This window comes from Callorhinus ursinus, unplaced genomic scaffold (genome assembly GCF_003265705.2).
Source record: "Callorhinus ursinus isolate GAN/ISIS: 27379988/994484 unplaced genomic scaffold, GSC_fseal_2.0 scaffold51, whole genome shotgun sequence".
Lineage (NCBI taxonomy): Eukaryota > Metazoa > Chordata > Mammalia > Carnivora > Otariidae > Callorhinus > Callorhinus ursinus.
Genome location: NW_027397113.1, coordinates 8,090,044 through 8,162,132, shown reverse-complemented (window position 1 = coordinate 8,162,132; position 72,089 = coordinate 8,090,044). Strand labels below are relative to the sequence as shown.

At 41.4% G+C, this 72,089-nt stretch overlaps 2 protein-coding genes and 1 pseudogene across 2 annotated transcripts; 2 read left to right on the top strand and 1 right to left on the bottom strand.

The window, feature by feature from the left end:
* Positions 1-14,155: 14,155 nt before the first annotated feature.
* On the top strand, positions 14,156-18,071 carry LOC112829561 (large ribosomal subunit protein eL31-like). Its single transcript, XM_073883323.1, has 2 exons — positions 14,156-14,171; positions 17,683-18,071. The coding sequence occupies exon 2, from the start codon at positions 17,694-17,696 to the stop codon at positions 18,069-18,071; it is 378 nt and encodes a 125-aa protein (XP_073739424.1). The 5' UTR covers positions 14,156-14,171; positions 17,683-17,693.
* Positions 18,072-46,261: 28,190 nt separating this feature from the next.
* Positions 46,262-46,849, bottom strand: LOC112829038 (replication protein A 14 kDa subunit pseudogene; annotated as a pseudogene).
* A 7,566-nt stretch (positions 46,850-54,415) lies between these two features.
* SCGB1D2 (secretoglobin family 1D member 2) lies at positions 54,416-57,964 on the top strand. The gene is made up of 3 exons (XM_025878342.2): positions 54,416-54,535; positions 56,466-56,653; positions 57,841-57,964. Exons 1-3 carry the CDS (start codon positions 54,481-54,483, stop codon positions 57,868-57,870), a joined length of 273 nt encoding a protein of 90 aa, XP_025734127.1. The 5' UTR covers positions 54,416-54,480; the 3' UTR covers positions 57,871-57,964.
* The last annotated feature ends 14,125 nt before the right edge of the window (positions 57,965-72,089 follow it).

Below are 72,089 nucleotides of genomic sequence, written 5' to 3'. Positions count from 1 at the left end.
CTGATGGGAAAGAGATCTGGAAACAGCAGCACCTCTGGGCATCAATAAAGTCTCCTCATCGTTAGAACGAGAAATGAGATCATTCCAATCTTAACTGAAACGTTGACTTTCTTGGATACCAGATATGTATGGACAAACCCAGGAAGCCAAGGAGAAGAAATGTTTGTTTTTCAACTTTCCTTATTTTTTTAAAGATTTTATTTATTTATTTGAGACAGAATGAGAGAGAGAGAGAGCACATGAGAGGTGGGAGGGTCAGAGGGAGAAGCAGACTCCCTGCCGAGCAGGGAGCCTGATGCGGGACTCGATCCAGGGACTCCAGGATCATGACCTGGGCCGAAAGCAGTTGCTTAACCAACTGAGCCACCCAGGCGCAACTTTCCTTTCTAACAGAGAGCTGAAAATCTGAGTGATGTCTCTGTTTTTGTTTTCCAGAACATAATATATGAAAGTAACTGGTGTGCTCAGTTTTAACCTTCCATAAAACCTGGGCCTCCGAGGACTACAGAGACTGCTCAGAAACCGACTGCTGATTATATATGAACCACAACTTTCCTTTCCTTTTTGTCTTTTGATCTATAAACTGCAAGACAATTGTTGAAACCTCGAGTACATTTTCATTTCAATAAAGTACCTGCAAATGGAAAGTTCTTCTTATGTTATCTGATCAAAATGGAGGCTTTAGAGAGTCTCTGCTATCACACATGCGTGTGCCCACACACACATGCACACACACACTCATACATAATTCACTGGAGAGCACATGGATAAAGGACTTAGGAATGGGGAAAGCATTTTGTTCCTCCCCATGTGTAGCCCAACATAGTCCTCTCTCTGAAAATGAGTTCTTTCTCCTTCCTGGCCCCCATTTCCCTCAGGACCATGTGTGAAGATCTCAAGACTTAGGTTCTGGTGTTTGGGCAGCATGCAGGTCCCTGAGACACTGTAGTCTTCCTCTGTGCTGTTAGCCCAGCTCACCATGGCTAGGCCCCTCTCATCTCCTGCCCCTGACCTAAGACTGCTGGCCAGGACTAGAACCAGGGAGAATCATGACTCATACAAAGCAGGGGTGAATCCTATCTTGATTTTAAATTTTGATATGTGGCATTCATTTTGATTCTTGGAATATTTCATTAAAATGTGATTTTCCCTAATTACTAAGATTGGGGTTGCCTCCCTGAAATTGTGTGGGTGCCCCTAGTCCTGTCCCTGCAAGTGTCAATGTGGTCCAGTCTCTCCATCCCAATGACCAACAAAGCCAGGTAGGTTGAGGGAAATGTGTGTGTTCTGTAGGAAGAAGGCAGAGCCAGAGGTTTTTATACAGAACCATAACTCTCCATGCTTTTATCCATCTCCACATTCCTGTCACCAGGGATAAGTTATTGCCACCCCTTCTGCTCACTACTCACGGGGTCCCCCCTCTCTTTCTTCACGGGCTATCCTGTGAGGAGGAAGGATCCAGGAGACCCTGGATCCTTCCTCAGGACTGTTTCTCAGCTTCCACCAGGGATGACTTCCACCAGGTGTAATACATACAGAGAATTAGGCTGACAATACTTTTAGGATTCCACTAAATGTTACACTTTCTTTAAAAATATTAACCAAAAGTGACTGTAGTAATAATGAATATATACCAATGAACCAGACTGGAAGATATTCACTTTTATACTGATGCAGTTGTAAGATATGATATTTAATATGCTTTTTATGGAAACTGTCCCAAACTACCTAAGACTCACAAAAATCATAATGAGTCCCTCCCCTCTTTCTTCTCCCAAACACCTCAGGGTCTGTGATGCCATTAGGCCCAAGCAAAAGGACCCTTGCCCAGGACCCACATCTTAAAAGATTCCCCCCTATTACACACACACACACACACACACACACACACACACACACTTATTAAAAACTCAAGGACCATACTCAGTTCTCAGTGCACTAGGTACATCCTCACTGAGGAGGGAGGCTGCACCATCTCTCTCCACCTCTCAAAGTGGGAACCTCAGTCAACACTCTCTCAATTTTGGACCATCAGAGAAGAGGAAAAGGAAGAGATTCAGCTGCAAGAACTGGAGATGGACACACATATATGCAGAAATTTGCATCGGTCAAGATAAACCCTGGCCTATTTGATGAAGGTGTCTATATATTGAACAGAGCAAATTTCATGCAAGAATTAGTAATAAAGGTTATTGGAGGACTGGAGCCATAAAAAAGGACCTGAGATGTCCTTCAACAGATGAATGGATAAAGATGTGATCCATATACACAATGGAATATCAGCCATCAGAAAGGATGAATACCCAACTTTTACATCAACATGGATAGGACTGGAGGAGATTATGCTAAGTGAAATAAGTCAAGCAGAGAAAGTCAATTACCATATGGTTTCACTTATTTGTGGAACATAAGGAACAGCATGGAGGACATTAGGAGAAGGAGGGGAAAAATGAAGAGGGGGAATCGGAGGGAGAGATGAACCATGAGAGACTATGGGCTCTGAGAAACAAACTGAGGGTTTTAGAGGGGAGGGGCGTAGGTGGATGGGTTAGCCTGGTGATGGGTATTAAGGAGGGCATGTATTACATGGAGCACTGGGTGTTATACGCAAACAATGAATCATGGAATGCTACATCAAAAACTAATGATGTACTACTGTATGGTAACTAACATAATAAAATAAAATGAAATAATAAAAAAAATTGCTGTGTGGGAGGGTAGGTCTATTTTTAATGTTTTGAGGAACCTCCATACTGTTTTCCAGAGAGACTGCACCAGTCTGCATTCCCACCTACAGTGTAAGAGAGTTCCCCTTTCTCCACATCCTTGCCAACATCTGTTGTTTCCTGAATTGTTAATTTTAGCCATTCTGACTGGCGTGACATGTTATTTCATTGTGGTTTTGATTTGTATTTGCCTGGTGCCTATTTTCCTTACTGATGTATCCTCAGTGCAAGAACAGGGTGGACATGAAAATGAATGGTAGAAAAACTTTTTCCTGTTCTCTTTGAGGACTTTTAGATGGGCTGATAATTGAATTTACTTAAGACAGAGTAACAAGAGAAAAAACAAAGTTTTATTATATATGCATAATAAATAAAGCCCAATAATAAAATTGATACCTAAAGGAATAACCAAGGCAGGCAGTTATTATACTTTTCAGATAAAGAGACAATAAATCAGTGAGGAATTGACAGGGCAGAGAAAACTTAACTTTGGGAGCTACAATTAGTAAGGAATTCTAAACAAAATTGGGCTGAGGGAGTAAATTCGTAAAAAGTAACAAGGATTGTTTATGCAGCCTTCATGGCTCAACATTTTCTAACTCTGGTGATTAGGGTGTCTACCTCCTGGTAGAGGGAGGGTACCTTACGTGGGGAGATTTATTTCCTGCTTTCAGGGCAACAGAAGATGAGTGTCCTTATGCACTCATTGCCTCTTAAGTAAATTTTACTGAAAATAATCAACATGCTAAAGTAGCACATTTGGGGGCAGCTTGCCCTTGGCCCCTACAAAAGGCAAGTTCAACAACAGGTTTGTGACTGAATGACCCAGATGTAAGAATCAGTCAGTGGAAGGACCCAGTCAAGGGATGATCAAAGAGAAACATGGGTTCCCAGGCCAGTTCAGATCAGACACGATGAGCAAGTGGCAATGGAATTGAAAAAAAGACCATTCCAGATGACAGTACAGAAAAAGAACCATTGGCAAAGAAATGGAGGCTCCAGAATGATCTATCTTGCATTGCATGATGTATTTACTCTCTTGGGTACCAGAGATTACTGTAAAATATGGGGGTGGGAGTGGCAAGCAGAAGCACTGAGCTAGAAGCATATGAATTATTCCCTTCAATGGGGAAGCAAGGCCTCTCTTTAATGGGACCTAACAATCCCACTGACCTTGAGGCTCTAAGCCTGTGGAAAGAGCTAAGCCACACACACACAAAAAGTGTCCCACTGGGAATGCAGATTCTCCATGGTTTATGATAAATTTCACTTAAAAGCCAACATGGGTGGAGAAGCAACAGATGTGGGGGTGTCAGTAGGATGAAACAGAAGCTTATGATTCCCATTCATCAGTTAGCACATAAATGACCATGCTAACAGGAACACAGACAAGCAAGCAAGTGTTTTCCTGAGGTTTAGGGTTATGGGCACAGAGGAGTAGCACCAATATGGGTGCTCAGCTTTCACAGAATATGTGTGATTAGGTGAGAGAACCACAAGATGTCTCCTTTCCTGTGGCAAGGACATAGGCTCCACATCCTTGTCTAGATAAGCCTGCATGCACCTTGATCACCCGGACAACTCCTGTTGATCCTTCAAGTCTCAATCAATCACCTGACATCTTGTTTAAGGACCTGGGATTGAACTTCTTGCAAACATTTGTACAGTCTCTCTTATTCTCCAAGTCCCTTGACTTGCTGAATCCTGGTGATTACCAGAGAATGTGACAGGTAGAGGAGGAGGCAGACACAATTTTGGTATCAAAGCACTCAAGAAATGAAGCAATGGGAGGGGAGTTATGATTGCTTTCACAGTGTTTACTCTAAGCCTTCAGGATACATGGGAGATGCTCCAAGACTATGCTTGGAGAAATTGAATAGACCAAAGAAACCAACTATATCATCACCACATTCAAACCTCAGCAAAGTATTCATCAGTTATTCTCTCCCATTCCAAATGTGTTTGCCCAGCTGAGAAGTAAAACATTTTATTAAAGCCTCTGTCACACTACAGATAAAGAGCTGATAGCCAAGATCTATAAAGACCTCTCAAACTCGGGGCACCTGAGTGGCTCAGTTGGTTAAGTGACTGCCTTCAGCTCAGGTCATGATCCTGGAGTCCCAGGATCGAGTCCCACATTGGGCTCTCTGCTCAGCAGGGGGTCTGCTTCTCCCTCTTACCCTCTTCCCTCTCATGCTCTCTGTCTCTCATTCTCTCTCTCAAATAAATAAATAAAATCTTAAAAAAAAGAACCTCTCAAACTCAACACCAAAAAAAAAAACAACAAATAATCAAGTCAAAAAATGGGCAGAAGACATGAACAGACACTTCTCAAAAGAAGACATCCAAATGGCAACAGACACATGAAACAATGTTCATCATCATTAGCCATCAGGGAAACTCAAATCAAAACCACATTGGGATACCAAGTTACAGCAGTTAGAATGGCAAAAATGGATAAGGCAAGAAACAACAAATGTTGGAGAGGTTGTGGAGAAAGGGGAACCCTCTTACACTGTTGGTGGGAATGCAAGTTGTTACAGCCACTTTGGAAAACAGTGTGGAGGTTCCTCAGAAAGTTAAAAATAGAGCTACCCTATGACCCAGCAATTGCACTCCTGGGTATTTACCCCAAAGACACAGATGTAGTGAAAAGAAGGGCCACATGCACCCCAATGTTCATAGCAGCAATGTCTGCAATAGCCAGACTGTGGAAAGAGCCGAGATGCCCTTCAACAGATGAATGGATAAAGAACATGTGGTCCATATATACACTGGAATATTACTCAGCCATCAGAAAGGAGGAATACCCAACATTTACAACAACATGGATGGGACTGGAGGAGATTATGCTAAGTAAAATAAGTCAATTATCATATGGTTTCACTTATTCGTGGAACATAAGGAATAGCATGGAGGACATTAAGAGAAGGAAGGGAAAATGAAGGGAGAGAATCAGAGGGGAAGATGAACCATGAGAGACTATGGACTCCAGAAAACAATCTGAGGGTTTTAGAGGGGAGGGGGGTAGGGGGATGGGTTAGCCTGGTGAGGGGTATTAAGGAGGGCGCATATTGCATGGATCACTGTGTGTTATATACAAACAATGAATCATGGATCACTACATCAAAAACTAATGATGTACTGCATGGTGACTAACATAACATAATAAAAAAATAAATAAATAAAGGTCGTGTCACCCATTCCTTCCAAGAAAATGACTTAGTGATGGTTCAAATCTCATTTATGTTACTGAAATGGATCTAATTTCACCAACTTCTCTCTGGTTGTGTCTTTAAATCATCCAACTCTGCTCATCTTGAGTGGAGGATGCTTAATATTTTCATCACCTTTTTAATTGCCCTGAGTAAGTACATATATGTGTTCAATCATGATAAATTAATAGAATCAATTTGCAGAATCAGTTCTGCTGGTAGAAATTGTGGAGTTGCATGCTCTAACAGGAATGGTTCATCTCTCACTGACTACTCATTGTGCCTAGAATATAAAAACTGAGATCTGCTCCCTGCATCTCCTACCCAGGGAATGAGATGAAAGAGGAATGGAATAAAAAATCTCCAAAGACACTTTGAGGTCACTTCCAGAGAGGATTCCTGTTCATAGGTTGAAAGAGCCCAGGCATTGTAGTGGAAGGAATTGGTCCAGAGCACCTGCAAATAGTTTCAGCTAACCTGGGTTTCACCTGGTTGCAGTTTCACCTGCTGCCCCAGAAGTCCATGTCGTTCATGTTATTCAGTTTCCAGCATACAGTGAGATCAGGTTTTCATGTTTTGACCCTGTGCAAAGTTGATGATGGTTGACTGTTACTCTACCATAGGTACTTTCTTTATCTTCATGTCATACCCCACCAAGAAGCCTCCCTGAATTTCCTCTGGTTAAGTGGTCATTTGCCATAATTCATAAAGCACTGTCCTTGCTGGGCTTCTGGGGGTCATGGAGACACTACTTCTTTTTTTTTTTAAAGATTTTATTTATTTATTTGAGAGAGAGAGAATGAGAGACAGAGAGCACAAGAGGGAAGAGGGTCAGAGGGAGAAGCAGACTCCCCGCTGAGCAGGGAGCCCAATGCGGGACTCGATCCTGGGTCTCCAGGATCATGACCTGAGCCAAAGGCAGTTGCCCAACCAACTGAGCCACCCAGGCGCCCCATGGAGACACTACTTCTACAACCACTGCAAGACATGACATCAAAAGCTGAGAAAACATGACTTCTGCCTTCTTCCCACCTTTAAACTCCCATCAGTGCCCTCCACAGAGAACCACGCAAGGCAGCACTGGCAAGAGAGTCTGGGATACGTTAACCAGAGGCCTTCAGTTCTAGTGATAGAGACATGAGTAGGACAAAGGAACTCGAACTAAGAAAACATAGAGCCTATCTGGCACAGAGATTTAATCTACAGAGCCTGGGTTTTTTCCTGTGATAGAGACCACTTGTCTGAACTATAGAAAAATTAATAGCTGGTAAGTTTGTTGCCTACAGCTAATAAACATGACTTATTGGCATAATAAATACATCAACTAACACACTGATAAGCTTTATTGGTCAATACCTGTGTACTAGGTAATGTTGGGATAAGAAAAGTCCTCTGAGGTCTTATGTTTTATGTTTAAACCCAGAGTGGCAGATCTACAATGTGAGATTGGGAAAGTTCCTAAAGCTACGTGTACATAAATATTAGAGCAGAATGGAGATTAAAGAAGATCAATACCCACAGGGCACAAATTACTTTTATTGTCCACTTCACTATAAAGACTATTCAAGAAGAAAGGTCTTTGTGGTAAGCAAAGTATAAAGGTCAGCAAAGAAATAGTCTTGAGAATCCTACACTGAGTATTACTTCATCAGTTTCCTGGCACATCTCACAAGTCATGAGGTTATTTGGCCTCTTCTTTATGCAGCTTTTCCAAAATTTAGAAACAACTTCACTCAACCTGTTGTTGATACCATAGGGTAACTTCTTTCCTAGGTGGAGAAAATCTAAGTGGCATCTCAGTGCCATTTTCTTAAGTGTTTGCCGAGGACTCAAACTCCCCCTGTTTGGGAGGTACCTCTGATGAGGTTGTGACTTGCTGTCCTCAAGGTTCTCATTGACATGTGAGGACAACTTATAATGAGGAGCATGTACCTCAGGGATGGACCAGCACACCTTCCTGGGGGTGGGGATGGTCAAGAAGAATTGTTAGCACCTGGCTTGATTGCTACAAGGGGCCCCCTCTGGAATTGCTCTCTGTAACATCTGTTACTCAGATAGAACACATGTGTTATGACAGAGTCTCACCTTGGTCTGGTAGCCCTGACTCCAACTTAAAAGGAACTTGGAATGAGAAGAGAGTCCTTGACATTCAAGTGTCTTCTCACGGCGGAAGGAAATTGCTGGAGTTCTACCTGAAAATCTCCTGAGCCCATGACAATTCCATATGTGAAGTGCTTCACAGCTCATTTAAATGCACCCTGTATGTTTTTTGTATCATTGAGAAGGGTTTAGGCCAGTGTAAGCTCATTAATTGTGATTTATGTAGTCTGTAATTTGTCATTTGATTTATATACAACCTTGCCAGAGGCCTGGGATTGGGGTACAAGATGTGGGTGTAATTTGGTGTTTAAACCCTTGCAAATCTGTAGGAAAATTTGTCTCATAAGTTGAGATTCCTCATCTTAGTGTTTTTATTGAGAAAGTGTATGTATATGGGAGCAAATGGAGTAACTCATCAATAATAGGTGGATCTGGGTAAATGTGAACACATGTTCTTCTAGAGTACATAGCATTGCATAATTCCTAAAACTGTTTAGTTATTTTCAAATACAAAGTTAACACTTGTATTGCTCAGACAAAATGGGATGAACAAACTTCTGCCTTCCCAGGATGGAAGGGTCAGGTTGATACAGCTGGGCCATGGGAGGACCCCAGGGATGGGTGAAGCTATATGAAGTCAATGTGAAGCTGGATGAAGCGTCCTTTAACTCCAGGTTGTGACTGAAATGGGACCTGGACTGGATTCTGCAGCAATCAAGAATTTCTGATTTTTTTCTTCAGTCTTTATTATAGTCTGTGACCTGCAAAAAGAAGCCCAGGTCATGGAAAAGGCCATTGGGCATCAGAGATAGTTTCCTTCACCTGTTTGCCAACTGTCGCCATAACGCAATGGTCCTAAGATGTCTAAATCTCTTTTCTGTGTCATACATAATAAAGACTGTTTTCAGCTCCCTTGCATAAATACCAAGAAATGCAATTGCTGGATCATACTGTAAGACTATGTTTACTTTGTTAAGAAACTGCTAAACGGTTTTCCAAAGTAGTTGTACCATTCTGCATTCCCACAGGCAGTGAATGAGAGCTCCTGTTGTTCCACTTCCCCACCGGAATTTGATGTTGTCAGTAAACTGTCTTTTTAAAAAAGTAAAAGAATATCCAGTTGTCTTACTATGATTTGTGGAAAGGACTGGTTTTTTGCCGATTGAATTAGTTTGATACTTTTATCAATAATCAACTAACTGTAAAAGTGACAGTTTATTTCTAGACTCTCATCTATTCCATTGATCTATATCTCTTTCCTTATGCCCATACCACACTGTCTTGATTACTGTAGCTGTGTAGTAAGTTTTGAAATTTGGAAATGTGAGTTGTCTGACATTGTTTTTCCTTTAAAGATTATTTTGGCTATTCTGGATATCCACACGCCAATGAAAGAAATTGGACCCCTACCTCATACCACATATAAAAGTTAACTCAAAATGGATTAAAGACAATGTAAAAGTGAAAGCTATAAAAAATTTTAGGAGAAAGCATAGAGGTAACATTTATAACTTTGATTTGGTAATGGTTTTTTAAATATGACATCAAAAGCACACAAAACAAAATAAAAAGTAAATTTTTAAAAAGTAAAATAAGAGAACTGGAGAGAGAGATGAAGAAATTAGCCTGAAGATCATCACCCTGAAGAATTCAATTGAGTCAGAAACTCAGATGCAAGCAGAGAACTTTGCTGTCATCTACCTCTGTTCCATCTGACATGTCACCACCTCCAGCCTTCCCTGACTGAAAGCACCACTTTGTGGCTTTTTCATTCACATACCACCATGCCTGAGCTGGACCTATGGACTTCCAAACTGAACAGGATTGAGCAAGTTTCTTACTTTCTGCAAGTTAGTCGACTCAACTGTTAAATAGGAAACGTAATGGCTTGTAGCTTTGGAGCAATGATTGAAGATGATAAATTATGTTTGCACATTATCTAGCCATAACCAGCAAGCAAAACTTAGTGCTACTCATTTTATTGCCACTATTATTACTGGCTACAGGAGGTTTGACAACACAAAGGACCTAAATGGAGGATTACAATGGTATATTTACAGATATGGTCAACCCACTGTTATTGCGATGATACGATTTTTATTAAACATGATATTTTACTTCCTCCAGCCCCAGGCAACCACCATTTACTCTCTATTTCTGTGAAATTGACTATTCTAGGAACCTCATATTAGTGGAATCATATAGTATTTCTCTTTTTACTGGCTTCTTTCTCTATGTGCCCTGTCCAAGTTTCACCCATGTTGTAGCGCATGACAGGCTTTCCTTCTTTATATGGTCGAATGTGAATAATCCTACATTATATGTATGTACCACATTTTCTTTATCTATTCATCTGCCCATGAACACTGGGTTCTTTCCACCTCTTTGCTATTGTGGATAATGTTGCTATAAACATGGGTATGCAAATATGTGTTTGAGACCCTGCTTTCAATTCATTTGCACAGGTACTGAGAGGTGAACTCAATTGATCATATTAACTTTCCTTTTAATTTTTGGAGGGATTTCGAGGCTTTTTTCCTCAGAGGCTGCAACATTTTACATCCCCTCCAAAATGCACAAGGGTTCGTATTGCTCCATATCCCTACCAACACTTGTTCTTTTTCTTGTTGTTGGTTTGTTTGTTTGTTGTTTTTACAATAACCGTCATAATTGGTGTGAAAAGCCCATGTGATTTTGACCTGAGATTTGAAACCCAGAACGAAAGCACTAGTGCCAATAAACCTAGATGTGTCTCACCCCACCCACCATTCTGCCCCCACATCCCACAGAGTACAATGGAAACTCTCCTTGATTTGGTCCATTCTGTCTCTCCAGCCATAAAGCCTTTCCTCTGCCACCATGCATTGTTGTATGTAGTATATGTTTCAGGGTAACCTAGGTACCGGATACTCCCAAGGAATGTGGTTTATGCCCTCTTGTCTCCCCTCATGCTGTTCCCTCAGGATCCCTCTGCTAGCCATTTCTTCCTGTCAGAATTCTACATACCTTTGAATGGCTCTCCCATATGCTCCTCTGGATAACCAGACTAACTTCCCAATGTCCTTAGTAAGAATTCTCCATGCTTCCCCGGTGTTTCCATAGAGCATGCTGCTCATAACTGGGGAGAGGTAGAGGAAGAGCCCCTGGGGGGAGCTCTATTGCCTGGACCTGATGACACCGAATTGTGACCCTTCCAGTTGTCAAGTAAACCTAAGGAGGAACTTCTTTTTCTCCATGTACAGCCTGATTTGATTTGAAATGTCTTTTGATATTTTTTAAAATACAAGCTTAGAATAAGAAATTAGTATTGATGAGGTAGTCTTCCTCTTGGCATTGTCTTCTCTTGGGATACTGAAAACCACTCATTGCTCCCACTGGGGTCACCATGCTACTAACCTTTCTCCTTCACCTGCCCAATTGAAACTTGGCATAGCAGGCATATTTTCACAATGAAGGTACACCCTACCCAAGTTTAGTGGTTTGTTAATTTATATTCATTCATTTATCCCAAGAATATTTGCTTTACATCTCCTGTGTGCCAGGCACTATGCTAAGTAAAGATGAGCAAAAACAGAGGCTGCCCTACCAGTTTAGGAGCTAAGGTCCAGGGGGGATTTGCATCAATTAACTGACTATACATTTGTAAAACTGCAACCTCAGTTTTTGCTACAAAGTAGAGGTACATGCAGCCAACAGTGCCTAAGAACAGGAACTCTGACCATGTCACTGGGGTCTGTGACACCAATAGGTAGCATGAGCTCTCAGTGAGGAAGATAGGGCTGGAAGCCAGACCCGTGGCCTGACCACTTTCTATTTGAGCAGCACCAGAAAGGCACTATAGATATAAATAGTCCTGGGCTCCCCAGGCTCCTGAGTTCAGCTCCTAATTGCTCACCTTTCAATAAAGCTGAAAACTCAAAGCAAAATAAACTATGAGGCTGTCCCTGAGTGTCCTGATGCTCACTTGGGCTCTTTACTGCTATGAGGGTATCATTTCTAATCAGATATGCACCAGCCCTGGTGAGTACACTTCTCTGACCTAGGTGAACTTAAGTGGCTCTCCTCTTTTCCCTCTACTTGTGAACCAGCTTCCCCCCTCCCAATGCCAAGCTCAAGGCTCCTTTTGTCAGTTCCCAACACCCTGGAAGTTTTACAACAAATTCTTGCAGGCAAATTTTAAAGAGTTTACAATGAAGTTTCTCTCCTTATCTGTGATCTGTATTTCAGAAGCAAGAGGACATAAGGTTTCAGTGTGAATCATGGCTTTGCCATTTACCAGTGCTTTGGCCTTCAACAAAATGCTTAATCTCTCCAAGTCTCTTCTCATCCTTGGGTTTGACAATACCACAAGAGTAGCTATAGCAATGGAATGAGATCATGTGTGTCAATGGTCTAGGTCTGGCTGTCAAGCTGCTATCTAGTAGTTCCTAGACATTTTCTTCCCAGAGTTTTTCAGGTGCCAGTTGAGTCCACAGCTTTTTAACTCATGGATTCAGATTCATAAAATGTTATAGCTGGAAGGATTTGGGGAGAGTTCTCACTTCCAGAAGTGCCAGTGTTCTCTTAGTCTTTGATAATAAATCTTCAAGGGGGGCTCTGGGAACAAGCAGCACTCACTGTATCTACTAGTGAGTAGATCTCACTGTATCTACCAGTCCTCCTGGTTTTCTAGGAGTGCTCCCAGTATTTTGTAATAGAATGAGTACACTCAGAGGGGTGGGATTTCTGTTTGCTAGATTAATTCTGGCTATCTATTCCACAATATTTTTGTATGTCTTCTTACCCTTGATACTGACCCGAGTCTTCTTCCGTCTTTATTTCATCTATCTAAATATCTTCCTCTTTCCCTTTATTGCCTCTGATGTAAACCTCTCAAATTCTTTGCATAGTTTGACATCTGATCAGGGGTCAGATCAGTTCCTGATAGGGTACCTCCCTGGCTACAGCATGGTTACAAAGATGTGGAGTGTTAGAGAATCCACATTAAGAAAAGTGGTCACTTTAAGTCTCCCCACAGTTCCACTGGAGTCAGGAAAGAGCCCCATACCCTGTCTCTCACCCTCTCTAAGGAATTCTGTACATCCATGCAGGAATAAAAAAGCCAGTCATAACTTTGTGTATAAGCCTCAAATGTATTCAAACTGATTACCTGGGGGTTTTGTTTGTATGTGGGAATTTAGCTTTTTAACCATATCTGCATCCAGTGACATAATCCAATTCTTTAGTCTCAAGCTGTCATCTTCCACCATATAAAGAGTGTGACCTGCTCTTCTGCAGATTGACCTACAGCTTCTCTGCTCTCTGGAGAGATCTGACTCTACCATTCCCTTAAAAATTGATTTTAAAATCTCCTCTAACCCAAAATTCAAGACAAAAGCAAGGTGTCATTCTACTCAGGCAAAACGTAATTATGTGAAATATAAAGAAATTAAATTCCGCCAAACCAGGAGAGTCTTGTAAAGGAGGGACTATGATATAAAAAAAGATAAAAACTGAACTAGGGATCAGTAAGCCTATATTCTAGTCCTGGATCCTCTGATTGCTCTTCATTATGAAGTCACAGCTTCCCAATTCACCCATTTTCTTTGGCATTATTATAGGATAAGATCATATAACCTTTTGGATTCCTGTCTAGTTCTAACATCAGGGAGCCACGGGGAAAATATGATTTTCCTTAGGTTGATTGTATTTCTTTTTCTTCACCAGCCAAAGATATCCCCTCTCTAACCTTTGCAGCTGATTTGTCGAACTTCCTCCTTCAACGTGCAGCCATCTATAAGAGAACACTTGAGAAATATAACCCACCTCAAGAAGTCATTCAGGCCAAGATAGAAGTGAAGGCCTGCACAGATTAAATACCCTTTAAGAACAGAATGCTAATTGCAAGCACATTTATAATTTCTTTCTTTTCTGGGCATAGAGGTTTCTGCTCAGTTGAGCAGCCAGGAGTGTGGTCAGGGTGCTGCTCTATCAAGGGCACAGGTGGTAGAAGTACCTACCTCCCTGCTCACCGCTGATAGGGGGACCAGGGGCCACAGGGTGGATGATATTACACCAGAAGAACTATACTAAGTCTACACAGAGTGTCTGGGCACATTCCTCCTTCTCAGGTCACTTCCCTGGGTGCCAGGTTCCCCATAGTGTCCTAAGGAGAACACCTGGGGCCCCAAGCAGTGATGTTGAAGGGCCAAAGCCTGACTGCCTCCTTGCCTGGGAGCTTTCCTGAGGGTGAGTTCTCCCCCTCTGAGTGGACACAGTCACAGCAGAATCCCATGGGCATGTTGGGAGTGTTGAATGAAAAGACAGCTAGAAGGAAGGGAACCCAGCCCTCCGTCAGCATGGAGGGCAGTTGGCTGGGCACTCTGCCAGCTTCTGCAGAGCCAAGGTCTACCCCCCATACCTCAGCCCACTTCACCTCTCCCTGCCTACAACTCTCTCCCTTATTGTGCTCATGTCCAGAAATACTCCTTCCTTTGTCTCCTGCAGCCCCATGTGAAGGTGAAACACTTAAATTAGATCTTGTCAAGAAATAAGATATTTAATGGTGTCTCTCTGCCTATCCACAACTGGATTTAGGTCATAAGGTTCAGTCACAAAGACCCACTGGCGCTGGGTTTTCAGTGCTGAGAAGACATGTGCCATCTGTTTGAATTTCCACACCAGGAGCCTGGGACTCTCCTGAAAGCAGTATTCCCAAAATCCCCTCCTACACCTGTCCCAGTCTCCCACCCTCATATCCACAGTTTCAGTGCAGTAAAAAATTAGAGTCATCCACCCTGGGATAGCAGAGAAAAAAATCCTGAACTGCTCCTCCTTCCATTAGAAACCTGAGTAAGGAGGGCACATGTGGTGATGAGCACTGGGTGTTATATGCAACTAATGAATCACTGAATACTACATCAAAAACTAATGATGTATTATATGTTGGCTAATTGAACATAAAAAAAAAAAGAAAACTGAGTCTTACTCTTGGGTCACCTCAGGCTTTATTTGCCAGAACACAGAAATGTATTTTTCCTGAATTGCATCATTTGTTGTAATTATGTCAGGTGTATTTAGTTTACTATCCTCCCTGGTTTCTTGTCTTGTGCCCATTCTACTTGTCTTTTGTTGCATGAAACTTCACTGACAATATCTGGTGAGTACAGTCTGTGTAAAGGTGTCATCTCCAGGAGCAGCACGATTGACCTTCTGTCTCCCTCTTATCTATTTCAGGAGAATATCCTGAAATGTTGTTCAACATGAATCTTATATTTTGCCTCAATAAATCACTTCCCCTGCATTTCTCTATTTGTCTTCTTATTATCCCACAGTCTCTGGCCTTAAGTTGGGGTGATCTTTGTCATGAAGTGGCCATTGGGTGTTGTCAATAGTTAATTTCAGTGCTATTGTAATGGAATTGTTTCTCTAATTTCTCTTTCTACAGTTGTATTGCTAGTGTATAAGAAAGCAACTGATTTCTGTGCATTGATTTTTTATCCTGCCACATTACTGAATTGTTGTATGAGTTCTAGTAATTTGGGGGTGGAGTCTTTTGGGTTTTCCACATAAAGTATCATGTCATCGGCGAAAAGAGAGAGTTTGACTTCTTCTTTGCCAATTTGAATACCTTTTATTTCTTTTTGTTGTCTTATTGCTGTTGCTAGGACTTCTAGTACTATGTTGAACAATAGTGGCGAGAGTGGGCATCCTTGACATGTTCCTGATCTTAAGGGAAAGGCTCTCAGCTTTTCCCCATTGAGGATGATATTTGCTGTGGGTTTTTCATAGATGGATTTTATGAACTTGAGGAATGTTCCCTCTATCCCTATACTGTGAAGTGTTTTAATCAGGAAAGGATGCTGTATTTTGTCAAATGCTTTTTCTGCATCAATAAGATACCTCAGAATAAACTTAACCAAAGAAGTAAAGGATCTATACTCTAGGAACTACAGAACACTCATGAAAGAAATTGAAGAAGACACAAAAAGATGGAAAAATATTCCATGCTCATGGATTGGAAGAATAAACATTATTAAAATGTCCATGCTACCCAGAGCAATCTATACCTTCAATGCCATCCCGATCAAAATTCCAATGACATTTTCAAAGTGCTGGAACAAACAATCCTAAAATTTGTATAGAAAAGACCCCAAATCATCAAGGAAATGTTGAAAAAGAAAAACAAAGGTGGGGGCATCACGTTGCCCGATTTCAAGCTATATTACAAAGCTGTGATCACCAAGACAGCATGGTACTGGCACAAAAACAGACATATAGACCAATGGAACAGAACAGAGAACCCAGATATGGACCCTCAACTCCATGGTCAAATAATCTTTCACAAAGCAGGAAAAAACATGCAATGGAAAAAAGACAGTCTCTTCAATAAATGGTGCTGGGAAAATTGGACAGCCACATGCAGAAGAATGAAACAACCATTCTCTAACACCATACACAAAAATAAACTCAAAATGGATGAAAGACCTCAATGTGAGACAGGAATCCATCAAAATCCTAGAGAAGAACATAGGCAGTAACCTCTTTGACATCACCCACAGCAACTTCTTTCAAGATACATCTCCAAAGGCTAGTGAAACAAAAGCAAAAATGAACTTTTGGGACTTCATCAAGATAAAAAGTTTCTGCACAGCAAAGGAAACAGTCAACAAAACAGAGAGGAAACACAGAGAATAGGAGAAGATATTTGCAAATGACACTATAGACAAAGGGCTGGTATCCAAGATCTATAAAGAACTTCTCAAACTCAACCCCCAAAAAACAAATAATAAGTCAAAAAATGGGCAGAAGACACGAAAAGACACTTCTCTGAAGAAGACATACAAATGGCTAACACATGAAAAAATGTTCATCATCATTAGCCATCAGGGAAATTCAAATCAAAACCACATTGAGATACCACCTTACACCAGTTAGAATGGCAAAAATAGACAAGGCAAGAAACAACAAATGTTGGAGAGGTTGTGGGGAAAGGGGAACCCTCTTGCACTGTTGGTGGGAATGCAAGTTGTTACAGCCACTTTGGAAAACAGTGTGGAGGTTCCTCAAAAAATTAAAAATAGAACTACCCTATGACCCAGCAATTGCACTCCTGGGTATTTACCCCAAAGACACAGATGTAGTGAAAAGAAGGGCCATATGCTCCCCAGTGTTCATAGCAGCAATGTCCACAATAGCCAAACTGTGGACAGAACTGAGATGCCCTTCAACAGATGAATGGATAAAGAAGATGTGGTCCATATATACAAGGGAATATTACTCAGCCATCAGAAAGGATGAATACCCAACTTTTACCTCAACATGGATGGGACTGGAGGAGATTATGTTAAGTGAAATAAGTCAAGCAAAGAAAGTCAATTATCATATGGTTTCACTTATTTATGGAACATGAGGAATAGCATGGAGGACATTAGGAGAAAGAAGGGGAAAATGAAGGGGGGAATCGGAGGGAGAGATGAACCATGAAAGACTATGGACTCTGAGAAACAAACAGGGTTTTAGAGGGGAGGAGAGAGGGGGGATTGGTTAGCCTGGTGATGGGTATTAAGGAGGGTACATACTGCATGGAGCACTGGGTGTTATACGAAAACAGTGGATCGTGGATCACCACATCAAAAACTAATGATGTGCTTTCCAACCAGGGCCCGGCAGAATGGCTCCCGTGAAGAAGGGTGGCGAGAAGAAGAAGGGCCGTTCTGCCATCAACGAAGTACTGATCAGAGAATACACCATCAACAGTCACAAGCGCATCCATGGAGTGGGTTTCAAGAAGTGTGCCCCTCGGGCACTCACAGAGATCCGGAAATTTGCCATGAAGGAAATGGGAACTCCAGATGTGCGCATTGACACCAGGCTCAACAAAGCTGTCTGGGCCAAAGGAATAAGAAATGTTCCATACCGTATCCATGTGCGGTTGTCCAGAAAACATAACAAGGATGAAGATTCACCAAACAAGCTCTACACCCTGGTTACCTATGTACCTGTCACCACTTTCAAAAATCTACAGACAGTTAATGTGGAGGAGAACTAATCGCTGATTGTCAAATAAAGGTATAAAACTGAAAAAAAAAAAAAACTAATGATGTATTGTATGGTGGCTAACATAACATAATAAAATTTTAAAAATTAAAAAAAATAGTTAATTTCAGAGACCTAATGTCCAGTTATCCATGGCAGCCTGGGGAGCAGGGACCAAAAGAGGAAATATTTGCTCAGGAATCATCATATCACTTTATAGATTTCCCATTTCATATGGCCACCAGCAAAAATGAGTTTCAGTATAACAAACAATACAAACATTCCTGCTATGGTTTTGTATGATGGATACCTAGAGCCTAACTCTCTGGCCAGTCGTGCAGTTCTCAACCAGCAGCATCACTAATATTGTGTCCTTATCACAGCCACAAACAACCTGTTTGGTCCTTGTACCTTCACTCTGGATTTGATCCTGTGAATTCTCTGGGATAATTTGTTTTCCATCTACTTCTCAAGTTTTAGTAAATCTCCAGGGTTCACCCTTCATTTAACTCTTTTTGACTCTGCACATGCACATTGCTCATCGACATCTAGACCACTCATCAACACCTCAGGCTAATGCTTTCTCCCTCACATTTTCCCGAGAGCTCCAGAAACAGCATCCAGGTGCCATCTGCACAACTCCTTTCAAGACTCCACAGTTACTTTAGAAGAAATGTAGAAAACTATACACATTGCCTCCCTGCAACCTGCCCTACCTTCCAAGAGCCCTCCTTTCTCTCCAAGACCTCAAGCCATGAGGCACCCGATGCAGACAATTTGGATTAGTTTCCACCGGCTGCTGCAAAACAGTACCACACACTTATGGTGGTAAACACCAATTATTTTCTCAACATTTGGATGACAGAGTGCAAAATCTGTAACACTTTGCAAAAATCATTGTGTCAGGAGGGCCACACTACCTCTGGAAGATTGAGGTGAAAATCTAGTCATGGCTGCTTCCAGCTTTGATGGCTGGAAACCATCATTCCTTGTCTTGTGTCCCATCACTCTGATCTCTGCCCTATGTGGTCACACTGCTTTCTCCTTTTCTTGTGCCTGTCAATCTCCCTCTGTCTCCTTCATATAAAATATATGGGGTTGTGGGGCACATGGGTGGCTCAGTAGGTTAAGTGTCTGCCTTCAACTCAGGTCATGATCCTGGATCCTGGGATCCAGCCCTGCTTTGGGTTCCCTGCTCAGAGGGGAGACCGCTTTTCCCTCTACCTCTGCCCCTCCCCCCACTTCCCCTTCCTCCTTGCCCTGTTGGTGCTCTGGGTCACTGTCTCTCTCTCTCTTAAATAAATAAATAAATAATAAAATTCTTTAAAATACATGAGGTTGCATTCAGAAGACAATCCCAAAAAATTTGGGACAATCTCTCCATGACAGAATCTAGTTTTGTCACATAGACAAAGTCCTTTTTCACCAGGAAGGGTAACATTGCAAGTTGTAGGGATTAAGATGTGGGTATCTTTTGGGGAGCTTTATAATTTTACTGCATTCACATCTGCCTGATACCCAAAAGTTTACTGAATTCTGCCCCTTCTCTTCCTGTCACCACAGCCTCACTTCTGAGCTTCCCCTCCTTGCCATCCCCACAGCCATCATCACTGTCCAGTCCCATCCTGCCTGGCTTGGGTCCAAGTCTCCTATGTAGTTCCCTGGGCTCTGCCATACTTTCCTGCAATACATATTCCTCATTGACACAAAAGTGACCCTCCCTTCCAACTGTGAATCTGATCTCACTCCTACAACCATGAATTACTAAAGGTTATGTGTTTCCACACCTTTTGAGTAAGAGGAGTTTTTGAATCTTATACCCAACTCTCAAATTATAGTCAGCCATTGATACTGCCTCTTGACTGAAAAATAGAAGATAACAGCTATTTACTATTATCAATTATTAACAATGCCTTATAATAAATGTGTATTTTTAACACATCAGGAAATATGGACACTCAAATTGGTCCCCTTTTGTGAAATATATTCCATATTCAGCCTACACAATTAATGTTCAGTGGACACAAGGATTATGGAGCTCTTGTAAACTCTGGGATACTCAAACTACAGACATACTGCTGGGATGATCAAGGCCCACAATTTGCATTGCACACAGGACATCCATGGCTCCATATCTGGGCACCCCTTAGCCTTTATCCTTGAGCACCCAGGACTCAGTGCTCAGCCATAGTTGTCTACATACCATTCACTTATGTATCATATTGAGTCACTTGATTGTAACAGGACAGGTGAGGTTCTCTTTGCCTCTATATCCTCCCTGAATAAGATAGGCTACAACTTCACCTGTAAGGTCTGTTTCATTTCTCCTCCTTTGTGAAACTCTTTCTGAGTCACACACCCTAAAACAAATCTTTATACAAAGACACACATTTCACCCTCAACAACACACACACAGATACACAGTTTTACAATCACACACAGACAAACTCAGAAACACAGGATATCACACTCCCACACAGACGCACGCATGCACACACACACACACACACACACACACACACATCCTCCTGTTATCACTTTGCCTTTCTGTGATATCCATATCACAGAGTGCTTTTGGGTAAATTAGTAATATAAAACAACAAATTTTATCAATCACCATTGCTGTTTCTAAAATACTAAGCATTTACATTCATTGAGACTTTTATTGGCTGGTCATTATCCTGGAAGGTTTACATGTTCTGTCTCACTTAGTCCCTACTAGTAGCCAGGAAGGTAAAAGATTATTACCACCATTGAATGTGGAGATGAAGAATGTCTTCCTCAAGTGTCCTCAATCCTTGCTCTGTGTTAAAATCAACTGTGACACTACATCAAAAACTAATGATGTAATGTATGGTGATTAACATAACATAATAAAATAAAATAAAAATGTTAAAAAAAACTCACTGAAAAAAAAATCAACTGTGAAGATTTCAAAAGCAACTGATGCCCAGACTGTCCCCCCACACTGCCAGGACCAACCTGTGAATATCTCTGCAGGTAGAACCCATGCAGTCCTCTTTACTTCATCTCCATCTTGTTTAGGTGCCAGTGGTTCAGTGACTGGGGAGACAGAGCCATGGGTTCATGGGGGGAGGAGGACAAGAATCTCCATGAGACTCAGAGAACGCCCAGCATCACCATGCTGGTCACTTTGAGATATTTTGGGTTTTAAGTTTTATTCTTTTTTTAAGATTTTATTTATTTATTTGACAGAGAGAGACACAGCCAGAGAGGGAACACAAGCAGGGGGAGTGGGAGAGGGAGAAGCAGGCTTCCCGCGGAGCAGGGAGCCCGATGTGGGCCTCGATCCCAGGACCCTGGGATCATGACCTGAGCCGAAGGCAGACACTTAACAACTGAGCCACCCAGGTGCCCTTAAGTTTTATTCTTATTTAAGTTATCTGTACACCCAATATGGGGCTTAAACTCATGACCCTGAGATCAAGAGTCCCATGGTTTTCTCACTCAGCCTGCCAACCACCTCCTGCCTTGAGACCTTTCCTTAGCTACTTCTGTAAACCGTCAATCCTGCTCATTTCAGGGGTTTTCATTGGTTCCGCTGTTATAAACTTAATAAACTTAGGGTTCATACAGGAACATATTCCTTCATGAGCTGCTGCTAGAGAGTGTGAGGTGAGATAAAGCAAGACTGCAGAGGCAGTTTGGGAGGAGAGAAGTTTATAGAATGATTATTTACTGCAACAGAGTTTCTGTTTGAGATGACTTCTGCAAATGAGTAGCCATTACAACATTGTGAATGTACTTAATGCAGTGGAATTGACATTTAAAAAGTTTAAATAATAAATTTTATCTTACATATATTTTACCAAACACACACACACGCACACATGCACATATGCACACACAGAGACTCCTCAGGCTATAGCACCTTGAGGCGGCAGAAAGACAACTAAATGGGAGCCAGGCCTGTAGTTCAATCTCCACTGGACATATACCCCCAGAGTTGCTGACACCTCAAAGTCAAATAACGTCTGGTGTCAACTCACTGATTCACCTCCTAGATTTTTCTTTGTTGACATATGCCTAATTTTCTAGAAACTTTGGTTCAACTCACAACTGTGTTTAGCCAAGCACAAAGGATGACTGTATGCAGAATCTTTTGACTTTGTCTTTGAAGCCTCTAATTTTCCCCTGGACACAGATTACCACTCTCTGCCCAGGGACTCCTCCTCGAATGGCTTCTCCCTGCATCCATTTTACTCGCTATGAAAAGTCAACACTTTGAACACAAAGCTCTGCTTTTCCCATGGCTTATTTCAAGCAAACCTTCAAAGGTGGTCCCTTTCTTAGGATATGAAGTCTAATGTCTCCATGCTGAAATTAGCATATTCAGGCCTGTATAATAATCAAAATCTCACATTGTTTAAAAATTAAGACTTCTCCTTTCTTTCACTCCTCTACTACTACTTTTCTCTACTGGCTACTAACCATAATTTCTGGCAGAGTTAGGGCCTAAAATGAGGTGAGACAAGAAACAAGAAAGTTCTTAACTGACTTACATTCTTTTTTAAGATTTTATTTATTTGACAGAGAGAGAGAGAGAACAAGCAGGGGGAGCTCTAGGCAGAGGAAGAAGGAGAAGCAGGTTCCCTACAGAGGAAGGAGCCCAATGTGGGGCTCAATCCCAAGACCCTGGGATCATGACCTGAGCCGAAGGCAGACACTTAACTGACTGAGCCACCCAGGGGCCCCAACTGACTCATATTCTTTTGTATTTAGTGTAGATTCTCTGGGCCAGGCAGCTCCTTCTCCTGTGGATCCTTTCATGGGTCTTCAGAAAGCCCAGATTACCAAGATCTCTTCATCAAATCATGGTTAAAAAACACTCAAAGTAAAACAAAGAGCTCTGGAAAAATTAAAAATATGACCTCTGGAAAAAAATAATAATGAGTTGGAAGACAAAGCAAAATCATAGAACAAAAGTAGTGTATATGTAGTGGAAAGGATTAAGAAAACAAATATGAGAGAATGGAAAAGCATATTAAAGCATCAATCCGTGGTGCCCAACTATAGGACTCCAGAATGAGACAGACCATGATGAGAAGAAAATTATCAAAGAAATCTATAAGATAATTTCCTAGAAGTGAAAAATATGAAACTGAATATCCCACTCACTCCTCACATCAAAACACATTTCTGTGATTCTTTTGAACACCACTCAGAAGAAAGTTGTTTCTTTCAGAAGGAAATACTAGGGGGGCGCCTGGGTGGCTCAGTTGGTTAAGCGACTGCCTTCGGCTCAGGTCATGATCCTGGAGTCCCGGGATCGAGTCCCACATCGGGCTTCCTGCTCAGCAGGGAGTCTGCTTCTCCCTCTGACCCTCTTCCCTCTCGTGCTTTCTATCTCTCATTCTCTCTCTCTCTCAAATAAATAAATAAAATCTTTAAAAAAAAAAGGAAATACTAGGTCATATCCAAGAATGGGGAATACAACTTGATTCAACACAAGACTGGAAGACATAAAAGTTAGATTAAAAATTCAGAGGCTGCAACCTGTAATTGTATATGAATAGAATTTTGTATGAAGTCAACTATCACTTAAGCATGAAGAAAATGGAGATTTTGAGAGTGCAAATCTTCAAAAGCTTTATTTCCAGTGAACTGTTCCTCAGAAGATATGGAAGGATATGCTTTACCAAAAAGGAGTAGATGAGGAAAGAACGAATGGAACCCAGTGCATGGAACACAGGATATAACAAAAGTTTTTATGGATGAATCAGTAAAGAACAGTTTAAAAAATATTGAGAACACAACAAAACCAGGAGACACAGTGAAAGAAGTTGTAGACCTGTATGAGGCTATTTGGTGTGGGAAAGAATAGAGACAACTCAAGCGCTTCTCATTGGAAGCTGTTTTCAATAGTTTCCTTTCTCAAAACAGTGCTTCCATATCACTTCCTTAAAAGGAAATTTCTGAGGGACACCTGGCTGACTTAGTCATAAGTGTATGTGACACTTGACCTCAGGATTGTGAGTTCGAGCCCCATGTGGAATGTAGAGATACTAAAAATAAGTAACCTTTAAAAAATAAAATGAAAAATTTGAAAAATACGAGAAGTTGTTAGAAATGAAAGGGAAGGAAAATATAGAAGAAGAGGGTCAAAAACAAATGGTATTGCATGGAGCACTGGGTGTTATACACAAACAATGCATCATGGAACACTACATCAAACACTAATGATGTACTATATGGTGACTAACATAACATAATAAAATAAAATAAATAAATAAAGGTCAGGGAAAATTTGGCCAAAACTATGTTATGATTCAACAAATTATCTCAGGTCAACTATGAATCTACGCTGCATCAAACTTAGGAGCAACTTATGTATTTTATTGAAAGAATTTTAATGAATTTCCTTAAATAATTAACTATCATGTCAAATGACAAGACATTAGAGAAGTGAAAAAGATACCAATATATCCCTTAGAGTGAGATTCTACCATAGAATTCAAAGGCCATAAGACATTCAGCCAAGAACAAAGCCTTATGAGCTGAACATCCTCTCTGAAGGAAGACTTTGGGAGGAGGTGAAGACTGAGGACTGAGTTGGATTTTGAAGGACAAAGAGGATGTGGATGACAGGATGGAGAAACCAAGGCCCTCCGTGAACAAGAACAAGATGAGATCTGCGCACTCAATGACACAGATGCCCTCAGTCCGGCCGGCATCTGTCTGCACTGGGGCTCCACTCACTGTCCACTTAGTGTGAGGATACCTAGCACTACTGATATTTTGCCACAGGGCAAATGCTTTTAGTGATTTCTCTAACACTGAGTTTCTCAACCAAGACTCTACTAACATGTGAGGATGAAAAGGTCCTTTTTGAGTAAATGTCCTAAGCATCCCAGGTTGCTTAAGAAGAGCACTAATCTCCACCCACTTGATGCCAATAGCGTGCCACCCACCTTGTGGGGACACCCAAAACATCTCCAGACATTGACAAATGCCTACAAGTATAGAAGGAAGGAGAGAGCCAATTGTGTAGAAAATCACTGTTCTCACAATGCAAATACATTATATCAGTTCTGCCATATCCTCCTTGTAATTCCCCTGAGGACCAGAGCTTTACAACTCTGCACTCCTTCAGGTAGCAAAAAAAGCTGGGCACATAGTGGAGGGAAAATTACTAACTCAATATAGAAGATAATGACGTAGATATCTAATGATCCATACGAACTGTCACAGGTAAATGGGGATTAAATGCCAAATCACACATTTCTTGGCAATGTCAAGTTGTGTAAAGTTCAGGGTTTTGGTGAATGAGCTAAGGAAAATTCACTGGAGGTGACAACTGATCCTAGTTTGGATTCCAAATCTGGCTTCCAGCCTCAAGTCATCAGATAAATATGGGATAGATTGGATCAAATTTACATTGGCTCAAGGTAATGGTTACATCTGGGGAACAGGGTGACTGAGGTGGCCCAGTCCATGCATGGCATGGGTTACCACTTTCTCCTGTCCTCACCAGCCCTCTCCCTGTTATGACACTAAAGTCCTCATCCAGGAAAATAAATAAGGTGCTGTTAGCACTGGGATGACAGGCTGGTGACTGGTTTTAGTGTGGGGTTTGATCCCTGACTTCACTAAAGATTCAAATTTAAATGCACGCCTCTTTCTAAATAGACCTAATAATAAAACATGTAATATAATCAGTGAAATCTTTCTATATATTCAAAATCTATCCTGAAAAGCAGTTGCACAACAATTAATTAAGCACCTACTGTGTCACTGCCTTCACACAAAGACCAGAGGTGCACAGGCAGTACACTGTGGGAGTAAGGGAGGAAGAACATGGGATCAGGATCCTGGAGATGTCAGGAGTGAGCTGCACACACAGATCCAAGGTGTCTTGGCAAGGGAGACCTAGAGATTCAGAGTCAGGAAAGAGCACAAGAAGAGGGTTGTCTTTGATGTGACATTGGGAAGGAATAAGGAGTTTCAGCCCAGTGGGACTGAGTCAAGGACAGTGGCGAGGGGAGTCTACAGGGAGCAAAGTCCTCAGCAGAAAACTGGCAGCGGAATCAACCTGGAGTTCACATAGGGCAGTCGTGTGAGTCAAGATCTCAAGATCCATTTGAGCCATAAGATGAAAGTCCATAAGGCTCAAACTAAGAAAGTCAATAGTGTTGAGATGTTTCTCAGCAAGAACACCAGGCTCCTTACCCTGGTTACCACCCATAAGTGTGGGCTGATGATCAACTTACTTGACCTCTCTTGTCACACTGTCTGCAGCTGGGGAGAAATGATATGCCCACCTCGTGGGGAGGTGTTGGGGGAGAGGACATGACCTCCAGTTGACTCATAGTTATACTCAGGCAATTGGAGACTCCTCACCCACCCTCCTGTTCCTTGGAATGCAGGTTCCACTTGCCTGCTCCACTCCCAGAAGCAGCCCCAAGCACAATGCCCTGAGATAGTGATGTGGTATTGAGATCGTCTGAACTGGGTATGTGACTGTACCCACTTAAGACCTCTCTGTAAACTTTCTGATTCTGGCAGGTGGGTGTGGAGATTTACCCTTTTTGTGACTACCCAAGACAACTTTCTTATGTAAGATCCCTTGCTCATTAAACCTGCCACATACCAAACTGGAGTGGCCGGCCTTTTCTTCAGTTTCTCCCTACACTCTGTGTAATGGGGGCTGCCTTCAGATTACACCTGGAAAACTGCAGAGGAGGTTGCCAACCAAGGGAAGGTGACCACACATCTCAGTTTTCTCAGAAGAATCCTGGTTTGTGTTGCTCTCCTGGCATGCCATCCATTTTGGGACCTCTTTCACACTCTAAAGTATCCCCATTGGACCAATAAGTGTCATGATCATCCTTCATATTCTGTTGTTGTCAAAATAAAGGAGGTTTGCTCCAGTGCCTTGCCTCAAGTGACCCTTCTTTTTTTTTAAAGATTTTTATTTATTTATTGAGAGAGATAGTGATAAGAGAGAGAGCATGAGAGGGCGAAAGTCAGAGGGAGAAGCAGACTCCCCGCTGAGCAGGGAGCCTGATGCGGGACTCAATCCCGGGACTCTAGGATCATGGCCTGAGCCGAAGGCAGTCGTTTAAACAACTGAGCCACCCAGGCACCCTCAAGTGACCCTTCTATTACTATTTGCCATTCATGTTTTATTGAATTTTGGAACAGATAAATACCCATTGCTGCTGGGCTTTGAGAAGATTACTAAACCAACAGTATGGAAGATGTTTGACAAAGAAGTTATGTGTAAATTATATCTCAATAAAATCCTTCCAGGGCACCTGGGTGGCTCAGTCATTAAGCATCTGCCTTCGGCTCAGGTCATGGTCCCAGGGTCCTGGGATCGAGCCCCGCATCAGGCTCCCTGCTCCACAGGAAGCCTGCTTCTCCCTCTCCCACTCCCCCTGCTTGTGTTCCCTCTCTCACTGTGTCTCTCTCTCTGTCAAATAAATAAAAAATAAAATCTTTAAAAAAAATAAAAATAAAAAATAAAATAAAATCCTTCCAAAAAGAACAGTGTCAAGTAAGCATGGATCAAAATACAGTGGTTTTTATTCACACACAGGACTTTTACCTCAGATCTCAACATGACCTTCTCTAGATCTTTCAGAGAATGTGAAGTTCAACCAAGTTTCCAGTGATCTCTGATGGTCCTAGTAGTCCTTCAGGTTTTATCATAAGAGCTTTCTCAATTTTATAAAATGAATCACTAGCAGCTGCCATGTACACAGCACTCTTCTGTGCCCAGCCCAGTCCTGAGGCTTTTTGACAATCCCCGGACTATTCCCAGGGTACAAAAAGACACAGCCTAATGAAGTGTGGATCACTACATCAAAAACTAATGATGTATTGTAAGGTGACTAACATTACATAATAAAATAAAATTAAAAAAAAAAAAAAGAAATCTCCACAGCAGTCTTGGCCCATGGCAAGTAGTGAGCCTGGTCTAGGGTTGGCCTAGATACTGTGAACAACCAACATCTCACTGCCTTCAGATGTCTCCAAGGCCAAGGCCTTTCCTACCATTGCCGGGCTGCTAAGTCCCTCCCTCTCCAAGTTCTAGACTTTGGCATGATCTTAATGAGGAAGAGGTTCACTTCCAAAGAACAGGCCTGAGGTTAATGTCCCAACAGCCCTGCAGGTGAGGGCAGAACTGGTTTTACAGAATGAGTGAAAAAACATGTAGGATATCTTCTCCCTAAATACTGTGAAGTTGATCCATATTGGTAACTCACAATTTCAAAACACTTAAAGATCATTTATACTTCAAAGAACTCCTTCATAGGCTTTTGTGCCAATGCATAAAACACTGAGAAAAGATGGCTCTCACTGTATGTTATTACTTTTATGAAGTATGATAAGGCCTCAAATGACCAAAATTTTGGTGTAAGTATATATCATGTCTTCAATGAGCTTGAGGACAGGCCAAATATAACTCTCCCTTGCCTCATACTTTCTTTCTCTCTCAGGGTAGTCAGGGTAAAATCTATATCTGTAAATTCACCAGAACACCTTGGTTTGTCTTAATAAGGGATCAATAAGTGTCACACAAACACCCAAACTGAAGGCTCCCTCATTCCTCGAGTTTCTAAGCATCATTTGGGGACCTGACTTAAAAGCCCCTTTTGGGAAAAGGAAACAACAGGCTAGCTACACAGGCATCCTAACCTTTTGGTTTCCTCTATCTCTCCTTGTCAACACTGACTTACCAATGAGTCTTTTGTGGGCTGAGTTTACTCTTTGTTCATTCACCTGAGAATTATCATCATCTGTCATGGAGAAAACATAAGGATAAAAAATATGCACCTCTTTATTGTGGGCACCATGTACATCATGCGGGGTATTATTTTATTTCATTTTATTTTACTTTATTTTATTTAATTTTTTGCTGAATAAGAAACATCTACAGGATCCTGTGTCCCCACAGGTAATAGGGAAAGTCCATAATATCTGAGGCACCAGGGAGAGTCCCCATTAAGACCTAGCCAAAAAGTCTTTCTGTTCATCACTAAAGTCCTTCATTTATTTCCCTTGAAATGGAGATTGGCAGCAATGGTCCACTGGGGGAAAGTATACACATAAGAACATCACCTTCTTCCCTATTTCTAGCTTCTCCCTAAATTGGTATTGATCTTGGCAGCTTATGCTCCAGCTGAATGATGGGAAGAAATGTCCCTAATAATCCAAACAGCAAATACTGCATTTGTAATTAACACAACCCTCTGGCTCTCTCATCATTTTCATTTTCTTTCTTTTAACTTGAGTCTACTTTGTTTCTCTTGTTCCTATTACCCTCCTATTGTCCCTGCTTAAACTGATGTGGTTTTTCTATTTCTATAGAATGAGGCTGTCCTGTGTCTCTCTTGCACCAAGAGGTACACTGTGTTTGCTTTCCTAATTTTGCCAAATACCAAGTGCACAGAGCCCCTGTATGTGCTCTTCCCTCTCCTAGAACACACTTTCTCCGATCTTCCCCTTGATATCATTGTCCACTTGTCCAGGCTTTAAAGTTTGTCCTCCTGTAGCTGGCCTGGACCTCTGTACAGGACACTGCCCCTCGTGGTTGTTTTGTTGTTCTGTATAGCAATCATTTTCTGATGTCACTCATTCAGTTATGGGCATGTTTGTTGTCTCTCTTGTGACAAGTAAGCTCCACAGGGTCAAAGTCTTGGTCAAACATCTAAATCTGGGTCACACAGCGCAGGCGCCAGTCATGCCGGAAGTTCATGTTTACTGTTGAACAGTGGATGGATGGATAGATGGATGGACGGATAGATAGATGGATGCATGAAACCTCCCATTTATTCATGATTACCTTGTTTGAAGCCTTGAATAAGCTCTTCACAGAGTGTCTATCATCCTTACAAAACCCGACATAGTATTATTCCTGCTCATTTTAGAGCTGAGGAAAAGGAAGCTTGAAATGACCAGCAGTTTCACTTGCCCAGGGACACTTCATGATTAGTTGTTGCATCCAAGATCTGAACCCACATCTGCTTGAGCCCAGACCTGCTCACTGTTCCACCACTCAACACTGCCTCTGCTGAGCAACCACTTCCTCTACAGCTTCACATCATCCTTTGAATCAGTGGGAAAAAATCCTACACAGCTAAAAAAAATTCGTAGGTTTATAATAGACTGAATTTATGAAATTGAGTTAATTAAATGAGATATTCTTTATAAAAAGAGTCTTCAGAAGAATGAGACCTTGTGGGTATTTCTCAAACATCAAGCACCTTACTAAAGTGTCTATGGGCCAAGGACGTCTTCCTCCAAGAGGACATATGTGGTTCAATTGCACTGAACCCAGCTGTGTCCTAAACCAGGAGGAACAGACACAAAGGATAGGAAGCTTTAAGTACCTTGAAGAAGGAGGGAGGGCTGTGAGAAGGATATGAAGACTACACTAATAATAAAACAAGGATGACAACACAAGCTCACTTTGCTGTAATCTGATAGGTTAACAAGCACTTTTGCATTAATTTCACTTAAAGTCATGCATGATTATTGCAGTTCCAAAATTGTTTTTGCATCCAACAGGCTCTGTCTCCTAGGTTTCCACAAACAGAGCATAGGCTGGCTGAAGTGAGTTCCTTCTTCCCTGACAGACCAGCTGACCAGAGCTACCCTCAGCCATGAAGCTGCTGAGAGTCCTTGTGCTGGTTGCCCTCAGTGGTTTACTGCTTTGCAGGTGAGTTCTGTGTGGGGAACACAGGCTTTGGAGAGAAGATTATGTCTGAACCCTCTGGAAGACCTCCTGTTCCCCAAAATCTAGTGCAGAACATCTCATTCCTCCAGCGTCTTCATATGTCATGGTTACTAGTGTTTGGCTTCTCTGGGCTATGGAGTAGTTGGGGGTGGGGGGGGGCACACATGTTTTCAAGTTTAAAGGAAATCCTAGATCCTGCCTTACTCTGCTAGAATTGAGAACTCAAGACCATTCACCATAATCTTTCTGAAAGTATGTGTCTACTGCAGTATAAGAAGATAACCAGCATCCTAGAGATCCCAAAAAGAGTTTCATACCTCATAATTGAGACCACTTTTGCATGTTTTCTTCCAGGTTCTAGATTCTCATTTCTAGAACAAGTGGTTAACAAAACAGTTGGACCTCAAGTAACCATGGATAAATACGGAGAATTTCTTCAAAAATTCATATCTAGGGCTGCCACTGACCAGCAATAGCACAATTGATACAATGTTTTCACAGTCAGTCACGTGAAACTCTAAGCAATGTTGGAGCGATGATGGTAACTATGGTTTCTTCTGATGTGCTTTCAAAACACAGAATAGGGACAAACAGGCTCTAAGTTTTTCACTCATTATACCCCAACAAGTGTTACACATGTTTTATTTTATTTCAGTGAATTTAATTGTGGGTGCATGTGAATCCTTTGACATCCAGAAGACCAGCCAAGGTCCCAGTGCTGACTTGCCTCTTCACTTTGTGGAATCTTTAGGGAATGATAAATGAAAAAAAGCCAAAGCCAGAAAACAATACACACACACACACACACACACATTTACTATCAAGGTAAAAAAACATCTGACTTTCAAGAAGTCCCTCACTTGTAGAAGTGATCAGCAAAACCTATCCCCCTCTTCTTAGAAACAAGGAGGAAAATGAATTTTCAAAAGAATCCAGAAGAACCCACCTGAAGAAGAACCTGTACATCTTATGAAAAGAATTTAAAATGCACTTTTCAGCAATCCCAGTGTGTTAGTATAAATGATTGGATTCCTTGAACATTAATTAAAGTCCCCATGAATGACAAGTAGAGATCATGGGTATGGATCTGCCATGGGAGATGGAATTGTGTAAAACAACAATCAGTCGTGTGTTTGTTCTCTATATTTTATTCTCTATCCTAATATGCCATTGAAAACCTTCCAGGGTAGACAATGTAGAAATATCGCCAAAGCAAAATGTAAAGGTGTCCTTCACTGAGAAGATGCTGATACAGGGCACAACATATGAACCTTGAGCACATTGTGATAAAGGAAATAAGCCAGTAAAAAAAAGACAACTATTGCATGAGGTCATTTCCATCCATTTTCTAGAGTAGCCAACCTTCTAGAAACAGGAGTAGCCAATCTAGAAACTGAAACTATTTACTGGGTATAGAGTTTCACAATAGCAAAATGAAAATGTTCTGGAAATTGGGATCCCTGATGGGGAAGAGACCTGGAAACACCAGCACCTCTCTGGAATCCATAAAGTCTCCTGATCATTAGAATGAGTGGCGAGATCATTCTGATCTTAATTCAAACACCAACTTTCTTAGATACCAGATGTGTGTGGAAAACCCAGGAAGTCCAGAAGAAATGTTTGTTTTTCAAGACTTTCCTTTCTAACAGAGAGTTGAAAATCTGAGCCATGTCTCTGTTTTTGTTTTCCAGAACACATTTTATGAAAGTAACTGGTGTGCTGTGTTTTAACCTCCCTCAAGAGCTGGGGCACCGAGGACTACAGAGAATGGTCAGAAACTGACTGCTGACTAATATGAACCTTTCCTTTCCTTTTTGTTTTGATAGATAAACCACAAGACAATTGTTGAAACATTGAGTACATTTTCATTTCAATAAAGTATCTGCGATTCAAAGTTCTTCTTGTGTTATATGATCAAAATGGAGGCTTTAGAGAGCCTCTTCTATCACACGTGCGTGTGCCCAAGCACACACGCATACACACGCTCAAACGTAATTCTTCATTGGAGAACACATGGGTGAAGGACCAAGGAAGCTGAAAAGCACTTTGTTCTTCTCCATGTGTAGGCCAACACAGTCCTCTCTCTGAAAATGTGCTCTTCCACCCTCCTGGCCGCCATTTCCCTTGGGACCATGAGGGAAGATCTCCAGACTTAGGTTCTGGTGTTTGGGCAGAATGCAGGTCCCTGAAACAATGCAGTCTTTGTCTGTGCGGGGCCAGCTCGCCATAGCTATTTCCCTCTGCTATCTGCCCCTGACCAAGAGTGCAGGGCCAGGACTAGAGCCAGGGAGGTACGTGACTCATACAAATCAGGGGTGCATCCTGTCTTGATTTTAAATTTTAGTATGTGACATTCATTCTGATTCTTGAAATATTTCATTAAAATGTACTTTACCCTAATTACTGAGGTTGGGGTTGCCCCCCGGAATTGTGCGGGTGTCCCTAGTCCTCTCCCTACAAGTGACAGTGTGGTCCCAGTCTCTCCACCATGATGACCTTCAAAGCCAGGTAGGCTGAGGGAAATGTGTGTGTTCTGTAGGAATAAGGCAAAGCCAGCAGTTTTTATACTGAACCATAGCTCTCCTTACCTTTATCCAACCCCACATTCCTGTCGCCAGAGTTAAGTTATTGCCACCCCTTCTGCTCACTAATGGGGTCTCTCTTCCTTTAGGAGCTATCCTGTCACCCCATTAAAGCCTAGACCTTCCTCAGGACTGTTTCTCAGCTTCCACCAGGGATGACTTCCACCAGGCATAACACATTCAGAGAATTAGGCACATGATACTTTCAGGATTCCACAAAAATTTATACTTCCTTTAAAAATATAACCAAAAGTGACTGTAGGAATAATGAATATATACTAATGAACCAGACTGGGGGATATTTGCCTTTATACTGATGTTGTAAGATATAGTATTTAATATGCTTTTTGTGGAAACTGTCCCAAACTACCTAAGACTCACAAAAATCATAATGAGTCCCTCCCCTCTTCTTTCTCCCAAACACCTCAGGGTCTGTGACGCCATTAGGCCCAGGAAAAAGGACACTTGCCCAGGACCCACATCTTCAAAGATCCCCCCTCGGGTCATCTGGGTGACTCAGTCATTAAGTGTCTGCCTTCGGCTCAGGTCATGGTCCCAGGGTCCTGGGATCGAGCCCCATGTCGGGCTCCCTGATCAGCAAGAGGCCTGCTTCTCCCTCTCCCACTCCCCCTGCTTGTGATCCCTCTCTCGCTGTGTCTCTCTCTGTCAAATAAATAAAATCTTTTAAAAAAATTAAAAATAAATTTTAAAAAGATCCCTCCTAGAGGAAGAAAAGGGGAGTATGTCAGAGGGGGAGACGAACCATGAGAGATGATGGACTCTGAAAAACAAACTGAGGGTTCTAGAGGGGAGGGGAAGAGGGGGATGGGTTATCCTGGTGATGGGTATTGAGGAGGGCACGTTCTGCATGGAGCACTGGGTGTTATGAACAAACAATGAATCATGGAACACTGCACCAAAAACTAATGATGTAATATATGGTGATTAACATAACAATAAAAAATTTAAAAAAAAGATCCCTCCTATTACACACACACACATTTATTTATTTATTTATTTATTTATTTAGAACTCATGGACCATACTCAGTTCTTGGTGCACTAGGTGCATCCTCAACTGGGGAGGGAGGCCACACCATCTCTCTCTGCCTCTCAAAAATGGGACCTCAGTCCACCCTCTCTCACTTTTGTACCATAAGAGGAGAGGTAAAGGAAGACATTCAGCTGGAGGAATTGAAGATGGAAACACAGATATGCAAGAATTTGCATCTGTTGAGATGAGCACTGTCCCATTTGATGACAGTGTCTACATATTGAATGGAGGAGATTTCATGCAAGAATTGGTAATAGAGGTTTTGAAGGACTGGAGCAGTAAAAAGGGAACATGAAGTACGTCCAATGATTGATCACTTGAAAAGACAGCACTGAGTCTAGAATGGAAGGGGGAGAAAGGGATTGTATACTAAAGTAAATGGAGTAACACATCAGCAGAAGTGCCTATGAGTAAAGGTATATGGGTGTTCTAATACACCTATTACTGCATCTTCTGTAACTTTTTGAGGTTTTGGGGTTTTTTTTTCTTCCAAGATTTTATTTAAATTCAGGATAGTTAAATAGTGTAGTATGAGTTTCAGGAGTTGAATTCAGTGATTCATCACTTACATAAAACACCCAGTGCTCATCACAAGTGCCCTCCTTAATGCCCATCACCCATTTAGCCCCTCCCCCCCCTACCTCCCCTCCCGCAACCCTCAGTTTGTTCTCTATAGTTCAGAGTCTCTTATGGTTTGCCTCCATCTCTGTTTTTATCTTATTTTATTTTTCCTTCTCTTCCCCTACGTTCATCTGTTTTGTTTCTTAAATTGCATGTATGACTGAAATCATATGGTATTTGTCTTTCTGATTGACTTATTTTGCTTAGCATAATACACTCTCGTTCCATTCATTTCTGTGACTTTGAAGTTACTCACAAGTACAAAGTTAAAAACTGTATTCCTGAGGCAAAAAAAACGGATTGTGCTGAACACAGCTTCTTCCTTCATGTCCCTGATGATGAGTGATGTTGAGCGTCTTCTCATGTGTCTCATCCAGATGTTGGCCACCTGGATGTCTTCTGCCCACTTTTAATTGGATTATTTAATTTTTATGGTGTCCAAAAAATATTCTTTTTTTATTTTTATTTTATTATATTATGATATGTTAGTCACCATACAATACAACATTAGTTTTTGATGTAATGATCCACGATTCATTGTTTTTATATAACAACCAGTGCTCCAAACAGTACGGGCCCTCCTTAATACCCATCACCGGGCCAACCCATCCCCCCATGCCCCTCCCCTCTAGAACCCTGTTAGTTTCTCGGAGTCTGTAGACTCTCATGGTTCCTCTCTCCCTCCGATTTCCCTCCCTTCATTTTTCCCTTCCTTCTCCTAATGTCCTCCGTGCTATTCCTCATGTTCCACAAATAAGTGAAACCATATGATAATTGGCTTTCTCTGCTTGACTTATTTCACTTAGCATAATCTCCTCCAGTCCCAACCATGTTGATGTAAAAGTTGGGTATTTATCCTTTCTGATGGCTGAGTAATCCATTGTATATATGGACCACATCTTCTTTATCCATTCATCTGTTGAAGGGCATCTCGGCTCTTTCCACAGTTTGGTTATTGCAGACATTGCTGCTATGAACATTGGGTGCATATGGCCCTTCTTTTCACTACTCTTAATAACAAGTTTTCCTTCTTTTTTTGTCTTTACTAGAGGTTTTTTTTTAAGGTTTTATTTGTAATTATTTATTTGACAGAGAGAGAGAACAGCAGGGGGAGCAGCAGAGGGAAAGGGAGAAGCAGGCTCTCCACTGAGCAGGGAGCCCAATGCAGGGCTAGATCCCAGGACCCAGGGATCATGACCTGAGCCTAAGGCTGATGCTTAACCGACTGAGCCACCCAGGTGCCCCTTTACTAGAGATTTTTTCAGGAACAGTTTGAGGTTCACGGCAAAATTGAGCAGAAAGTGAAGAGAGTTTCCACACATCTACTAAAATCACACACATGGGCAGCCTTCCCCACTTCCCCATCAACATCCCCCACCAGAGGGACGCCTTGGTGGCTCAGTCATTAAGTGTCTGCCTTCGGCCTCGGTCATGATCCCAGGGTCCTGGGATCGAGTCCAACATCGAGCTCCCTGCTCAGCAGGGAGCCTGCTTCTCCCTCTCTCTCCCTCTGCTTGTGCTCTCTCTGTCAAATAAATAAATTCTTTAAAAAAAAAAAATCCCCCACCAGATGGTACATTACTTACATAGGATGAAACTCTATGGACACACCCTTTTCACTCAGAGTCCATAGTTTACCTCAAAGTTTATTCTTGGTGTTCTCCAGTCTATGCCTTTTGTGATATCTATGTGATGTTCATCCCCGCCCCCTTATAATACAGGAGAGTTTCACTGCCCTTAAAATCATCTGAGCTCTGTCTATTGGTTCCTCTGTCTCCCCAACCCTTGACAACCATTGCTATTTTTAATGTCTCCATTTTTTTTTACTTTTCCAGAATGGCTGCCATTGAAAGCAGAGACCCAGTAGAGCCCTAAGTCCCTTTGAGACTCTGGACCACTCAATGGGAGAAGTCTGGGCTCCTGAATGACTGGATGTGGTCAGGATGTATCATGGATGGGCCACTGAGAGGACCCTGCTTAGGGTCCATGTAACAATTATTTTAAAAGTCCAGCAAGGAGAGGCATGTTATCTATGATACTGCCTAGAAAAACTAGCTCATGGTGATCATTCAAAGCAGTTGACTTTTTTGGGGAGAGTGTGTGCTATGATGAGCACTGTGAATTGTGTAAGCCTGATAAATCACAGACCTGGACCCTGAAACAAATAATACATTATATGTTAATAAAAAAAAACAAAGCAGTTGACTTTTACTCCATTTTGTTGTCATTTTTAAATCCTCCACAGACAAGCACCCACTCATTGCCCATACCCCCTGGGAATACTCCCCCTGCACCATACTCTACCTCCAACATGTCAAAGAGCATGTCCCCTGTCCTGGCCAACTGCATTGCACTGAGATATACTAATAATAAGCCATTATTTTTTCATCAACTGAGATGATGAAAATTAAAGACATGTATGTAAAAGAAAATTGAAGATATATATGTATTTTGGAGGTAAAGAAGAAGATCAGAGACTCAGAAAGGATTTCTGAAACCAAATGGAATAGATTGCCACTTGGCCCTATCTCTGAGCAGTGTATTTTCCAAAAATACACAGTCCAACAAATGAATAATGGTTTTTCAAATAATTACTTTTAATTGCATTTTTAACACATAGGAATATGCAGTGTGCAGCAATTCTTAAATCCAGTTTTCCTCTCTCTTCTGTTTCCCTCACCTCTTTCGATTCTACTCAAATATCTCTTTCTCAGGGAGAAGAGTAGAGTTTTTAGATTTTTTCCAAGTCTCAATGTCTGGCTTAATAGAAGACAGCTGGTTTTACATATTTGTTTCAGTCTTAAACGTTGCAACATCCCATGTCATGTAACCTCTGAAAAATTCCAATATACATTTTGAGAGAATGAGAATAACCTGGGAAAAGAAATCTTAATATTATTATTAAAATTTTTTCCTCCCAGGACTCCTGGAAGAGTCTTGGGGTCCCCTCAGCAGTCCCTAGAAGCACTGCGTATATATAGTAAAATTTCTCCTCTGCATACCAAAAGATGAAAGCCAAAGAGGACTCAATTTCAAAAGTTAAACACATGTAGGGGATTCCAGAAAGAACACCCAAACCGTTACTTAACATTATTGTTATTACCTCAGCAAATGAATAGAGAAAATCTCATAGTTATATGAATAAAGCTATTTGATAAAATCTGGTGATAGCTCTTGGTAAAAACTCTAAGTAAAGAAAGAATAGAAAAAACTAGTTAGAATCCAAAAAAAAATCCAATTTCAAAGTCAATGGCAAATAATACACCAAAATACTGAGTGCTAAAGATACTTCCATGAAAATCAGGGAAACAAAAATGCCTGCTATATTCATTGTTAGCCAACATTGATTTGTAAGTCCGAAGTGTCACATTAAATAAGAGACAAAGTGATCACAAATATTTCCAAAGATAAGATAAAATACTTTAATTTGCAGACAGTGCATCTCTTTCACCAGGAGACATGAGACATGCTCACCAAGTACCACTGGAAGTATTAAAATAATAAGATCAGATACTTTGTAAGTGGCTGGATACTTGTTCAATCTATAAAAATAGAACAATTTATATGCTGTATGAGAGAGCCAGTGTACATGGAAGAAGATACCTCATTTGCAAAAGTAACAAAATCATAAAATATCTAAGAACAAATCTAATAAGATACATACCAGACTCTGGACAGAAGTTATACAAATGCCAATCTTTCCACAGTTGATATATAAATGTAACATACTTTAAATCGTATCTCCTTAGAGCTTTAGCAAGAACTAGACAAAATTATTTTAACATCTGGGGCGCCTAGGTGGCTCAGTCAGCAAGTGTCTGCCTTCGGCTCAGGTCAGGATCAGGGTCCTGGGATCAAGACCCGCATCAGGCTCCCTGCTCCTCAGGAAGCCTGCTTCTCCCCTTCCCATTCCCCCTGCTTGTGTTCCCTTTCTCGCTGTGTCTCTCTCTGTCAAATAAATAAATAAAATCTTCTAAAAAGTTATTTTAACATTCATATGGAAGAATACACATCTGAAAATGGCCAAAAAGATTAGGAAGAACACTGAATGGTGACTTGCTCTATCAGATGCTGAAACTTACTGAAAAAGAATTCACCTTGATCTAGATTAGTGTAGGCACAGAAATAGACAACCATAATGCAGAACATAATGGAGAGCTCAAAAATAGATCCACATACTCCCAACATTACTTCGTGAATAAGCTCTCTTTTCTCAATGATTTGAATGTCACCATTATCTCTGATCTGGAGAATTTGGGGACATTCTCTTATAACCTATTGGTTCTCTATTTTTAAGCTGTTTCAGTGAATGCAGTTCCATTAGTGGTTTTTTTTATTAAGGATTTTTATTTATTTGACAGAGAGAAAGAGACAGCGAGAGAGGAATCACAAGCAGGGGGAGTGGGAGAGGGAGTAGCAGGCTTCCCACTGAGCAGGGAGCCCGATGCGGGGCTCGATCCCAGGATCCCGGGATCATGACCTGAGCCGAAGGCAGATGCTTAACCAATTGAGCCACCCAGGGGCCCCTCATTAGTGGTTTTTATACTAGATAAGGATGCTTTTACCTCATTCATTCTACTTTTTGCAAAATGCCATGGCATTTTTCACTTGTGTATTTTTCCTGGTGAATTTTGTGTCATTTTGTCAAATATGAAAAACCAATTTAGATAGAATGTCAACCCACTGAATTTATACTTTGATCAATGGACAAACAAAATGGACCCATGTGTATAGGGAACTGAATATATAACATAAACAACTGTATCCAGTAGTTAAAGAAACTATCTTTTGGGCAGACATTGCTAATAACCATCTGGAGGAAAGAAAACATGAATTCTGTCTCCATTGATATGAAAAAAAATTGAAACTGGCTTTAAGATTAAAATGTAAGAGCTTAGGAACTTCAGCTAAATAGTTGGAGTGGAAGCCAGATTGCTTCTGGATAAGGAGTGAATGGAAGGTGAAAAAGTGAACAGTCACTCTCCAGGGTCTTGTGATAGTTGTTCCATATGATGGTCAACAGAGCAGAAGAAGGCGACTGGGTGGCTCAGTTGGTTAAGCGACTGCCTTCGGCTCAGGTCATGATCCTGGAGTCCCGGGATCGAGTCCCGCATTGGGCTCCCTGCTCAGCAGGGAGTCTGCTTCTCCCTCTGACCCTCTTCCTTCTCGTGCTTTCTATCTCTCATTCTCTCTCTCTCTCAAATAAATAAATAAAATCTTTAAAAAAAAACAGAGCAGAAGAGTTGTGCTGTTTCCTGGGATATTGTTCCCTAAAATAATTAAGGACAAAATACATTTCTATTTATAATTGTCTGGCCAGATACTGGGGAGTCATTCCACCAGAAATGTGCATCTCCTAGACACCTCTCTCCCTCACCTCCTTCAGATCGGGGATGAAAGTTTATCTCCTCAATGAGACTTTTCCTGTCCACCCTACCTACCATTTTTAATTTACCTCCATGGCACTTGATTTTTTCTCTGTGGCACTTACTGCCTTTTAATATACCATTTATTTTGCCTCCTTATTTGATTTATTCTTTCTCTCCCCTCGATAAAAATTAAGTTTCATGACAGCACAGATTTTTGCCTATTTCTTTACTGATGTATCCCCAGTGTCAAGAACAGTGCTTGACATGAAGCTGAAGGGAAGGAAAACTTTTTTCTCTACCATTCAAGTCTTTTACCTGGACTGATAATTAAATTTACTTAAGACAGATTAACAAGAGAAAAAAAACACAAAGTTTTATAATATATGCATAATAGATAAAGCTCAATATTAAACTGAGACCTAAAGAAATGACCAAGGCAGGCAATTTTTATATTTCTTAGGCAAAGAGAAAATAAATCAGTGAGGAATTGACAGGACAGAGAAAACTTAGCTTTGTAAACTATAATTAGTAAGGAATTTTAAACAGAATTGGGCTGGGGTAGTAAATTAGTAAAAAGTAACAAGGATTGTTTATACAGTCTTCATGGCTCAACTTTTCTATCTCTGGTGATAAGAATGTCTGCCTCCTGGTAGAGGGAGGGTACCTTACATTGGGGAGATTTATTTCCTGCTTTCAGGGCAACAGAAGATGGTCTGAGTGTCCTTATGCACTGATTGCCTTTTAAGTCACTTTTTAGAAAAATAATCCACATGCCAAAGTGGCACATTTGGGGGCAGCCGGCCCTTGGCCCCTACAAAAGCCAAGTTCAACAAGAGGTTTGTAAATGAATGACCCTGATGTAAGAATCGGTCAGTGGGCGGACCCAGTCAAGGGACGCTCAATGAGAGAAATGGCTTCATCCAAATCAGAGATGATAACAAAGTGGCAATGGAATTGAAGGAAAGACCATTCCAGATGACAGTACAAAAAAGAACCATCAGCAAAGAAATGGGATCTCCAGCATGATCTGACTTGCTTTACATCATGTATTTACTCTCTTGGATACTGGAGATTACTGTGAGATGTGGGCGGGGGGGGGGGTGTCAAGCACTGAGCCTGGCAGCATGTAAATGATTCCCTTCAGTGGGTCAGCAAACCCTCTCTATGTGGGGACCTAACAATCCCACTGACCCTGAGGCTCTAGCAATATCACTCCAAGAAGAACTTCTGTCGCCACGGGGGATGGAGATTCTCTGTGCTTACGGTAAAGAAAGGAATTATGGAATTTCACTTAAAAGCCAACATGGGTGGAGAAGCAATAGATGTGGGAGTGTCAAAAGGATGAAACAGATGCTTATGAGTTCTGTTCATTGGTTGGCATATCAATGAGCCTACTCACAGGAGCACAGACAAGCATGTGTTTTCCTGAGGTTTAGGGTTATGAGCGCTCACCATTAGGGCAGATGTGGATGCTCAGCTTTCATGGAATAAGTGTGATTCCTAGAGAGGACCACAAGATGTCTCCCTTCCAGTGGCAATGACCTAAGCTACACATCCTTGTTCTGGTAACTGCATCCACCTTGATCACCAGGAAAACTCCTGTTGATCCTTCAAGTCTCAATCGATCACCTGACACCTTGTTTAAGAACCCAGGATTGACCTTCCTGCAAACGTTAGTACAGTCACTCTCTCTCTCTCCAACTCCCTCTCTTTGCTGAATCCCAGTTTTTACTAGAGAATATGACAGGTGGGGGAGGAGGCAGACACAATTTCATTTTCAAAGCACTCACTTATATGTGGAACATAAGGAATAGCAAGGAGGACATTAGGAGAAGGAAGGGAAAAATGAAGGGGGGAAATCAGAGGGGGAGAAGACCCATGAGAGACTATGGACTCTGGGAATGAAATGGAAGGTTTCAGAGGGGAGGGGGATGGGGGGATGGATTAGCCCAGCAATGGGTACTAAGAAGGGCACCTATTGCATGGAGCACTGGGTGTTATATGCAAACAATGAATCATGGAACACTACATCAAAAACTAAAGATGTACTGTGTGGTGACTAACATAACGTAATAAAAATAAATAAATAAACATTTTGTAGAATCTGTCAGTAAAGCCAAAAAAAAAAAAGCACTCAAGAAATGAAGAAACAGGAGGTTAAAGGAGGAGAGTTATGATTGCTTTCACAGTGTTTACTCTAAGACCGCAGGGTCCATGGGAGATGCTTCAAGGAGATGTTGAATGGACCAACGAAACCACCTAAAACAACACCACATTCAAACCTCAGCAAAGCTTCATCGGACATTCTCTCCAATTCCAAGTGTGCTTGCCCAGCTGAGAAGGAAAACATTTTATTAAAGGCCCTGTCACCCCTCCATTCCAAAAAAAAAAATGACTTAGTGCTGGTTTAAATCTCATTCATGTTACAAAAAGAGATCTAATTTTCACAAGCTCCCCTCTGTCTCTTTCAGTCATCCCACTCTGCACGTCTGGAGGGGAGGACGCCTAGTATTTTCATTGCCTTTCTTCATGAACCTTGTCAGCATAGATTATGTGCTCAATCATGATAAATTAATAGAATCCATCTGCAGAACCAGTTCTGCTGGTAGAAATTGTGGAGTTGCATTCTCTAACTGGAGATGGTTCATCTCTCTCACTAACTACTCATTGTTCCTAGACATTCAATAAAAACTGGGACTCTGCTCCCTGCATCTCCCACCCAGGGAATGAGATAAAAGAGGAATGGAATAAAAAAATCCCCAAAGACATTTTGAGGTCACTTCCAGAGAGGGTTCCTGTTCATGGGTTGAAAGAACCCAGGTTGGACTGGAAGGAACTGGCCCAGAGCGCCTGCATATACCTTCAGCCATTCTGGATTTCACCTGGTAGCAGTTTCACCCCCTGCCCCAGAAGTCCATGTTGTTCATGTTATTCAGTTCCCAAAAAGCAGTGAGACCAGGTCTTCCTCTGTTTTGACCCTGTGCAAAGTTGTTGAAAGTTGACTGTTATTCTAGCATAGGTACTTTATCTTCATGTCATACCCCCCCCCAAAAAGCCTCCCTGAATTTCCTCTGGCGAGGTGGTTGTTTTCCATGCTCCCATAATTCGTAAATCACTGCCCTTCCTGGGTTTCTGTGGGTCGTGGAGACACTACTTCTACAACCACTACAAGAGGTGACGTCAAAAGCTGGGAAACATGAATTCTGCCTTCTTCCCACTTTTAAACTCCCATCAGTGCGTTCCACTAGAGAACCATACAAGGCAGCACTGGCAAGAGAGTCTGGGATATGTAACTTAGAGGCCTTTAGTTCTAGTGATAGAGACATGAATAGGACAAAACAATTCTGGAACTAAGAAAACATAGAGCCTATCTGGCACAGAGATTTAATCTACAGAGCCTGAGTTTTTTCACTCTGATAGAGACCACTTGTCTAAACTATAGAAAAATTAATAGCTGGTAAGTTTGTTGCCTATAACTAATAAACATGACTTATTGGTATAATAATTATATCAACTAACGCACCCATAAGCTTTTTTGGTCAATACCTGTATACTAGGTAATGCTGGGATAAGAAAAGTCCCCTGAGGTCTTATGTCTTATGTCTTGCTCCCAGAGTGGCAGATCTACAATAGGAGATTTGGGGAAGATACTAAAGCTGCGTATACATAAACATTAGAGCAGAATGGAGGTTAAAAAAGATCAATACCCACAAGGCACAAATTACTTTTATTTTCCACCTCACTACAAAAGACTATTCAAGAAGTAAGGTCTTTGTGGTAAGCAATGTATAAAGGTCAGCAAACTAAAAGGTCTGAAGAATCCTACAGTGAGTATTATTTCATCAGTTTCCTGGCACATCTCACAAGTCCAGAGATTATTTGGCCTTTTCTTTATGCAGCTCGTCCAAAATTTAGAAATAACTTTACTCAGCCTGTTGATGCCATAGAATAATAACTCCTTTCCTCCCTAGGCTAAAGATGGAGAAAATCTAAGTGACATCTCAGTGTCAATTTCCTTAAGTGTTTGCAGAGGACTCAAATTCCCCCCGGTTTGGGAGGTGACTTGCTGTCCTCAAGGTTCTCGTTCATATGTGAGGCCGACTTATAATGAGGAGCATGTACCTCAGGGATGGACTAGCACCCCTGCCTGAGTGTGGTGATGGTCAAAAAGAATTGTTAGCACATAGCCTTGATTGCTACACGGAAGCCCCTTTGGAATTGCTCTCTGTAACACCCGTTCCTCAGACAAAACTAATATATTGTGACAGAGTCACCTTGGTATGGTAGCCTTGACTCCAGCTTAAAAGGAGCTTGGGATGAAAGGAGAGTCCTTGACATTCAAGTGTCTCCTCATGGCAGAAGAGAATTGCTGGTGTTCTACCTGGAAATCTCCTGGGCCCATGACAATTTCACATATGCAGTTTTTCACAGCTCATTTTAATGCACCCTGTATGTTTTTTGTATCATTGAGAGGGCTTTAAGCCACTGTAGGCGTGTTACTTTGATTTATTTAGTCTGTAATTTGTCACTCAAATTAGGTATGACCTTCTCAGAGCCCTGGGATTGGGGTACAAGATGTGGTTGTAATTTGATGTTTAAGCCTTTGCAAATCTGCCAGAAAATTTGTCTTATAAGTTAAGACTCTTTGTCTTATTCTACTTTTGAACAGAATTCTCACGAAGAGTCTGTATGTGGGAGCAAATGGAGTAACTCGCCAATAATAAGTGGATCTGGGTAAAAGTGAACATATCTTCTACTAGGGCACATAACATTGCATAATTCCTATAAATTTCTAGTTATTTTCAAATACAAAGTTAACACTTGTATCGATCAGACAAAATGGGATGAACAAACTTTCACCTTCCCAGGAAGGAAGAGTTAGGTCATCCTGGGAGAGTACCTGATATAGCTGGGTCATGGGAAGGCCACAATGTTGGGTGATGGTGTATGAATCAATGTGCAGTTGGATGAAGGATCGTCAAACTCCAGCTTGTGTCTGAAATGGCACCTGGACTGGATTCCCAGCATTATGAAATGCATGACTAGGGCAGTGTACACAATAAGAAACTGTTATGGAAAATTATGGAACAAACCAAGCATTTCTGATTTTTTTTCTTCATTCTTTACCTTATGTTACACAGAAAAGAGATTTAGACACCTAGGACCATTGTGTTATGGCACTATTTGGCAAACACGTGTCTGAAACAATCTCTGATGCCCAATGGCATTTTCCACCATGTGAGTTTCTTTTTGTGGCTCACAGCTTGTAGCAAGAGTCTGAGCATGCATTAGGGGTATGAGAGTTGGCAAATGGCAACTGATGTGTGGGAGTAGGAGATGGCTCAGTCAGCTCACGCATTTCCCTGAGGACCCTCAGGGCAAAAATCTCACAGGCTCAACAGTGCACTATGACAAGGGAAAGAGTAATAAAATGGCTTTGTAGAGTTTGTAAGATAAGGCACAGTGGTGATTTGGGTGCCTTCAAAGATGCTTGCAGTCTTTGGATAAAGACATATATTTCAATTTTTGATACTTCTTAAATCTATGTTATAAAATGTTATTGATAAATACATCTCTTAAAGAGCTGAATGATGCCCTTTTTAGTTTTGTATATCCATGAATACCATTTATTCCTACAATGAGGCATGTTTATTCATCTTTTTCATCTCTATAGATGTAAACCCTGAAAATACTGGTTACATGAATGTGCAAAAGGGAAAAGAGTGAGTCTATGACAGAGATGTCACCCGATTCTTTGAATTCCCCTAGGTACCAGCTAAAAATGACATTGTGATCTGTCACTCCAAATTATTTTTTGTACCATTTCAGCTTTTATTAATAAAACAGAAAACTAAACTCAAGGCAACTGCTTTGTTCTTGCATCTGATCTGACCATATACCGGAGAAGTGATTCTTTATGAGGACTTAACTTTCAATATACAGACAGATTCCATCAAAAGTGGGATATTGCAATATCTAATAAGGTTAGGTAAATGAAATTAAAAGAAGAACAAATTAAATATTAAAAATCACAGAAATCTCTCTTTCAGATATCAGGGGCTTCCTATGACAGACTTCAATGTGTTCATCAAGATCAATCATATTGCTCTACCCCCAAAGGAAAAAACTGAGGGAACTCATGGGTAATTTTCACAGCTTCATTGTAAAGTCCAAGATCAAAACGATGGTTATCTTCTTTAAACTGGATATATGATATACACATTATGGTTGCCTTGGCCGTTACTCTTCCAGCTACTTCCATGATTCCAGAGATTTCTTCATCAAGGGGCTCCATCAACTCAATGGTTCCATTTTTTCCTTCTCCATCTGAATGTATAAACATTTTTCCAGTGGGATGAATCTTTTTCAGCCTCCTTATGAAGCAGACTGCCACATCGATGAACTGAGTTGGCATGCTGGTGTTGACGCACGACCTAGGCAACACCATGACATCCACCATGGTTACAGTGCGAGACTTGCAGACAGCAGGAAACAGACCATTCCAAATTATTTTTAATGACTTATCATCCCCAGCTGAATTAGGTCCTTTGATGTTATCCAAAGCAAGGAATCAGAAACCACTTCTTATAGAAAAAAGTGTGTGCCACAAAATATTACTTTCAATGATTTTTTTTTTTTTTGGTGTCTAGAGATTTGTACACAGAGTCAACGTTGTGTAAGATCTGCGGGGTGACGTGCATGCCTCTGTCTTTATAAATTGGAATAAGAATGTTCATTTCAGGGGAAATGGGACATGACAACCTGTGTGACCACATGATATATCCTTTGTGACACTGTTTGTGGACCTTATGATCCAGAAGTGATGTCTTAAATTTTTCCATGTCCCATGTATATGTTAAGCCCTAGAGAATCCCAGGGATTTTAACCTCAGCCAAAAGGACACATGTGACCAGTGTCTCCTGCTGTGAACAGGAACCCAGAGACCCTGTGAGGCTTGGGGATAACTAATATCTATCCCCACCCACCACTCTCCTATACCTTTAGTTCCAGTACTCAGTGTTTGGAATTTAAAATCACAAAATCCATTTCAATGTGATAATAAAACAACAAATTAAGTGACTGAAAAGTACTATGGGGAACATTTTAACTGAGAGAAACCCCATTTTAACATGAGAGAAATCCCAAAGAAACTAAAGCCAAATTCTGAAGCACACTTTGTTCCCACTTAGGATAAATAAATATTCCTCATTGGCAGAGTCAGTTACATTTGGTTGAGATTTGAATAGGGAGTGAGCTGTTTTATTTTGCTTGACATTTTACTTGTATATTTTCCTTTTTGTTACATAAACGTGACAGCTGATATTACTGCCAGATACTATGTTGAGCGTTTTTCCTTTATTAATTCATTTATCATAAAATAAATCCTATGAGGTAAGCACTATTGTTATCACCTTATTTTGCAGATGAAGCACCAGCCCAAGAGCGTCAGCATCTTGATGATGTCCCCACAAGTAGAAAGTACAACACCTGAGCTTGAACCCAATTGTCTGACCCTAAAGTTGGGCCCTTACAATGTACTGCTCACACTGCTCAGTGAATGAATACATTCTACTTTGTAAGACCCAGAATTTCAGAACCCAACACACAGTGTAAAACTGCCCGATGAGGATTCTGAATGGGGCTGGACTGGATTTGTAAAATAATTCGAGAAGAGCGGACTTCCTTAAATGTTCCACTATTTTCTTCAGGAACAAAGTGTGTGCGTCTATTTTTTAAGATTCCTTTTTATATCTGTAAAATCTCATGATTTGATCCTTAAAGTTTGCATTTCCACTTAAGTTACTCCAACATATTTTTGTTGCTGCTATTGTTCTGTTGCCAATGGCATCTTTTTTTCCATGATGTTGAATGGTGTTAGCAGGTTTATAGGAAAGTCGTTGATGTTTACAAGCTAATCTTATATTCAGCTACCTAATGAACTTCCATCAGTCCTAATACATTTTTCAGTAGATCATCTTAGATTTATTCACCTTGATCAACTATCTATATGTGGTGACAGTTCCATTGAATCATTTTTTTCTGACTGTTTTCTTGCTGAAAGAGAATGGTTTTAACAAAATGTTTCCCTTTTTTAAATAGCCTTTATGGATTTAAAGAAGTGTTAGGTTCACAGAAAAATCAAGCAGAGCATACAGAATCCCGAAGTGCCCCTCACCTCCACACATGCACTGCCTCCCACACCATCAATAACCACACCTGATGGTACATTGGTTACAATTGGTGAACCTATCCTGACACATCCTTATCACTCAAGGTCAGTAATTCACATTATATTTCACTCAGGTGGTACATTTGATGGGTTTTGACAGATAGATAACGAGAGGTATCCGGCACCATAGTCTCATACAGAGTAGTGTCGCCAGCCTGTATATCCTCCGTGCTCTGCATATTCATCCTTCTTGCCTCCCCAGCCCACAAAAACCTCGGATCTTTTATTGTCTCCACAATTTCGCCTTCCCAGGATGTCATAGAGTTGTAATCATACACTAGGCAGTTCTTCATGTTGGCTTCTCTTACTTAGCAATATTTATGTAAGGCTCTCCCATGCCTTTTCATGGCTTACAGCTTATCTTTAAGAGATCAATTCCTTAGAATTTTACAACTATATCCCATCATTAGAAGGTACCACACTGTCTTTATCCATTGACATGCTAAAGGAAATCTTGATTGCTTCCAAACTATGAATGAAAGTGCCATGAACATCACATGCAGATTTCGTGTAGCCATGTTTTCAGCTACTTCACATAAATACCAAGAAACTCAATTGCTGGATCATACTGTAAGACTATGTTTATTTGATAAGAAACTGCTAAACTGTTTTCCAAAGTACCTGTATCATTTGGCATTCCCACAGGCAGTGGATGAGAGCTGTTGTTACTCCCCATCCCCAACAGCATTTGCTGTTGTCAGTAAATTATCTTTTTAAAAAGTAAAAGAAGTGGCACCTGGATGGCTCAGTTAGTTAAGTGGCAGACTCTTGGTTTCAGCTCAGGTCGTGATATTGGGGTCCTGAGATCTGGCCCTTGGTCAGACTAGGTCTCATTGGGGAGTCTGTTAGAGATTCTCTCTCTCCCTCTGGACGCTTCCCCTGCCTCTCTGAAATAAATGGATAAATCTATTCTTAAAAAGTAAACAAAGAAGAGAACTGGAGAGAGAGATGAAGAAAGTGAAGATCATCACCCAGAAGAATTCAGTTGAGTCAGAAACTGATGCAAGCAGAGAACTTCACTGTCATCTACCTCTGTTCCATTTGACATGTCACCACCTCCAGCCACCCCCGACTGAAAGCACCAATTTGTTACTTTTTAACTCACATAACGTCATGCCTGAGCTAGACCTACTGGCTTCCAAACTGAACAAGACTGAGCAAGTTTCTTACCTTCTGCAAGTTAGTTGACTCAACTGTTAAACAGGAAAACTAATGGCTTGTAGATTTGAAGCAATGATTGAAGATGATAAATTATGTTTCCACATTCTCTGGCCATAGCTAGCAAGCAAAATTACTGCTACTCATTTTCTTGCCACTATTATTATTGGCTACAGGAGGGTTTGCAACCCAAAGAAACTGTACGGAGGATTACAGTGGTATGTTTCCAGATATCATCAACCCACTGTTAATGTGATGACATGATTTTCATTGAAGATGGTATTTTACTTCCCCAAGCCCTGGCAACCACCATTTACTCACTATTTCTGTGAAACTGACACTCTAGGAACCTCATATTAGTGGAATCATACAGTATTTTCTTTCCCTTTTTTTTTTGCTGAATTCTTTTTTTTAATTTTATTATGTTATGTTAATCACCATACATTACCTCATTAGTTTTTGATGTAGTGTTCCATGATTCATTGTTTGCGTATAACACCCAGTGTTCCATTCAATACGTGCCCTCTTTAATACCCATCACCAGGCTAACCCATCCCCTCACCCCTTTCCCCTCTAGAATCCTCAGTTTGTTTCTCAGAGTCCATAGTCTCTCTTGGTTTGTCTCCCCCTCCGATTTCCACCCCTTCATTTTTCCCTTCCTACTATCTTCTTTTTTTTTTTTTTTTAATTTTATTTATTTATTCATGAGAGACAGAGGGAGAGAGAGAGAGAGAGAGAGAGAGAGAGAGAAGCAGAGGGAGAAGCAGGCTCCCAAGGAACAGGGAGCCCGATGCGGGACTCGATCCCAGGACCCTGGGATCATGACCTGAGCCGAAGGCAGACGCCCAACCATCTGAGCCACCCAGGCGCCCTCTTCTTTTTTTTTTTTAACATATAATGTATTATTTGTTTCAGAGGTACAGGTCTGTGATTCAACAGTCTTACACAGTTCACAGTGCTCACCATAGCACATACCCTCCCCAATGTCTATCACCCAGCCACCCCATCCCTCCCACCCCCCACCACTCCAGCAACCCTCAGTTTGTTTCCTGAGATTAAGAACTCCTCATATCAGTGAGGTCACATGATACATGTCTTTCTCTGATTGACTTATTTCACTCAGCACAATACCCTCTAGTTCCATCCACGTCATTGCAAATGGCAAGATTTCATTCCTTTTTTTTTTAAAGATTTTATTTATTATTTATTTGAGACAGAGAGAATGAGAGAGAGAGAGAGCACATGAGAGGGGGGAGGGTCAGAGGGAGAAGCAGACTCCCTGCCGAGCAGGGAGCCTGATGCGGGACTCGATCCAGGGACTCCAGGATCATGACCTGAGCCGAAGGCAGTTGCTTAACCCACTGAGCCACCCAGGTGCCCCAAGATTTCATTCCTTTTAATGGCTGCATAATATTCTATTGTATATATATACCACGTCTTCTTTATCCATTCATCTGTCAATGGACATCTTGGCTCTTTCCATAGTTTGGCTATTGTGGACATTGCTGCTATAAACATCAGGGTGCACATACCCCTTTGGATCACTACATTTCTTTCTTTGGGGTAAATACCCAGTAGTGCAATTGCTGGGTCATATGGTAGCTCTATTTTCAACTTTTTAAGGAACCTCCATACTGTTTTCCAGAGTGGCTGCACCAGCTTGCATTCCCACCAACAGTGTAGGAGGGTTCCCCTTTCTCCACATCCCCGCCAACATCTGCCATTTCCTGACTTGTTAATTTTAGCCATTCTGACTGGTGTGAGGTGGTATCTCATTGAGGTTTTGATTTGGATTTCCCTGATGCCAAGTGATGTTGAGCGCTTTTTCATGTGTCTGTTGGCCATTTGGATGTCTTCTTTGGAAAAATGTCTGTTCATGTCTTCTGCCCATTTCTTGATTGGATTATTTGTTCTTTGGGTGTTGAGTTTGATAAGTTCTTTATAGATTTTGGATACTAGCCCTTTATCTAATATGTCACTTGCAAATATCTTCTCCCATTCTGTCGGTTGTCTTTTGGTTTTGTTGACTGTTTCTTTTGCTGTCAAAAGCTTTTTATCTCGATGAAGTCTCAATAGTTCATTTTTGCCCTTGCTTCCCTTGCCTTTGGCAATGTTTCTAGGAAGAATTTGCTGTGGCTGACATCAAAGAGGTTGCTGCCTATATTCTCTTTTAGGATTTTGATGGACTCCTGTCTCACATTTAGGTCTTTCAACCATTTTGTTTTTTGGATGGTAAATATATTTTTATTTTGGGATTTAGTCATTGGAATTGTATATGTTAAAGCGAATAAATTATTAGAAAGAAAAGCTTCTATTTATAATCATGGTAAAGAATGTGAAGGCTTTAGGCTTAATCCATGGTGGGTGAGGTATAATAGTTTCCACTCTGGCAGAAGATAGGACATTCACAGATGAAATTATGGAGGCTGAGAATTCCCAAGATAACCATTCAGTGAGCTGGAGACCCAGGAGAGCTGATGTGTTATTGTTTTAGTCCAGTCTGAAGGTCCGAGAACCAGGTGAGCAGATGGTGTTAAGTTCCAGTCTGAAAACCTGCAAGCTTTCAGAAAGTGGTCGCTTTTCTGTTCAGAGAGTTGTTGCTATTCTTTTCTTTGATCTCCTTTTGAGTTCATAGGTGTTCAGAATTTGTTGATCCCTATTCAGCTGAATTCCTGAGACAAGACGAAATCCAGGTCTCCTACTCCTCCGCCATTTTGCTCCACCCCCCCTCAACCATTTTGAGTCTATTTTTGTGTGTGGTGTAAGGAAATGGTCTTTCAACCATTTTGAGTCTATTTTGGTGTGTGGTGTAAGGAAATGGTCCAGTTTCATTCTTCTGCATGTGGCTGTCCAATTTTCCCAACACCGTTTGTTGAAGAGACTGTCTTTTCTCCATTGGACATTCTTTCCTGCTTTGTCGAAGATTAGTTGACCATAAAGTTGAGTGTCCATTTCTGGGCTCTCTATTCTGTTCCATTGATCTATTTTCTCTTTTTACTGGCTTCTTTCCCTTAGTCTACAGTCCTCAAGTATCACCCATGCTGTAGCACTTGACAAGCTTTCCTTGTTTTATATGGCTGAATGTAAATAATCCTACATTACATGTACCATATTTTCTTTATCTATTCATCTACCCATGAACACTGGGTTCTTTCCACCTCTTGGCTATTGTGGATAATGCTGCTATAAATATGGGTATGCAAATATGTGTTTGAGACCCTGCTTTCGATTCTTTCACATAGATACTGAGAGGTGAACTCGATTGATCATATTAACTTTCCTTTTAATTTTTGGAGGGATTTCCAGGCTCTTTCCCTCAGAGGCTGCACCATTTTCCATTCCCACCAAAATGCACAAGGGTTCTTATTGCTTCACATCCCTGCCCACACTTGTTCTTTATCTCTCTCTCTCTCTCTTTTTTTTTTTTTACAGTTGCCATCATAATGGGTGTGAAAAACCCATGTGATTTTGGTGAGACATCTAAAACCCAGCATGAAAGCACTAGTGTCAATAAATCTAGATGTGTCTCACCCCACCCACTATTCTGCCCCCACATCCCACAGAGTACAATGGAAATTCTCCTTGATTTGGCCCATCCTGTCTCTCCAGTCACAATGCCTTTCTTCTGCCACCATACACTGTTGTATGTATTGTATGTTTCAGAGTAACCTAGGTACCTGATATTCCCAAGGAGCATGGTTTATGCCCTCTTGTCTCCCCTCATGCTGTTCCCTTGGGATCCCTCCTCCAGCCATTTCTTCCATTCAGAATTCTATATACCCTTGAATGGCTCTCCCATATGCTCCTCTGGATAACCAGACTGACCTTCTCATGCCTTTAGTAAGAATTTTCCACAGAGCAGAATGCTCATAATTGGGGAGAGGCAGAGGAAGAGCCAGTATGGGGAGTCCTATTGCCTGGATCCTGATGACACTGAGGTGTGATCCTTCCAGTTGACAAGTAAAACTAATGAGGAGCTTCTTTTTCTCCATATAGAGCCTGATTTGATTTGAAATATCTTTTGATATTTTTAAAATATTAGCTTAGAATAAGAAATTAGTATTGGGGAGGTAATCTTCCTCTTGGCATTGTCTTCTTTTGGGATACTGAAAACCACTCATTCTTCTCACTGGGGTCACTATGCTACTAACCTTTCTCCCTCACCTGCCCAAAGGGATACTTGGCATACCAGGCATCGATTCCCACTGAAGATACACCCTAACCAAGTTTAGTGGTTTGGTGATTCATATTCATCATTTATCCCAAGTATATTTGCTTTTCCTTTCCCGTGTGCCAGGCCTTATGCTAAGTAAAGATGAGCAAAACCAGAAGTTGACCCTGCATTTCAGGAGCTAATGCTCAGGTGCGGGGGGCGGCGGGCGGGCTTACATCACTTACCTGGCTATACATTTGTAAAACTACAACCTCCGTTTTTGCTACAAAGGAGAGGTGCATACAGCCAGCAGTGCCTATGAACAGGAATTTTGACCAAGTCATTGGGGTCTGTGACACTGATGAAAGGCATGAGCACTCAATAAGGAAGCTAGGGCTGGAAGCCAGGCCCATGCCCTAACCACATGTTTATTTGGGCAGCACCAGGGAGGTTCCCTAGGTATAAGTAGCTCTGGGCTCCCCAGTCTCCTGAATTCAGCTCCTAATTGCTCACCTTTCAATAAAGCTGAAAACTCAAAGGAAAATACAAAATGAGGTTGTTCCTGAGTGTCCTGCTGGTCATTCTGGCTCTTTACTGCTATGAGGGTGAGTATCATTTCTCATCAGACAGGCACCAGCCCTGGTGAGTATCCTTCTCTGAACTAGGTGAACTTAAGTGGCTCTCCTCTTTTTCCTACACTTGTGTACTAGCCCTCCTCCTCCCCACTTCATCTCCCAAGCTCAAGGTTCTTTTTGTCAGTTACCAACAACCTGGAAGTTTTACAAGAAATTCTTGTGGGCAAATTTTAAGAGTTTTCCACTGAAGCCTCTCTCCTTATCTGTGATTTGTATTTCAGAAATAAGAGGTCATAAGATTTAGTGTGAATCATGGCCTTTCCACTTACCAGTGCTTTGGCCTTCAACAAAATGTTTAATCTCTTCAAGTCTCTTCTCATCCTTGGGTTTGACAGATACCACTAGAGTAGCTATAGCAATGGACTGAGATTAACTGTGACAAGGGTCTAGGTTTGGCTACAGGCTGATGTCTAGTAGTTCCCAGACATTCTCCTTCCCAGAGTTTTTCAGGTGCCAGTTGAGTCCACAGCATTTTCACTCATGGATTCAGACTTAAATGTTACAGCTGGAATGGTATGGGGAGAGTTCTCACTTACAGAAGTGCTAGTGTTAGTCTCTGATAATAAATCTTCAAGGGGGCTCTGGGAATAAGCAGCACTCACTAAATCTACTAGTGAGTAGATCTCACTGTATCTACCAGTCCTCCTGGTTTTCTAGGAGTGCTCCCAGTATTTTGTAATAGAATGAGTACACTCAGAGGGGTGGGATTTCTGTTTGCTAGATTAATTCTGGCTATCTATTCCACAATATTTTTGTATGTCTTCTTACCCTTGATACTGACCCAAGTCTTCTTCCGTCTTTATTTCATCTATCTAAATATCTTCCTCTTTCCCTTTATTGCCTCTGATGTAAACCTCTCAAATTCTTTGCATAGTTTGACATCTGATCAGGGGTCAGATCAGTTCCTGATAGGGTACCTCCCTGGCTACAGCATGGTTACAAAGATGTGGAGTGTTAGAGAATCCACATTAAGAAAAGTGGTCACTTTAAGTCTCCCCACAGTTCCACTGGAGTCAGGAAAGAGCCCCATTCCCTGTCTCTCACCCTCTCTAAGGAATTCTGTACATCCATGCAGGAATAAAAAAGCCAGTCATAACTTTGTGTATAAGCTTCAAATGTATTCAAACTGATTACCTGGGGGTTTTGTTTGTATGTGTGAATTTAGCTTTTTAACCATATCTGCATCCAGTGACATAACCCAATTCTTTAGCCTCAGGCTGTCATCTTCCACCATATAAAGAGTGTGACCTGCTCTTCTGCAGATTGACCCACGGCTCCCTGCTCTCTGGAAAGATCTGACTCTACCATTCACTTAAAAATTGATTTTAAAATCTCCTCTAACCCAAAATCCAAGACAAAAACACGGTGTCATACTATTCAGGCAAAACGTAATTGTGTGAAATATAAAGAAAGTAAATTCCATCAAACCAGGAGAGTTTTGGAAAGGAGGGAATGTGACTTAAAAAGGATAAAAACTGAACTAAGGATCAGTAAGCTGACATTCTAGTCCTGGCTCCTCTGCTCTTCGTTATGAAGTCACAGTTTCCCTATTCACCCATTGTCATTGGCACTATAATGGGATGAGATCATACAACCTTTTGGGTTTCTGTCTAGTTCTTTTTTTTTTTAAGATTTTATTTATTTATTTGACAGAGAGAGACACAGCAAGAGAGGGAACACAAGCAGGGGAAGTGGAAGAGGGAGAAGCAGGCTTCCCGCTGAGCGGGGAGCCCGATGTGGGACTCGATCCCAGGACCCTGGGATCATGACCTGAGCTGAAGGCAGATGCTTAACGACTGAGCCACCCAGGCGCCCAGGTTTCTGTCTAGTTCTAACATCAGGAAGCCATGGGGGAAATGTGATTTCCAGTATATCGATTGTATTTCTTTTTCTTCACCAGCCAATGCGTTTACCTGCCCAGCCTTAGTAGAGGATACGTTGAGCTTTCTCTTTCAAAATGCAGCTATCTACAAGAAAACACGTGAGAAATATAACCTACCCCAAGACGCCATTCAGGCCAAGTTGGAAGTGAAGGATTGCACAGATAAGATATTCCTTGGGAATAGAATTCTAATTGCAAACACACTGGTAATTCCTTTCTTCTTTGTGCATAGAGGCTTCTGCTCAGCTGAGCAGCCAGGAGGGCAGTAAGGGTGCTGCTCTGTCAAGGGAACAGGTGGTGGAGGTATCTTCCTCCTTGCTCACCACTGATAGGGTGAACGGTGGCCACAGGGTGGATGAGATTACACCTGGGGAGCTACACTAAGCCTGCCTGGAGCATCTGGGCACCTTCCTCCTCTTCAGGTCACTTCCCTGGGTGCCAGGTTCCCCTAATGTCCTGAGGGAGAGGACACCAGGAGCCCCAAACAGTGATGTTGAAGGGCCAAAGCCTGACTGCCTCCTTACTTGGAAGCTTTCCTGAGGGCGAGTTCTCCCCCTCTGAGTGGACACAGCCACAGCAGAATCCCATGGGCATATTGGGAGTGTTGAATGGGGAGACAGCTGGAAGGGAGGGAACCTGGTCCTCTGTCAGCATGGAGGGCAGCTGGCGGGGCACTCTGCCAGCTTCTGCACAACCAAGACCTACTCCCCATACCTCAGCCCACTTCACCACTCCCTGACTACAGTGCTCTCCCTTATCGTACCCATGTCCAGAAACCGTCCTTCATCTATCTCTTGTTGTCACATGTGAGGGTAAAACACTTAAATTACATCTTGGTCTAGAAATAAAATAGTTAAAGGTGTCTCTCAGCCCATCCACTGGTGGATTTAGGACATAAGATTCAGTCATAAATGCCCATGGGGGCTGGGGTTTCAGTGCTGAGAAGACATGTGCCATCTGGTTGAATTTCCACACCATGAACCTGGGACTCTCCTGAAAGCAGTATTCCCAAAGTCCCCTCCCACCCCTGTTCCAATCTCTCACCCCAGTATTCCCACTGCAGTGAAAAATTGGAGTCCTCCACCCTGGGATAGCAGAGAAAAAAATACTGGGTTGCTCCTCCTTCCACTGGAAACTTGAGTCTTACTCTTGGGTCACCTCAGGCTTTATTTGCCAGACTATGAAAATGGATCTTTCCTGATTTGCATCATTTGTTGTAATTGTGTCAGGTGTATTTAGTTTACCATCCTCCCTGGTTTCCTGTCTTGTGCCCATTCTACTTGCCTTTTGTTGGTTCAAATTTCACGGGCAATGTCTTATGAGTAGAGTCTGTGTTAAGGTGTCATCCCCAGGAGCAGCATGACTGAACTGCTCTCTCCTTTATCTGTTTCAGGGGGAAATCCTGAAAAAATGCTTCATATGAACCTTATATACAGTATGTCTTGCAATGATCACTTATTCTTCTGGAAAATGTAAAGGTTTCAACATCTTGCTTCAATAAATCACTTGTTCTGCAGTACTATAAATGTCTTCTTATTATCCCACAGTCTCCAGCCTTGAGTTGGGGTGCTTTTTGTCATGCAGTGGACACTGGGTGTTGTCAGTAGTTAATGTCAGAGACCTAATGTCCAGTTACCCATGGCAGCCTGGGGAGCAGGGACCAAAAGAGGAAATATTTGCTCAGGAATCATCCTGCATCACTTTATAGATTTCCTAATCACATGGCCACCAGCAAAAATGAAGTTTCAGGGTAATAAATGATAAAAAAAAAATCCTGCTATGGTTTTGTAAGAAGGATACCCACAACCTAATTCTCAACGTGGTTCTCAACCAGCAGCATCACTAATATTGTGTCCTTATCACAACCACAAAAACCTACTTGGTTCTCACACCTTCACTCTGAATTCAATGTTATGAATTCTCTGGTGTACTTTGTTTTCCATCTACTTCTCAATTTTTAGTGAATCTCCAGGGTTCACCCTTCAGTTAACTCTTTTTGACTCTGCACATGCACATTGCCCATCGACACCTAGACCACTCATCAACACCTCAGGCTAATGCTTTTTCCCTCACATTCTCCTGAGAGCTCCAGAAAGAGCATCCAGCTGCCATCTGGAAAACTCCATACAGGACTCCACAGTTACTTCAGGTGAATGTGTAAAACTATACACACTACCTGCCTGCAGCCTGCTCTACCTTCCATGAGCCTTCCTTTCTCAATAGATTCCAAGCCATGAGGCACCTGATTAGTTTCCACTGGCTGCTGCAAAGCACTACCATACATTTAGTGGCTTACACCAATTATTTTCTCAACATTTGGATGACAGAGTGCAAAATCTGTAACACTTTGCAGAAATCATTGTGTCAGGAGGGCCACGCTACCTCTGGAAGACTGAGGTGAAAATCTGTTCATGGCTGCTTCCAGCTTTGATGGCTGGAAACCATCATTCCTTGTCTTGTGTCCCATCACTCTGATCTCTGCCCTATGAGGTCACACTGCCTTCTGCTTTTCTGTGCCTGTCAATCTCCCTTTGTCTTTTTCATATAAAATATATGGGGTTGTGGGGCACATGGGTGGCTCAGCCTTCGACTCAGGGCATGATCCTGGATTCCAGGATCCAGTCCTGCTTCCAGCTCCCTGTTCTGAGGGGAGTCTGCTTTTCCCTCTCCCTCTGCACCTCCCCCTACCCCTTCCTCTACTCGGGCTCTAGGTCACTCTCTCTCTCAAATAAATAAGGAAATAATAAAATTTTTAAGTACATGGGGTTTCATGTAGAGGACAATCACAAAAATTCAGGACAATAAGGCCATGTCAGAGTCTAGTTTTATCATATTGACGAAGTCCTTTTCTACCATGAAGGTAGCGTTGCAAGTTGCAGGGATTACAATACAGGTATCTTTTGCATTATAAAAGATAGAGCTTTAGAAGTTTACTGTTTTCACATTCCCCTGACATCCGAAAGTTCACTGAATTCTGCTCCTACTGCTTTCACAGCCTCACTTCTGAGCTTCCCTTCCTTGCCATCCCCACAGCCATCATCACACACTAGTCCTGTCCTGCCTGGCTTGGGTCAAATTTTCCTATGTGGCTCCCTGGGCTCTGCCATACTTTCCTGCAGTACATATTCCTCATTGACACCAAAGTGACCCTCCCTTCCACCTGTGAATCTGATCTCACTCCTACAACCATGAATTACTAAAGGTTATATGTTTACACACCTTTTGAGTAAAAGGAGTTTTTGAATGTTAAACCCAACTCTCAAATTATAGTCAGAAAGTGATAATACCTCTTGACTGAGAAATAGAAGGTAACAGCTATTTACTATTATCAATTATTAGCAATGCCTTTATAATAAATGTTTAACACATCAGGAAATATGGACACTCAAATTGGTCCCCTTTTGTGAAATACATTCTGTATTCAAGTTACATATTATGCTCAGTGGACACAAGGATTATGGAGCTCTTGAAAACTGAGATACTCAGACTGCAGACACACTGCTGGGAGGACCAAGGCCCACCATTTGCATTGCACACAAGGACATTCATGGCTCCATCCCTGGGCACTCCTTAGCCTCAATCCCTGATCACCCAGGACTCTATGCTCAGCCATAGTTGTCTGCATACCATTCACTCATGTATCACGCTGAGTCACTCGATTGTACCAGGGAGGTGGAGTTCTCTTTGCCTCTATGTCCTGCCTGAATAGGACAGCTTACGACCTAACCTGTAAGGTCCATTTCCCATCTCCTCTTTGTGACGCTCACTCTGAGTCACACACCCTAAAACAAATCTTTATACACAGACACACATTTCACCCTCAACAACACACACAGTACACAGTTTTACAATCAAACACAGAAAAACCCAGAAACACACAATAACACACACACACACACATACACACATCCTTCTGTTATCACTTTGCCTTTCTCTGATAGACTATTCATATCACAGAGTGGTTTTGGATAAATTAATAATGCAAAACAACAAATTTTATTAATCACCAATGTCGTTTCTAAAATACTAAGCATTTACATTCACTGAGCACTCTTATGGGCTAGTCATTATCCTGGAAGGTTTACATGTTCTGTCTCTCTTAGTCCCTACTAGCAGCCAGGAAAATAAAAGATTAATACCACCATTGAATGTGGAGATGAAGAATGTCTTCCTCAAGTGTTCCTCAACCCTGGCTCTGTGTTAGATCAATTCAGATTTCAAAAGCAACTGATGCCCAGACTGCTCGCCACAGCCACCAGGACCAAAATACAGATACTCTGCAGGCAGAACCCATGCAGTCCTCCTTTCTTCATCTCCATCTCCTTTAGGTGTCTGTGGCCCAGTGACTGGAGAGGCAGGTGCCCGTCAATGGGGGGAGAAGGACAAGAATCTCCGTAATACCCAGAGAACCCCCAGCATCACCGTGGTGGTCACCATGAGACATTTTGGATTTTATTTTAAGTTTTATTCTTATTTAAGTTATCTGTACACCCAATATGGGGTTCAAACTCATGACTCTGAGATCAAGAGTCCCATGCTCTTCCCACTCTGCCAGCCAGTCAACCCCTGCCTTGAGACTTTTCCTTAGCTACTGCTGTAAACCTTCAATCCTGCTCATTTCAGGGGTATCCATTAGTTCCTCTCTTATAAAACTAATAAAATTAAGGTTTTTATTTTTAAATAAAAAGGAACATAGGGCGCCTGGGTGGCTCAGTCGTTAAGGCGTCTGCCTTCGGCTCAGGTCATGATCCCAGGGTCATGGGATCGAGCCCCGCATCGGGCTCTCCGCTCTGCGGGAAGCCTGCTTCTCCCTCTCCCACTCCCCCTGCTTGTGTTCCCTCTCTCGCTGTGTCTCTCCGTGTCAAATAAATAAATAAAATCTTAAAAAAAAATAAATAAATAAATAAATAAATAAATAAACAGGAACATATTCCTTCATGAGCTGCTGCTACAGAGTGTGTGGTGAGACAAAGCAAGACCGCAAAGGAAGGGCTGGGAGGAGAGAAGTTGACAGAGTGATTATTTACTGCATACAGAGTTTCTGTTTGAGATGACTGCTGCAAATGAGTAGCCATTACAACATTGCGAATATACTTAATGTGGTGGAATTGTACATTTAAAAAGTTTAAATAATAAATTTTATCTTATGTATATTTTACCAAACACACACACACTCACACATGCACATGTGCACACACAGAGACTCCTCAGGCTATAGCTCCCTGACGTGGCAGAAAGATAACTAAATTGGAGCCGGGCCTGTAGTTCAATCTCCCCTGGACATACTCCTCCAGAGTTGTTGACACCTCAAAGTCAAACAACATCTGGTGTCCACTCACTGTTTGATTCGACTCCTAGATTTTTCTTTGTTGACATATGTCTAATTTTCTAGTAACTCTGACTCAACTCACAACTGTGTTTAACCAAGAACAAAGGATGAATGTATGCAGAGTCTTTTGACTTTGTCTTTGAGACCTCCATTTGTTCCCCTGGACACAGATTACCACTCTCTGCCCAGGGACTCCTCCTTGAATGGCTTCTCCCTGCATCCATCTTGCTCTCTACGAAAAGTCAACACCCTGAACACAAAGCTCCGTGTCTTCCGTGGTTTATTTCAACCAAACCTTCAAAGGTTCTCCATTTCCTGGGATATGAAGTCTAATGTCTCCATTCTGAAATTAGCATATTCAGGCCTGTATAGTTTCAGATTAAGACTTCTCCTTTCTTTCACTCCTGTGTTTTCACTCCTGCTACTAACCATAATTTCTGGCAGAGTTAGGGCCTAAAATTAGGTGAGACAAGAGACAAGAAAGTTCTTAACTAACTCAAATTCTTTTGCATTTAGTGTAGATTCTCTGGGACAGGCAGATCTTTCTCCTGTGGATCCTTTCATGGGTCTTCAGAGGGCCCAGATTACCAAGATCTCTTCACCTCCTCATGGATTAAAAATATCCCAAGTAAAACAGAGATCTGGAAAAATTAAAAATATAACCTCTGGAAAAAAATAAGAATGAGTTGGAACTCAAAGCAAAATTATGAAACCTAAGTAGTGTATATGTATCGGAAAGGATAAAGAACACAAATATGAGAGAATGGAAAAGCATGTTAAAGCATCGATCCAGGACACCTAACTAATAGATATGCAGAATGAGACAGAACACAGTAGGAAAAAATAATCAAAGCAATAGGACAAGAAAATTTCCTAGAAATGAATAATATGACATTGAATAACCCACTCACTCCTCACCTCAAAACACATTTCTGTGATTCTTTTAACACCACTCAGAAAAAGCTGTTTTTTTCAGAAGGAAACACTAGGTCATATCTAAGAATAGAGAATAAAAATTGATTCAACACAAGACTGGAAGACACAAAAGTTAGATTAAAAATTCAGAGGCTGCAACCTGTAATTGTATATGAATGGAATTCTATATGAAGTCAGCTATCACTTAACCATGAAGAAAAATGGAGGTTTTAGAAGTGCGAATCTTCAAAAGTTTTATCTCCAGTGAGCTTTTCCTCAGAAGGTATGGGAGGATATGCTTTACCAAAAAGAAGGAGTAGATGAAGAAAGATAAGGCATGAAATCCAGTCAAAGCAGGATAAAACTTAGGTTTTTATGGATGAATCAGAAAAGAAAAGTTTAAAACAATATTGAGGACACGCTAAAACCAGAAGACACAGTGAAAGAAGTTGTAGAGGAGTATGAGTCCACGTGGTGTGGATAATAATAGGGACGGCTCCAGCGCTCCTCAGTGGAAGCTGTTTTCAATAGTTTCCTTTTTCAACAGTGCTTCCATATCACCATTTTAAAATGAAAATTTTGAGGGGCACCTGGCTGGTGTAGTCATAAGAGTATGAGACACTTGAGCTCTGGATTGTGAGTTGGACCCCATGTGGGGTGTACAGATTACTAAAAATAAGTAAACTTAAAAAAATAAGATGAAATTTTTGAAAAATACAAGAAGTTGTTATAAATGAAAAGGAAGGACAAGAGAGAAGAGGCAAAAAAAATTCATCAGAGAAAATTTTGGCCAAAACTATGTTATGATTCAGCAAATTATCTCAGGCCAACAATGAATCTACACTGCACCAAACATAGGAGCAATTTATGTATTTTATTGGAAGAATTAATGGATTTCCTTAAGGAATTAATTATCATGTCAAATGACAAGACATAAAAGAAGTGAAAAAGATATCAATATATCCCTGAGAATGAGATTCTACCATAGAATTCAAAGGCCTTAAGACATTCAGCCAAGAACAAAGCCCTTATGAGCAGAACCTTCTCCCTGAAGGAAGACTTTGGGAGGAGGTGAGGACTGAGGACTGAGTTGGATTTTGAAGGGCAAAGAGGATGTGGATGACAGGATGGAGAAACCAAGGCCCTCCGTGAACAAGAACAAGATGAGATCTGCGCACTCAATGACACAGATGCCCTCAGTCCGGCCGGCATCTGTCTGCACTGGGGCTCCACTCACTGTCCACTTAGTGTGAGGATACCTAGCACTACTGATATTTTGCCACAGGGCAAGTGCTTTTAGTGATTTCTCTAACACTGAGTTTCTCAACCAAGGCTCTATTGACATTTGAGGATGAAAAGGTCCTTTTTGAGTAAATGTCCTAAGCATCCCAGGTTGCTTAAGAAGAGCACTAGTCTCTACCCATTTGATGCCATTAGCATACCACCTACCCTGTGGGGACACCCAAAACATCTCCAGACATTGACAAATGCCTACAATATAGAAGGAAGGAGAGAGAGTCAGTCAGCTTCAGTAGAAAATCATTGTTCTCATAGTACAAATACTTATATCAGTTCTGCCATATCATCCTTGTAATTCCCCTGAGGACCAGAGCTTTACAACTGTGTGTTCCTAGCAAGAAAAGTTGGGCACATAGTGGAGGGAAAATTACTAACTCAATATAGATAATGGTGTAGATATCTAATGATCCATATGAACTGTCACGGGTAAATGGGGATAAAATGCCAAATCACACATTTCTTGGTAATGTCAAGTTGTGCAAAGATCAGGGTTTTGGTGAATGAGCCAAGGACAATTCACTGGAGGAAACAATTGATCCTGGCTTGGCTTCCAAATCCGGCTTGCGGCCCCAAGTCATCACATTGATCCGGGAGAGATTGGATCAAAGTTACATTGGTTCAAGGTAGTGGTTATTTCTGCCAGCCCTCTCCCGATTGTGATACCAAAGTCCTCATCTAGGAACATAAACAAGGTGGTGTTAGCACCAGAATGACAGGATGGTGACTGGTTTTAGTGTGGGGTTTGATCCCTGACTTCACTAAAGATTCAGATTTAAATGCACACTTCTTTCTAAATAGACCTAATAATATAACGTGTAATATAATCAGTGAAATCTTTCTATACATTCAAAATCTGTCCTGAAAATCAGTTACAAAACAATTAAGTAAGCACCTACTGTATCACTGCCATCACACAAAGACCAGAGGTGCACAGGAGTACACTGTGGGAGCATAACAGGGAGGAAGGACCATGGGTACAGGATCCTGGAGATGTCAGGAGAGAGCTAACACAGAGCCAAGGAGTCTTGGCAAGGGAGATCCCGAGAGATTCAAGTGAAGGAGAGGGGACAAGAAGGGCTGCCTTTGATGTGACATTGGGAAGGAATAGGGAGTTTTAACCCACTGAGACTGAGGCAAGGACAGTGGCGAGGGGAGTCCACAGGGTGCAATGGCCTCAGCAGAAAACTGGTGGGCCTACACAGAAATCAACCTGGAGTGCATATATGGCAATTCTGTGTGTCAAGATCACAAAAATCCATTTGAGCCATAAGATGAAAATCCATAATATTCAAATTAAGGAGATCAATAGTGTTGAGAGCTATTTCTCAGCCAGAACACTTGGGTCCTTACCCTGGCTGCCACCCACAAGTGTGAGCTGATGGTCAACTTACTTGACCTCTCTTGTCCCACTGTCAGCAGCTGGGGAGAAATGATATGCCCACTTCATGGGGAGGTGTTGGGGGAGAGGACATGACCTCCAGTTGACCCATAGCTGGACCCAGGCAATTGGAGGCTCCTCACCACCCTCCCTTTCCTTGGAATGCAGGTTCTACTTGCCTGCTCCACTCCCAGAAGCGGCTCCAAGCACAATGCCTTGAAAGAGTGATCTGGTGTTGATACCATCTGAACTGGGTATGTGACTGAACCCATTTAAGGCCTCTCTGTAAACTTTCTGATTCTGGCAGGTGGGTGTGGAGATTTACCCTTTTTGTGACTACCCAAGACAACCTTCTTATGTAAGATCCCTTGCTCATTAAACCCGCCACATATAACCCAGAGTGGCCGGCCTTTTCTTCGGTTTCTCCCTACACTCTGTGTACTGGGGCTGCCTTCAGATTACACGTGGAAAGCTACAGAAGAGGTTGCAAACCAAGGAAGGGTGACAACACATCTCAGTTTTCTCAGAAGAATCCTGGTTTATGCTGCTCTCCTGGCATGCCTTCTATTTTGGGACCTCTTTCACACTCTAAATTACCCCCTTCGGGCCAATAAATGTCATCATCCTCCTACGCATTAGGTTGTTTTTGAAGGATGTTTGCTCCAGTGCCTTCCCTCAAGTGACCATTCTATTATTGTTTGTCATTCATGTTTTACTGAATTTTGAAAACATAAACACCCACTGCTGCTGGGCTTTGAGAAGATTAATACACCACAGTATGTGGAATATGTTTGACAGAGAAGTTCTGTGTAAATTATATCTCAATAAAACTCTTCCAAAAAGAATTCAGAAGAGTACCAAGTAAGCATGGATCAAAATAGTGCTTTTTGTTCAAACACAGGACTTTTACCTCAGATCTCAACATGAACTTCTCTAGGTCTTTCAGAGTATGTGAAGTTCAACCAAGTTTCCAGTGGTCTTATATGGTCCTGGTAGTCCTTCAGGGTTTATCATAAGAGCTTTCTCAATTTTATAAAATGAATCACTAGCAGCTGCCATGTACACAGCACTCTTCTGTGCCCAGCCCTGTTCTGAGGTCTTATGACAATCCCAGGACCATTCCCTGGGTACAAAGAGATGCAGCCTTGAAATCTCCATAGCAGGCTTGGCCCATGGAAAGTAGTGGGCCTGGTCTAAGAATGGCCTAGTTACTGTGAACAGCCAACATCTCACTGCCTTCAAGATGTCTCCAAGGCCAGGGCCTTTCCTACTATTTCTGGCCTGGGTAACTCCATCCTTCCCCAAGTTCTAGACTTTGGCATGATAATGAGGAAGAGGTTTGCTTCCAAAGAACGTGCCTGAGGTTAATGTCCCAAGCCATGCAGGTGAGGGGCAGAGCCAGTTTTACAGAATGAGTGAAAAAAAAAATGTGGGTATCTTGTCTCCAAATACTGCTAAGTTGATCCATATCAGTAACTCACAATTCAAAAACACTTATCTGGGCTCTCTATTCTGTTCCATTGACCTATGTGTCTGTTTTTGTGCCACTACCATGCTGTCTTGGTGATCACAGCTTTGTAATAGAGCTTACAATCAGGCCACGTGATGCCCCCAGCTTTGGTTTTCTTTTTCAACATTTCCTTGGTGATTCAGGGTCTTTTCTGGTTCCATAAAAGTTTTAAGATTATTTGTGCCAGCACTTTGAAAAATGCCATTGGCATTTTGATCAGGATGGCATTGAAAGTATAGATTGCTCTGGGCAGCATAGACATTTTGACAATGTTTGTTCTTCCTATCCATGAATATGGAATGTTTTTCGATCTTTTTGCTTCTTCTTCAATTTCTTTCATAAGTGTTCTGTAGTTTCTAGAGTACAGATCCTTTATCTCTTTGGTTAGGTTTATTCCAAGGGATCTTATGGTTTTTGATGCTATTGTAAATAGAATCGATTCCCTAATTTCTCTTTCTACAGTTACATTGTTAGTGTATAGGAAAGAACTGATTTCTGTGCATTGATTTTGTATCCTGCCACATTACTGAGTTGCTGTATCAGTTCTAGTAATTTGGGGACGGAGTCTTTTGGGTTTTCCACATAAAGTATCATGTCATCTGTGAAGAGAGAGAATTTGACTTCTCCTTTGCCAATATGAATACCTTTTATTTCTTTTTGTTGTCTGATTGCTGTTGCTAGGATTTCTAGTACTATGTTGAACAATAGTGGTGAGAGTGGGCATCCTTGACGTGTTCTTGATCTTAAGGGGAAGGCTCTCAGCTTTTCCCCATTGAGAATGATATTCATTGTGGGCTTTTCATAGATGGTTTTTATGAAATTGAGTAATGTTCCCTCTATCCCTATACTCTGAAGAGTTTTAATCAGGAAAGGATGCTGTATTTTGTCAAATGTTTTTTCTGCATCACTTGAGAGGACCATATGGTTCTTGTCACTTCTCTTAGTAATGTGTTCTATCACACTGATTGATTTGTGAATGTTGAACCACCCTTGCATCACAGGGATAAATCCCACTGGTTGTGATGGATAATCCTTTTAATGTACTGTTGGATCTTATTAGCTAAGATCTTGTTGAGAATTTTGGCAGACACATAGATCAATGGAACAGAATAGAGAACCCAGATATGGACCCTCAACTCTATGGTCAACTAATCTTCGACAAATCAGGAAAAAATATCCAATGGAAAAAAGTCTCTTCAATAAATGGTCCTGAGAAAATTGGACAGCTACATAGAGAAGAATGAAACTCAACCATTCTCTTGCACCATACACAAAGATAAACTCTAAATGAATGAAAGACCTCAATGTGAGACGGGAATCCACAAAATCCTAGAGGAGAACATAGGTGGTAACCTCTTCAACATCAGCCACAGCAACTTCTTTCAGCATAAGTCTCTAAAGACAAGGGAAACAAAAGCAAAAATGAACTTTTGGGACTTCATCAAGATAAAAAGCTTCTGCACAGCAAAGGAAACAGTCAACAAAACAAAGAGGAAACCCACAGAATGGGAGAAAATATTTGCAAATGACACTACAGATAAAGGGCTGATATCCAGGATCTATAAAGAACTTCTCAAACTCAGCACACAAAAAACAAATAATCAAGTCGCAAAATGGGCAGGAGTCATGAACAGAAACTTCTCCAAAGAAGACATACAAATGGCTAACAGACACATGAAACAATGTTCAACATCATTAACCATCTGAGAAATTCAAATCAAAACCACATTGAGATACCACCTTACACCAGTTAGAATGGCAAAAACCGACAAGGCAAGAAACAACAAGAGTTGGAAAGGTTGTGGAGAAAAGGGAACCCGCTTACACTGTTGGTGGGAATGCAAGTTGGTACAGACACTTTTGAAAATAGTATGGAGGTTCCTCAAGATGTTAATAATAGAGCTACCCTATGATCCAACAAATTGCACTACTGGGTACTTACCCCAAAGACACAGATGTAGTGAAAGGAAGGGCCACATGCACCCCAGTGTTCATAGCAGCACTGTCCACGATAGCCAAATTGTGGAAGGAGCCAAGATGCCCTTCAACAGATAAATGGGAAGATGTGGTCCTTATATACAATGGAATATTACTCAGCCATCAGAAAGGATGAATACCCAACATTTGCATCAACATGGATGGGACTGGAGGAGATTATGCTGAGTGAAATAAGTCAAGCAGAGAAAGTCAATTATCATATGGTTTCACTTACTTGCGGAACATAAGGAATAGCACAGAGGACACTAGGAGAAGGAAGGGAAACATGAAGGGGGGAATCGGAGGGGGAGATGAACCATGAGAGACTATGGACTCTGGGAAACTGAGAGTTTTAGAGGGGAGGAGGATGCGGGATGGATTAGCCCAGCGATAGGGTACTAAGGAGGACACGTGTTGCTTGGAGCACTGGGTGTTATACGCAAACAATGAATCATGGATCACTACATCAAAAACTAATGATGTACTGTATGGTGCCTAACATAACATCATAAAAATAAATAAATAAATAAATACACTTAAAGATCATTTACATTTTAAAAAACCTCCTTCATAGGCTTTTGGCTGGTGCATGAATTGCTGAGAAAAGATGGTTCTCACCAACCGTTACTACTTTTATGAAGCATGGCAAGGCTCAATGACTAAAATCTTGGTGTAAGGATATCTCAGGTCTTCCATGAGCCTGAGGACAGGCCAAGTATAACACTCTTGCCTAATACTTTCTCTCTTTCCTGTGACACAAGGTAGTCAGGGTAAAATCTATATCTGTACCAATTCACCCATACACCATGATTTGTCATAATTAAGTGTCACACAAATACCCAAACTGAAGGCTCCTCCATTCCTTTAGTTTCTGAGCATCATTTGGGGACCTGACTTAAAGCCCCTTTGGGGAAGAGAAAACATCAGCCTAGTTACACATGCATCCTAACCTTTTGGTTTCCTCTATCTCTCCTTGTCAACACTGACTTTCCAATGAGTCCTTTGTGGGCTGATTTTACTGTTCATTGATTCACCTGAGAATGATCATCATCTGCTGTGGGAGAAAACATGAAGGTAAAAAAATATACCTCGTATTGTTGGTACCATATACATGATGTGGGATATTATTTTATTTCATTTTATTTTACTTTATTTTATTTTATTTTTTGCTGAATAAGAAGCCTCTACAGGATCCTGTGTCCCCACAGGTAATAGGAAAAGTCCATAGTATCTGAGGCACCAGGGACAGTCCACATTAAGACCTAGCCACAAATTCTCTCTTTTCATCACTAAAGTCCTTCATTTATTTGCCTTGGAATGGAAATTGGCAGCAATGGTCCACTGGGGGAAAGCACACACATAAGAACATCACCTTCTTCCCTATTTCTAGCTTCTCCCAATTGGTATTGATCTTGGCAACTTATGCTCCAGCTGAATGATGGGAAGAAATGAGTCCTTAATAATCCAAACAGCAAATACTGCATTTGTGAGTAATTAATTCATCTCTCTGGCTCTCTCATCAATTTTTTTCTTTTTTTAACTTGAGTCTACTTTGTTTCTCTATTCCTATTACTCTCCTATTGTCCCTGCTTAAACTGATGTGGTTTTTCTATTTCTATAGTATGAGGCTGTCCTGTGTCTCTCATGACACCAAGAGGTACACACTGTGTTTGCTTTCCTTATCTTGCCAAATACCAAGTGCTCCAGAGCCTCTGTACATACTGTTCCCTCTGCCAAGAACACACTTTCCCGGATCTTATCGTTGATATCATTGTCCATTCATCCAGGCTTTAAAGTCCATCCTCCTGTAGCTGGCCTAGACCTCTGTACAGGACGCTGCCCCTTGTGGTTGTTTTGTGGTTCTGTACAGCAATCACTTTCTGATGTCACTCATTCAATTATGGGCATGTTTGTTGCCTCCCTTGTGAGAAGTAAGCTCCACAGGGTCGAAGTCCTGGTCAAACACCTGAATCTGGGGCACACAGCATAGGCCCAGTCATGGGGGAAGCTCATGGTTACTGCTGAACCATGGGTGGATGGGTGGATGGATGGATAAAATATTTTATTCATTATTACCTTGTTTGAAGCCCTGGAAAAACTCTTCACAGAGTGTCTGTCATCCTTGCAAAACCAGGCATGGTATTATTCCTGCTCGTTTTAGAGATGAGGAAAAGGAAGCTTGAAATGACCAATAGTTTAAGTTACCCAAGGACACTTCATGATTAGTTGTTGCATCCAAGATTTGAATCCACATCTGCTTGAGCCCAGACCTGGTCACGGTTCCTCCACTCAGCCCTGCCTCTGCTGAGCAACCACTTGCTCTACAGCTTCACATCATCCTTTGAACTGGTGGGAAAAAATTCCTAAACAGCTAAAAAAAATTCATAGATTTATAATAGACTGAATTTATGAAATTGATTTAATTAAATGAGATATTCTCTTTTAAGATTTTATTTATTTATTTGAGAGTATTTGAGAGTGAGAGAGAGAACACAAGCATGGGGGAGAGGCAGAGGGAGAAGCAGGCTCTCCACTGAGCAGCGAGTCCAACACCGGGTTCAACCCCAGGACCCTGAGATCATGACCTGAGCTGAAGGCAGACGCTTAACCAACTGAGGCAGCCAGGTACTCCAAATGAGATATCCTTTGTAAAGACAACCTCAGTGAAAATTAGACATTGTGAGTATTCTCAAAGGTCAAGCACCTTACTGAAGTGTCTATGGATGAGGAAAGTCTGCCCTCCAGAGGAGTTATGTGGTATTCGTCTTTATACTGATGCCGATATAAGATACAATATTTAATTGGGTTTTTATGGAAATTCGCCAAAAGTACCTAAGACTCACAAAAGTCATAATGAGTCCCTCCCCCCTCCTTCTCCCAAACACTTCAGGGTCTGTGACACTAAAAGGATCCTTGCCCAGGGCCCATATCTTAAAAGATCCCCCCTATTACACACACACACACACACACACACACAATTTATTTATTTATTTATTTATTTATTTATTTATTTATTTATTTATTTTAATTTCCTTAACCTTTTTATTTTAAAATAATTATAGATTCACAGAAAGTTGCAACAAACGTGTGCAGAGATGTTCTGTGCATCCTTCAGCCATGATCCCTCAATGGTAAAATGTTAAATATCTATAGTACAATATCAAAGCCCAGAAATCGTCACTGATACAAAGCACTTACTCAGATTTCTGCAGCTTTACATCTGTTCATCTGTGT

Bases quoted from the DNA above. Each gene is read 5' to 3' on its own strand.
- LOC112829561 (XM_073883323.1), top strand. From the start codon at position 17,694: ATGGCTCCCGTGAAGAAGGGTGGCGAGAAGAAGAAGGGCCGTTCTGCC.
- SCGB1D2 (XM_025878342.2), top strand. From the start codon at position 54,481: ATGAGGTTGTTCCTGAGTGTCCTGCTGGTCATTCTGGCTCTTTACTGC. The intron at 54,536-56,465 runs GTGAGTATCATT...TTTCTTCACCAG, and splicing joins GGCTCTTTACTGCTATGAGG to CCAATGCGTTTACCTGCCCA. The intron at 56,654-57,840 runs GTAATTCCTTTC...TATCTGTTTCAG, and splicing joins TTCTAATTGCAAACACACTG to GGGGAAATCCTGAAAAAATG.